This window comes from Nelumbo lutea, chromosome 6 (assembly GCF_056320005.1).
Source record: "Nelumbo lutea isolate HS-2025 chromosome 6, American lotus-T2T, whole genome shotgun sequence".
NCBI lineage: Eukaryota > Viridiplantae > Streptophyta > Magnoliopsida > Proteales > Nelumbonaceae > Nelumbo > Nelumbo lutea.
In genome coordinates this window covers 67774941-67843152 of record NC_142689.1, presented here as the reverse complement: position 1 = coordinate 67843152, position 68212 = coordinate 67774941, and the positions used below count along the sequence as shown (strand labels likewise).

The window sequence follows — 68212 nt, the reverse complement described above, 5'->3', positions numbered from 1 at the left end:
AACATTCCAACACATGGAACGCTACAAATCCAATAGTTTCATTCCTTTTCGTCTATATCGATACGGACCCGTATGGGGTCATGGCCTATTTAATAATTCTTTGTCTCTGTAATAACTCCTACATTTAAAACTTGCCCTAAATAACTCATAATCCCCTATAATTATTACCACTCTCTTAATAACTCTTTTTTTCTCTTAATTAATAATTAATTACTATATTTATTGACAATATTCAAATTCAAATTTTAATTTGACCCGCCATTAAAGCAATAAATTTGAAGTTGACTTGTCATTAAACCAACATATTTAAAACTACAAATAAGAAAGGTAAGGAGAATTGAACCCTGGTAATTTAATTGTAAAAAACATAAACAAACCACTACACCATATTCAATTGTTAATTATAATTGTATGTATTATTATTCTTAAGCAAATATTTTTTTTAATGGATGTCCATTAATTAATGTTAAAATTGATTATTAAAATTTATATAATAAACACTAATATAAATTATACTAATTTTCTGAAAATTAATACACATTTTACTCCTCTCATTATCTTCAATGATTACCAATTTGTCCCTATATCTCACATTTTATATAAACTATTAAGGTATGGTTTGTATGTTTAAATAACTTATTTTCTTTATAAGTGTTTAAATAGCTTATTTAAGGTCATAGAAAATTTAAATTTATTGTTATTAATATATTTTTTAAGATTTATATAAGTTTCCTAATGTATCCATGTGTATCTTGATTTTTCGTATGTGTCCATGTTATCCAAAGCGTATTCCAAGACGTCTCTTAAAATCATCTTTCTGATACACCTTACATTTCTGATACTTTGAACATTGAATTAATATAATGTAAGTTATAATTTATCAAAAAACAATATTAACAATTACAATATTTATTAATTAATAGTAATTAAATACAATATTATTAATTAACAATACTAATTGTACTTTTAATTAATACATTATTTTTAATAATTATAGTATTATTAATTAATTAAAAGTACTTATTAAAATAATGAATTTAATAATTAAAAGTATTTTTAATTAATATAATAATTTTAATAATTATAAAAAAATTTAATAATTATAGTATTTTAATTAATTAACATTATTTTTAATAATTATAATATTAATAATTAAACATATTTTACAATATTTTCAATAATTGTAGTATTATTAATTATAGTATTTATTAATTAACAATGCTTATTAAAATATTGTATTTATTAAAAAATATTAACAGTTTTTACTAATTCATTAATTAATAGTTTTTAAAGTGTTTATTAATGTAAGTTATAATTTAAATTTTATTTTGAATATTATTTAAATTATATTTGAAACAATATGTAATATAACTAAATTTTAAACTGTAATTAAAAATAATTATATTTAAATTAACATGATTTCCAATAAATATGATAAATTACTAAAAAATAAAAAATATAACCATTAAAATTACTTTTTGAGAGAAGCTATTTATCTATTTTTCTCAATTTTTAGCATTGTTCCTATTTTCTTTTGTTTTAAAAATAATAAAAAGTAATCATTGCTTATCTTGATTAGATTAATAAAGATGCACACTATTATAAAGAGAGACCTTTGGGTTTTCAAAGGCCTCTTATTTTAATACGTGTTATTATTGCATTTAAAAGAGACATTTCATAGAGAGAGAGAGAGAGAGTGAGAGAGAGAAAATGAGGGAGTAGTAATAAAACTTACAATACTAATAACTACAATATTAACCGTATTTATTAAAAAACATGTATTTATTATTTAATAGTATTTTTAATAATTATCAATATTTATTCAAAAAAATATTAAATAATGTATTTATTAATTAATATAAGGTAAGATAATTTATTAAACCTACTTTTAATTAATACAATATTTTAATAATTACAATATTATTAATTAATTAATTAAAAGTTCTTATTAAAAGACTGGATTTATTAATTAATAGTATTTTTAATTAATATAGTACTTTTAATAATTATAATATTTTTATTAATTAACACTATTTATTAAAGACAATGTATTTTTATTAACTATATTTTAATAATTACAGTATTAATAACTAACTGTATTTTACAGTATTTTCAATAATTTCAATATTATTAATTACAATATTTATTAATTAATAGTGTTTATTAAAATTACTTTATTCATTGAAAAATATTAATATTTTTATTAATTCATTAATTAACAGCTTTTTAAATTGTTAATTAATGTAAGTTATAATTTAAATTTTATTTTAAATATTATTTAAATTATATTTGAAACTGTAAGTAATATAATTAAATTTTAAACTATAATTAAAATTTATTATTTTAAAATTATTTATTTAAATATAATTTAAGCTATAAATAACAAGAAATTATGTTTAATGACCAGAAATTAGTCAAGACAATAACCAAAAATAAAGTACCAATAATTTTGTCATAATTACCAAAAATTAAAAAAAATATAACCATTAAATTTACTTTTTGAAAATATATACTAATTATCAATAATCTTCATGAAATAACTGTAACTAGTTCATGGTGTTTTTAAAATACATTGTGCTTTTCGTATAAATTATAAATTATATAATTTAAACATTATAATCATTGACTATGATGATATTAGTTCATAGTGTTACAATGGAAAACAGAAAAAGTATGTTTACTATTATGTATTTCCATTATTTCTCTTTCACTCAACGAAGCATGTGCATCACACGAGTCCCTGCTAGTATATATGTATATGTCATGTCATCACAGTTCAACCCCAATTGAACCTTCGACCCGTAAACCTCTCCCCTCTCTAGTTCTATGCCTGGCACGGTTCTCAAAACATTGACAAAATCAATTCCAGAGAGCTTGAAACATGGTCTATCAATCTATTGCCTCCATTCCCTTTCTCCCTCTTCAAACATAGTCTATACGAAAAATGTAAAATGGTATTCGATGATCAAGAAGACAAGAATGAATTTATTGATTAATTATAGATATATATACAGATTCAATACACGTGGAATGAAGAGTTGTAACTAACTCCAGCTATTGGGGTAACCGACTCCAACTGGCAAGGAACTCTCTTGAATGTTCATGAATCCTCTAACACCCCCCCCCTCAAGTTAGAGCATCTCGGATGCTCAACTTGGGTAAATGGTATAGAAAGCGATCTGTGGAGACAACCTTAGTGAAGAGGTCTACTGGTTGAGAGGCATTGGAGATATGAGCAGTTATGAGATCATCACGTTGTATGCAGTCATGAACAAAGTGACAATCAATTTCAATGTGTTTTGTTCGCTCATGGAACAAAGTAACTGTCAATTCAACAAGGAGAAGTTTTAGCCAGATGAGTTTAGTTGTTGCAACGGCCGTGGCTCGATATTCAACTTCAGCAGATGAACGGGAGACTATATGTTGCTTCTTGGTTTTCCAAGTGATGGGGGAGTCTCCTAGTAAAGCTAAGTAACCCGTGGTGGAGCAGCAAGTGAGGGGGCAGCTCGCCCAATCAGAGTCGCAGAAACCATGGAGCTATGGTGAACTAGAAGCTGAGAAGAAGATGCCATGAGATATTGTGCCTTTGATGTAACGCACCACTCGAAGGGCAGCATTGTAATGTTCTTGCTTGGGAGCATGCATAAATTGACTCTAGCAATTGACAACAAAGCTAAGGTCTGGACGAGTGGTTGTTAAGTACACAAGCCGTCCAACAAGTCTTCTATACTGAGCCGGATCAGAGTATAGAGCATTGGAACTATCTACAAAATGATTTTGTTACTCCATGGGTGTGGAGTAAGGTTTGCATTCAGTCATATCGGTGTCTCGAAGAATGTCAAGTGCATACTTGTGCTGATTAAGGAAAATTCCAGAAGTTGATCGATATACCTCTAATCCAAGAAAAAATTTGAGTGAACCCAAGTCCTTTATGCCAAAATGATCATCAAGGTGTTTCTTGAGAGAGAGAATGCACACATTGTCATTCCCTATGAGAATGACATCATCCACATATACAAGAACAACAACAAAAGAATTCCCAGAACAGTATGTGAATAGGGAATAATCCAAAGAAGATTGACAGTATCCCAAAGAAAGAAGTGCTTGAGTAAATTTCTCAAACCACATGCGAGAGGCCTGTTTGAGGCCATAGAGGGACTTCTGTAGTTTGCAAACATGAGTGGGATTTGCTAAGTCAAAACCTTGGGGAATACTCATGTATACTTCTTCATGGAAATCACCGTGAAGAAAGGCATTATTTACGTTCAATTGATGGAGATCCTAGCCCTTAATGGCAGCTACGACCAGTAAGCAACGAATAGTGGAGATTTTGGCCATAGGAGCGACAGTATCATGGTAATCAAGGCCTTCAACCTGAGTGTAGCCTTTCATAACAAGTCGCGCTTTAAAGTGCTCTATGGTTTTATCAGCCTTATATTTGATGCAATAAACCTATTTAGCTCCTATGGGTTGTTTTCCAGGAGGTAGAGGGGTGATGATCCAAGTATTATTGTGTTCAAGTGCTGCGATTTCATCTGCCATACCTTGACGCCAATGTGGGTCCCAGGCAGCTTGAGAATAGGATTTGGGCTCAACTTCAATGGAAGCTTGGTTTGGCTGGGAGATGGAAGGGGGAAGTTGGAAAATGTAGTCTTAAAGATGTGCGGGGATAGTGGTGTGTCGTTTTGGCCGGGAGCTAGTGGGAAGCAAAGTGTTGGACTGATAAATGGGTTCAGATGTGTCGACAACTAGGGGTGAGCATTTGGTTAAAAATCAAACCAAATAAACCGAAATTTTAAATACCGAACTAAAAAAATAAAAAATGAACCGAAGCTAAAATTTAGAAAAATCGAATAACCGAAACCAAAATTTTTGGTTATTTCGGTTAAAACCAAATTTTAATAATATATACTTTATTATATATATTATATATTAATATATAAATATATAATATATTATATTACATATTACATATTAAATATAATAATAAAAGTTTGGTTAATTCAGTTAACCAAAATTCTAATTTCAAAAATCAAAATCGAAAACTGAAATAACCAAACCGATTTAACCAAAAACAAAAAAAAACGAAACCAAAATTTTCAATTCGATTATTTAGTTTTAACCGAATTATGCTCACCCCTATCGACAACAGGGGTGAACTGACCTGTAGTGGTAGGATTGGTGTTTATGGTTGCACCGGTGCTAGTTAGTGGATTATTGTGCTGAGTGGGTGGTTGGGTTGGGTTAGGATAGTCACAGTCATCAAATGTAGATAAGGAAATAACATATTGGTCATGTGGGAAGATGGTTGAGAGACCATGTTGGAAGGGGAAGCGGTCCTCATAGAATATGATGTCACGACTAGTAAATAATTTTTGTGTGTCAAGAGAGTAAACCCGGTACCCCTTTTGGCCATGTGGATAACCCACAAAAATGCAAGGGGTAGCCCGAGGTGCAAATTTGTCATGAGGCCGAAAACGAATTTGAGCATAACATAGGCATCCAAAGGCTCTTAAGTGATGATAGGAAGGTGGTTGGTGGAAAAGGGCTTCACAAGGGGAAATGTTGGAAAGTGAGGGAGTGGGTAGTAAGTTTATTATATATGTGGCTATAAGTATGCATTCCCCCCAAAAGTGAAGAGGGAGGGAATCTTGAAACCTCAAGGCCCATGCCACTTCTAGTAATTGGCGGTGTTTTTGTTCTGCCACTCCATTTTGTTGGGGTGTATCTACACATGAGGTCTAATGTAAAATACCTTGTGAAAAATATTGTTGAATAGGCCCTGAGAGAAACTCCAAACCATTATCAGAGCGTATTTGCTTCACACTAGTATTGAATTGTCTGTTCACCATAGAATAGAAAGATATAAGAAAATGACCAACCTCAGATTTATTTCTTAGAAGGTAGACCCATGTACATCTCGTGTGGTTATCTACTATAGTCAAGAAGTATCTTGCTCCTGAATGAGAGGGGGTCTTATAACCGCCCCATATGTCACAATGTACCAACGAGAAAGGTGAGTTGTTGCGGGTATTGCTGACTAGAAATGGTAGGCGAGCTTGTTTAGCTTTATGGAAAATGTCACAACAATTGTCCAAGTCAGTTGTATAGACTCTAGGAATGAGAGCAAGTCAGCCTTGTGAGGCATGGCCTAAGCGTATATGCCAAAGTGTGGAACTGATGGAAGAAGTGGAATGGTGAGCAATTTGTGAGTGGTTGATGCTAGAATGGAAAGTGAAGTAATACAGTCCATTTCGGAGCTCACCCGTTCCAATCACAGTCTTGGAATGTGGGTCCTGGAGAATATAGAAGGATGGAAAAAAAATTGCCACACAATTCAGTTGTTGTGTGATTTTGTTGACTGATAAAAGATTGTAGTTAAAGGAATGAACATGTAGAACGTTATCAAGAATGTGGGATCCAACGGTGATTGTGCCTTTATGATTGGTGCAGGTAAGGGATCCATTTGGGAGCCGAATGGATGTAGCTATAACAATGGTGGGTGCGCTTAACAAAGAACCATTTGACACCATATGGTCTGAAGCACCATTGTCGATGATCCACTCTACGAGATTAGAGGAAGGAGGCTTACCATCCGAGATGGTGGCTGTAAATTCAGATGGTTTAGGGCTTAGGAGAGAGATCAATTGCATATATTGATGCATGGTGAGGCCTGTCACTGGAGAACTGTGATCAGTGACAGGTACAACTTCCTTGGTGTTTGTGGAAACACAAGAAGCTGCTCCTGTATTCTTTGAAGGACCCAGAAGAGGATGAAGCCTTGTTATTCCGACGATGATTCCAATTAGGTGGATAACCTACAAAGGCATAACACCTATCCTTCGTATGGCCGGTGCACTTGCAGTGGTCGCATCGAAGCTTGGATCGAGGAGCTCCCATGCTTCTGTCCTTAGATGCATCTGCTGCTAACGCTGCCACTTCAGGTTGCAAAGATCGAACAGTTGAGAGTTGTTGGTGACGTTCTTCTTATATGATGAGAGCATACGCTTTGTTCAGGGACGGAAGGGGCTTCGATCCGAGGATGCTTGAATGAATTATGTTAAAAGATTCGTTCAAGCCCATTAGAAACTGGTGAAGCTTTTCTCTGTCTTGTTTGGCCAAGAAAACCTTGGCCGCTCCACAGGTGCATTCAGGACATACTGTAATAGTGCTGAGTTCGTTCCATAATGTCTTCAGTCTTGTAAAGTAGTTGCTCATAGAAAGATCACTTTGTTGCAAAAAGGCTAAACCTCACTTCAGTTGATATATTTGGGGGATGTTTTCTTGCGAAAATCTTTCTTGAAGCTCTCTCCAAATTTCTATGGCTGATTCGATGAAGGATACACCATCACAAATCTCTCTCGTCTATGAGTTGAAGATCCATGCAACCACCATCGAGTTGCATTTGATCCATGAATTCAGATATGGAGAACCAGTTACTGGTTTGGGCAGAGAACCATTGATGAAAGAGAATTTGTTCTTTGCCCACAGTGCGTTGGTCATAGCTCATTGCCACATTGGAAAGTTGTCACCATTGAGGAGGCAAGAAACAAGAACCGCTCCTGGAGTATCAGACGTAGGTAAGTAGTAAGGAGAATTCTCTCTGGTTTCCATAGTGGCAGACGATTGAATCTCTGGTGAAAGTGTCAACGATCAGGAAGAAACGAAGGAGGCAAAAAGAAAAAGAAAAAACAGGGGAAGTGATAGTTGGTGATCACCGCGCTCTGATACCATGTAAAATGGTATTCGATGATCAAGAAGACAAGAATGAATTTATTGATTAACTATAGATATATATACAGATTCGATACACATGGAATGAAGTCTTGTAACTAACTCCAACTGTTGGGGTAACCAACTCCAACTGGCAAGGAATTCTCTTGAATGTTCATGAATCCTCTAACAAAAAACAAAAGGTTGCAAGATAGGTTGCAACTCGTTACAGTATTCAAATGGCCAAATGGATACTCAGACCTAAAATAGCTAATAGTTTTGCTTTTTTTTTTCAAGAGTCAACGGTCGGTGAATACCTTTTTCCATATTCTAATTTCCCGAGTGTAATCCCTAACTGCTTCATGATTCAGTAATGGGGAATGAAGCTCAATTCAATTGATGGGTTTACTTTGGACAATTCAGTTTTAAAGCGAAAGTTTACTATTGCAACAAGTTAGAGGGGATTCATCTTGTGGAATTAAAACAAAATCGGTGGGTGCCAGAAGTGCAATTGGGACTTGGACATCGCTCATCGCTACTCTTAGCTTACATTAAGGTGTTCCATGGTCTTCCACCAATTCATGATCCGTCTCTGAAATCACCCCCTTTCATGGGCATTCAGCGTTTACATGCTTGACATGTTTTAGTTAAATACCTTGAGACACACTCAAGCTAGGTTTTTAAAACGGACAATGAACCGTTCAGGGTTTGGTTCCTGGGTCGAATGGTTCGACCATTTGAACCGAACGAAGAATGCATTCTGACAAAAATTATAAAAATAAAAAGGGCCGAAAACCATTGTCCTAGTCGATGGTTTGAATGGTTCGATTGCCCGAATCAGTAGTTCACTAACTAAATCAATGATTTTTGGCCAAAAGACGATTACAGGGTGAAATGGAACCGATTAGGTGACCAGTCTAGTTTTGAATACATTGAACTCAAGACAAGCTAATTTCTATATAAAATAATTAATTAATTATCCCTTTATTTAAGCCTAATCTTATATGATATTCAGTGTTGGAATTATTGGAACAAGATAAAGAAGTTGATATGTAGACCGTGTTAGCTAAATACCTTGAGACACATTAAAGTTGGCCTCATTGTAATGACTAGTGAGACTGAGACACCCCCATGTTTCTCATTTTCCTTGTGTGGTGGTGGGTTCTTGTGAAATTACAGGCAGAGAAGGAACTGGCGAAGACCCGATCGAGCGAGTGGAGATGGTGCAAGAGCTTAGAAAGGCAAAAGTGATAGAAGTTGAGATGCAACTTCATGTATCCAAGGCAAGACAAAAGGAAAAGGCGGAGATCGCAAAGCACTTGTCCAAACCCTAGTGAGAGAGAGAGAGAGGTCTGACAACTCTAGTTCTCAGTTCTTGGGAATAAAACGAACAATGTTTTGGAGGGTGTTTTAGATGGCGTTTGGAGGCGTGGGCATTTTTGGGACCAATTTTCAAAAAAAAAAAAAAAAAAACCACGCTTGTTAAATCCATTTTTCACAAATAAACACCTTCATATGTTTGGTAGTATTTTTGCCATGTAGGTAGTAAGTAACACTAATGTTGTTTGGTAAGGAGATTTCCATCACCGTTTTTCATGTATGTGTACACATTACTCCGTATGATGGTGCAGGCTAACATCATACCATATTATATGGCGATGCTTATCAAATGGTCTAGATTAATTGGATGATTGTTTCATAATATCTGGCCTAAAATTTTAAATCCAACGGTTGAAATTGTTGTTGGATTAGATTAATCTAGACCATTTGATATTATGAAACAATCATCCAATTGTGACATTACTTGTACATCAGGTCTCCAAAGTGAGTTCTATATTTTAGATGTAAGTCGATCTCTTAACTGCTAACGGAAAGATCCAATTGCTTGGAAATGATACTCGAGCTATCAAATGATCAATGAACTCAAATTTCAATTATAAACGGACAAAGAAAACACGAAGTCTATGCAAGGCATGAATAAACTCATCATCTTTTGGCAAGGAATAAAAACATATGTAACCGGTACTAACCTCTTGCTCGAAGATGAAGGATGGACCAGATGATGACGATGCTTTGTAAACTCCTGTTGAAAACAAAAATATGCGAAAATGACAGTATTAGAGAGGTTTATCCATGGAAAATTTGTAGAAATCCTAAAAACTAAAAAAGAATAGCACAATACCTCCTCCGGCGGCAACCTCCCTTAACGACGACTATAACAATTGAGCGGAAAGAGGGAAAAACTTTGGCGGTAATGAAGAAATATGCATAGTAAACCCTACTTACAATTGGGGTTGACGATCCGGTGGGCCGAGAAGCACCAGAGCATTCTAACCATCGACAACTCAGTGGACAACTAGGATGCCATGTAAGCACCATCTCATATAGCCATTGGGGACAACAGCTTCTCGATGCATGAAACGTCAAATTGGAATCTTAGACGTGGCTCCGATGTGGCTCCACTAATGTTTTATGTAACGAGAGGACACCGTTTTATGAGGAAAAAACCTTTTTCACCATTTTTTTTCAAAAATCGCCTGAACCAAGCAGTATTGATAGGCATTAAAAATTGGAATATTCGACGTGGCTCTGACATGGCACCATTTTTTAGAAAAATGTCCACGATACCAAACATCCTATTAATAAACCTACATCTAAATAGATATGTATAAGGGTAAAATAGGCATTTTAAAAATAAATGCATTAGGTCAACTTTTCTATCTAGGAAGGGAGGAAGGGAAGTAGTTGCATATTTTCTAAAAGGTATAAAGGAGGTTTTTGTTAAAGTGAAAGCACGAGGTTTTTATGATTGTCAGAAAACTAATAGGAAGTTTTTATATTTTACACATTTCCATATAAAAAAGACTTCAGTGATCGTTTAATAATGACTAAAATGGTTGAACTATCAAAAAGAACTAAACTACACTAGTCATGAATTCATGATGTGGTTTTTTTTTTTTTTTTCTTTTACTTTCTTTCCAGAACTATCAAAAAAACTAAACTCCACTAGTCATGATGTGGTTTAGTTTTTTTTTTTGTTCACTTTCTTTCCAGAACTATAAAAAATGGCTGAACTAAATGACTTTCTGTTTTATTTTTTAATAAATAATATACATAAATATTTTAGAGTAAGCTAACTAAGAGGGTGTTTGACAAATCTTTTCGTGTGGTCTTTTGGTTTTTCAAAAGTTGAAAGAACAAAATTTGGTCTTTCTCTATTTGGCCATAAAAGGCAAAAAGTTAAAAAGACAAAAGCTCATGAGAGCCCAAAATGACAAAAAATCTGAAAGCTTAGGTGAAACTTCCTATCTTTATGTACTTAAAACATTTCATTTAACAGTTAGATAGACCATGATAGATTAGGAAACTCACCAAACAGTTATTATGTCTTTTAGTCATATGAACAAAAGAATTGCCAAACAGCACCTAGCTCAACTGGCACATACAAATTAAGTTTAGAAATACTGTATGTCCATATATATAACTGATCCTAATGTATTCACAATAAGTTGCATTCAGTTCAGCTACATAACTTCCACCAAAGCAGCCTCTTAGCCTTATGGTCATCATGAGTTATCCTGTTACCTTTACAAGATACATCTACCATATAATGTTAATACTTGGCTTCACGTCCAAACCACTATAAATCTAACCCATGTTTTTCTTTGTATTCAATTCATTTCTCTTTAGTTAATTAGCACAATTGTCATTCAATTTAGGGGTTGTTAGACAACATGGATAATTTTGTTTTTGAAAAAACAAAGACAACTGCCATATCAACAAAACACAACATAAAAATCCACCTTATGCAACATAATAAATAATGTAATTAACCAAGCCCGAAAAGTATATGATGTCTTAGACAGCTTAAAATTTCGTATGGTCAAAAGAGTCATTTTCCTTATTGACTTAAATACTCCATGAGAGGTAAACAGATAAGCCTTAAGCAGAGGACAATCCAAAAATAAATAAATAAATACGTTCAACCTGATTCAAACATAATTCACAAATATCATTAAAAAATTTCCTATAAAAAAGAAGTTGCTTAGTATTCCCTTAACCTCTCAAAACTTTCTCTGTAAGAAAAGTTCCTATCCGGTGTAACTTGAGCAGGTTAGGCTGAGTTTAAGCTCAACCTAGGCCTAATCCTAAAAATTGGACTAGAGGCCTCAGCTCAAGGTCAAGCTTGATTTACTCAACCCAAGCCCAACTTGCATTGAAAAATTTGACATATTAGGGTTGGTCAATCAGCCTACATTGAACATATGCTTATCATTTATGTGTATATGCAAATATGCACATATATATTCATGTATGTATCTATATAAAGGATTTTAAAACTGGACTGGCAGAAAACCATTCTGGGGTTCAGTTCTCAGGTTGAACGGTCTGATCGTTCAATCCGAATGAACAGCCCACTCTGACAGAAAAAAAAAATGGCCAAAACCGTTGTTTGGGTCGATGATTCGACCACATGGATCAGCATTTTGTTGATCAAATCAACGACTTTTAGCCAGAAAGCAATTTTGAGGTAAAACGAAACCATTCAACTGATCAATTCCTGATTTTTCTGGTTCTGACTATCCCATCCAGTCCATCACATTTGTACTACATTCATTTTTTTTGGACATGTATTAATTTCCCAACACTGAACTACCTAAAACATAGTGGGCCTTACAATTGTTTTTATAGATTTTTTCCTTTTAAGTTAAGCTGGAAATCAGCATCTATGACCATGATAGTTTGAAAAAGAAAAAGAAAACGTTTTAGTGTTGATTGTTAACTTGACGCAATCCTCCTTGTTTATAAGGAGGGCTTGGAACCAGTGGTATACAAATTTATATATAAGTATAAAATAATAAATTAATGGATATAAAATAACAGTTTTTATAATATTTATGCGTGTGTGTAACTATCTTATATGTATTTTATATAAAATTCAATCAAGGCTTGGGTCATAAGGAGGTCAAATTGAATTAGAATTTGGTTTGTTCAAGTACATGGTTCATCTTAAGTCTAATGGGTGTTCTACAAAATGAATGTTTTTGTAATCGTAACATCATTGAGGAAAAAAAAAAAGCAAAAAATACTTGTAAATTGTAATTTTGTTTTGAAAAGTAAAACAGAACTTGATTTTATAAGAAAAAACAAGTCATGTTGATGTTCACCAAAAACAAAGATTAATTTGACAAAACGGAACACAATTAATATATACTTTCATATCACTTGATTGAACCCGGTGATTGGGCCATATAAAAAATGGTAGATAATATATTTTCATCCTTTTATTTCCGTGTAAAGATGCTTATGGCATATGGTATGTAGGGTTGTAAATCAATTGGATTTGGATCGAATCAAGTTGCATCTGCATTTGTATAAAACCTCTAAATCCGCTTCCACATCCAATATTTATCTTTTTAGATCTTGGATTATTTTATTATATTTAAAATGTCCAAAAATACCTATCTATCACTGCCCCAAAGTACAGGGTTCTATCTGTAATTTACCTTTTTTGTGTGCAAAACACTCATCAAATCCTTTTATCATTTTAAGTTTTAACAACTTGTTGGTTAACCACTACAATATTGATTTTTTATTTTTTATGGATACTAGAACATTGAACCATGAATCATAATAATATCAAAATATCAAAGCTTGACAAACAGGAACATTGTTACGGTAATTCTCACATTAGCACAAACTTCAACAGTCATCGGAACTTGTTGTGGGTTCTTTCTTTCTTTGTTTCCAGGCCCAGGCTCTTTACCGTTGGCAGTTAAAAAGACCTGATCCGTACCAGTTATTATCGTTTTACTGACTCCTAAACACACGACCCGATGACCGGCCCTACCCTTGCCGGATGCCTAGTTGCCTTCAATTGTCTTCTCGAAGACTTTAAGTTATGTTTGGTTTGAAGGAAAAGGGAGTAAAATTAATACAATGTTTGAAAAGACTTCCCTATCTTTTCCTTCAAACTAAATACAGCCTTAGAAGAGGAAAGCAGCATATAGCATAAGGGGGACATGATCTTTCTATCTTTTGTGTTTGATGCATTTTACCAGACATATAAAAGGCAAAGCATATATTGGACGGTCTTGATCTTCGATTTGGTCTCCCACGGTCTTTGCATTATCATAGCTAGACCCCACTCCCAGAGTTCCAGTGGTGAACCCTCTTCATCCGCCTCTTTTTCTTTCCCTTCGATTCCCCTAAATAGGGTGATCATAAAAAACCGAAAAATCAAAAATTGAATCGATGAAATTAAATAAAAATCAATTAATCTAACTGGTTGGTTCAATATTTTTAAAAACTCGAAAACCAATTATATATAACCTAATATGTTTTATATATATATATATATATATATATATATATATATATATATTTTGATATATTTATTTACAATTTATGTTATAAATACCAAAAAACTAAAAAACCTATAAACAAAACCAAACCAAACCAGTTAAAAATTAAAACGATCAATTGATTAATCAATTTAGTGTGGTTTAACTTTAATTCATGATGTTTCAAAAACCAATTATACCAATTCGGTTTGGAAAATAGGCCATCGTGACTAGGGGTGTAAGCGGATCCAATTCAAATTGGATTAGGCAATATATGAATTCAAATCCGATTAAAAAAATTGATATTCGAATTCGATTAGATATTCGACGGATATTGAAAATTAATATTCGAATTTGAATCCGATTAAATATTCAAATATTTGATTCAATTTGAATTCAACTAATTAATTATTTTTAAATACTTTATTTATATAAAGTATATAAATATATAAATTATTTATATAATTTAATTATTATATATAAATAATATAAAATATTTACAAATTTTTATAAATTATATATAAGAATTAAATAATTGATCGAATTTGGATATTCATCAAATCGAATAAAATCATATCTGAATTTAAATTCGATTAACTATTTAATATAAATAAAATATCCAAATTCGATCAATTAAACATTCAAATTATCTGAATTCAATTCAGTTATACCAAATCTGGAATTCAAAATAGTATTTTCAAATACCTTTGATACCCATAACCGTGACCGTAAACACCCCTTGGCATACCCCTTTGTTTTTTTTGCATCATTTCTTTTCTTCCCTGCCCTGCACTTCATGCACTAACGACACTAACCAAATTGCTTTACTGCAACTAGCAAGTTCTCGGGATCTAGTAGTATTGTAGCAATTCAAAAAGACTTACGTGTACTGATTTTTTTATGCAACACCTGTCACGTGGTGATTGGTTAGCTCATATGTGCACACCACATAACACATTAATAAGGCTCACACATTCCGGATTTCAATGGTTAAAGTCTTCAGAAGCCCAAGCGAAATAGTCCAAGTCTCCGTCAGGGCACGCCCGCCCAAGCCCAAGGGAAAAGGGATTGAATAAGGAATTAAAAAAAAAAAAAAAAGGAATAAGGGCTGCAGGTTGGGCCGGGTTAGGTCGGGTTGAGGCTAATCCTATCTTAACCCTTTTAAACCCCTAACTTTATACCCCAACCCGGCCTATCCAACCCTAAGTCCCTAACCCTAATCTTAATTAAATTTCTTCAATTCTAACTCAACCCAAAGTTTTGGGTTGGGCTGGGCTTAGGTTGGGCCCAACCCAATCTTCTTTCTATCATTTGAAATCTCATAGTTCTTAATTTCAGATCTTAATTCAATTTTTATTATATATATCAATCCTAGTTTTATTAGAATTTGTTTGTTGATGTTTTTATTGATTATTTAGACTTAGTTTGGAAAGAATATAAATGCAAATATATACAGTGCAAATGCATATAAAATAATATAAAATATAAGGTTTTGTACTCTACCTATTTGCATTTCTACTCATTCCAAACTCAGTCTTAAGTACAAAATTCAGAAAAAAAAGTGTTTGAAATTCTAGTTTATTATGAGTTATGACTTATGATAGATATTTTATGAGCAATAAGCTATGGGTGACAAACAAGAAAGAAGAGATAGAGAATAAAATATTAAAAATATTATTAAAGTTTTGGTATTTTCAATTAGAATTAAGTGAAGTGATTATCTTAAAAAAAGTAAATGATAGTATGTAGTAGGACTATACAACTATCATGCATCTAAATAAATCAATATATGATATCATATAATATATATATATTATAGAGTTAGATTCGGATTAAGTCAAATTGCCTAAAGGATCAATGCTAACTCAACTCAAAGTAAAATCAAATTCATAAATTTCAACCTTAACCCTAACTCGAACATCAACCTCACCCGTTAGACTGGATTATGTTAGACTCGGATCAACCCGACCCAAGTTGCACCCTTAAAAACACTCGTTAAAAGTTGAAACTCGAACATGGACCTAACACCGAAGGAAGAGGATCTTTGGAAAACCGAGATATTGCAAAAAGAAGATGGGGAACAACATCGGGGCCATCCGGCCATGGGCAATGGGCCATGGCATGTGGGTGGGCGTACTACGCAACCTTGAACCTACCTGTCTCAAATCTCGAGCCCACTTGTTCCCTCTTCATTACTCATTAGTATCCAGTCCTCGACTATTAACACGTTTCGTCTCCTGATTAGTGCGAACAGTCACAGACCACACCGACTTTCCTGATTCATTTTCACGACTCTGACAGATCAGGGCCCCACACGGACCCTCCTCTCATTACGTGAAGACACGTGCTGTGATTCTATTGGTTCCCGTCAAGCCAATACCATCACCCTCACACCACCATCCACTCTCTCTGCTGCTTAGCTTTCCATTTCTTTTAACATATTTCCTTAATCGCGTTAGACCCGCGTCAGCAATCTGCTATAAATTCCCTAACCTCTTCATCCATCCCAAACCCAGCAAACGCCACCCATCCAAAACTGAAGTAGCCTTCCTGTCTGATTCTGATCATCGTTGATCGAAGCTCTCTCTTCACTCTTCTTCTCTATTCTTTTTCTTTCCCAATTTTCTCGTTGATCAGCTTATAACGCCGACCAATATGGCGGAGCAACAGCACAACAGCCATGAGAGCGAGACCACCACCACCACCCATGAGCATGATGTTTCAGTAGTTGAGACCAAGGAGCGTGGCATGTTCGACTTCTTTGGTAAGAAAGAAGAAGAGAAGCCTCAAGAAGAGGTGATCGTGACCGAGTTCGACAAGGTGAGCATCTCTGAATGCGAGGAGAAGAAGGAAGATAAGAAAGAAGAAGAGGAGGGAGAGAAGAAGCCCAGTCTCCTCGAGAAGCTCCACCGATCCCACAGCAGTTCTTCTAGCTCGGTAATGTCATCTACTTCTTAAGGAAAAAATTAAATAGTTCTCCTTTAATTCTTTTCGTGGTTCACACTGAATTATTCCAGAGTAGTCCATTCGAACTTCCGGGTTAGAGTTATAGCTCTAAATAAGTAAGCAGGAAGAAGGATGGGGTTGCCACGTGTAGTATTAGTAGTTAAATGGTCATTTTACTTCCCTTCTTTCATTTTACTTGCAAAACTGACATTCTTGGTTGTGTGAAAATTACAGTCTAGCGACGAGGAAGAAGAAGGGGAGGGAGGAGAGAAGAAAAAGAAGAAGAAGGGGTTGAAGGAGAAGATCAAGGAGAAGATATCGGGCGACAAGGAAGAAGAGAAGAAAGACGAGCACGAAGAAGACACAAACATCCCGATTGAGAGATGTGACGACATAGCCCATGGAGAGGTAGAGGCCAAACCTGCAGAAGAGAAGAAGGGATTCCTGGAGAAGATCAAAGAGAAGCTACCAGGGCAGCACAAGAAGGTGGAAGAGTGTGCACCCACCCCTCCTGCCGATTGTATCGGGGAAGCACATGCACAGGAAAGCGAGACCAAAGAGAAGAAGGGAATCTTGGAGAAGATCAAAGAGAAGTTGCCCGGCTACCACAAGAATGGAGAAGAGAAGGAGAAGAAGGAGAAGGAGGAGTGTGAAACCCATTAGTTTTAAGACTGGAGGTTGTGTGTTCAGGATGATGATCACGTTTTGCTTTTGGTTTTTCATGTCTTGATTGTTTCTGTCCTTGGTTTGTGTCATGTGCTTATACATATATGTAAGCTTTTTGTTGTTGGTTTTTTGATGTTCTTTATATATTGCAGTGGAGGGGATACCGGACCCTCGTTTTAATGTTTGTTATTGGCGAGTTTAAAGTAATATTCTTGTTAAGGCATTGATTATTGTCTTGATTTTCCTTTCTTTTTCTTTTTTTAGATCCCAAAGCTTTAACTTTATTCTTTGCTTGCCACTTGCATCAGGCGTCATTAGTGCTTGTCTCAGTCTCTCTACCCCAAACAGCATTTTGTTTTAAACCTTTTGAAAGGTTTCATTGGTGAAACAGAGCGGCAGATATTCACTTTAGACCCGCTTTCTCTTTTCCAATCTGGAGTACTCATGAGTCATGATCGGTCAGTAGGGTTGTTAATGGATCGGATGTTGATCGAATCTAATCCGGTCCATTATAAATGGACGATGTTCAATCCAATGTCCGTACTGTCCAAATTATTCAAATTGGTTTTGATTTAGATCAGGTCCAATCAAACCCATACTCTCTTATCTTATGTCAATAGACCGAATATTGGTTCACTCCTCTAGTATAAATCCATTACAAATTGATAAGGTCCAATTGAATCTCATTAATACTTTTGACCATTAGGTCTGTTCTGGTCCAAATCAATGTGCTGATCAATCCGTTCAAATTATTCGGATGGGATTCAGCCCAAACTCGATACATACCCCAACTCATGAGTGAATAACTTGTAAACAATTAGTCAATTACTGTAGCCATGTACAAATGTGTGGTAGTATTTCTGAAAGGAAGGCAGGCAGGCTGGAGATGAGTTGATAAGGTTATCGAGTATCGACTATTGAAGAAGGGCAAAATGCCAAAACCTTGTAATCTCCTAATAAAACATGAACAAACTAGCGATCAAAACACCCCAAAAAAATGAAAAGGGAAAAAGGGCACCTAATTTTTGAATTTAAAATAAATGGGACAAGATTTTTTTTTTTTTTTTTTGTGCTGATGATCGAGCAGATATGTGAAGTCAGTACAATTGGGTCCTTGTATGCAATAAAATTGATATTTTAGTTTTTTATTTTTATTTTTTTTCATAGCAATTGTATACATCTACGTACCCAGTTACCAGCAACAGGTTGGTTGACTATAGATCTGAGCTCGGTGCCACCTGTCATTCCCACACCTGAACCAGAAAGATCCGATCTGGACACGTGGTTCCTTATTTTGGACAACCATTTGATTGGTATCAGCGAGGCCATATGGGTCTCAGCCAGGATCTAATGCAAGACTCTTTCCAGAGGAAAAAGAACGTACTGCCTACCCAAGAGATCAAAGGTGCTGAACAAATAAACAAGGAAAAAATGAGCAATCATCTGCTGAGGTATGATGTAGATATTTGTGTGTGTGTGTGTTTTTACGTGGTTCTATTCCCAAATTTCCCATGGCTCCACGGCATCAAAATCTTTTAATGGGGGATACTGGAGAGGTATAAGTCACGACCCATCTTGCGGTCCCCGGTCCCAAGGACGCTCCCACTGAGACCCACATTTAATGCCTTAAAATATGTAGGACCCTCCTGTACACACTACCTATTTAAATGGTTTAGCGTTTAGGCAATTTGGTTATTCCAATTTGCATTTGTTATTTTTATTTTGGGTTATGGCATTTTTGTCTTAATATTTTTTTGATAAAGCACAAGACTAGTAATTAAGTATATGTGTTGTATATGAGAAAATTTTCTTTATATTAATTATTTAAATTTTAGGTATATTATAGTTAAGATAGAAATTAAAAATTAACAAAAGTAACGATATGATTAAAACTTAAATATTTGTTATTCAATTCTAATATCATGGGTTTCTCGAAAAAGTCGGATCATTGACCCATTTTTGTCTTACTTTTTTTTTTTTTTGATAAAGCACAATACTAGTAATTAAGTACATGTGTTGCACATGAGAAAATTTTCTTCATATTAATTACTTGAATTTTAGGTATATTATAGTTAAGATAAAAATTGAAAATTAACAAAAGTAAAGATATGATTAAAACTTAAATATTTTTTATTCAATTCTGATATCATGGGTTTCTTGGAAAAGTCGGATCATTGCCCAACATCTAGATAAGAAAATAGCATTGCTTTTGGATTAGTTTTAAATTAGGAAAAATTATAGTCAAAGTTGGCTATACATTTAAAACTAGGCAACAAGTTGGTCCATAAACCAACATAACTCTGACAACAGGCTCTACGTTTCAAATTATAAAAATGTCCACCATGTCATCGGAGGCTTATGTGGCAGTTGCCAATATGAGACTCTTAGTCTATGTTGGACACAACAAAAAGCTTATATTGAAATTGTCCTTTAATGTTGGGTGATTGAAAAAAAAAAGGACTTTTACTCTCTCTCTCTCTCTCTCTCTCAATCTCCCTCACACTATCTGATTCATAGTCATCTTTATCTACTCAATGACTATGTGATTTGAAAATAAATAAAAATGGTTTTTGTTTTTTGTATTTATGTTCTCTCTCTCTCTCTCTCTCTCTCTCTCGTTCTCCTTCAATTTTTCTCATTCTCTTTCTTGGTCGATCTCTCATTCTTCCTTAATTTCTATTGTTCTCCTTCAGTTTTTCTCTCCACTCCCTCTCTCTTTTGTTTTATTTTCTTGTACACTTATATGGTATTAATTAGATCGTATAAAAGAACATAAAACCAATTGGGTATGACTAAAAAATTATTACACCAATTTGATAAAAATTCACAAGAAACTCTTAGTTATGAAATTTACATAAATTGGAGAATGATAGAGATTAAGGAAGAAGGAGATATTGACCTAGAGGGAGAGTGAGGGAGAAGAATGAGAAAGATTGAGGGAGAGAGAGAGAGGTTTTGATTTGGTTATAGACTGAAGTTGAGAGTGGGAGATCAAGAGATGATTATGAGAGAGAGAGAAGAGAGGGAGATCGAGAGACAAAGGGAGTGGAAGAGAAATTGAAAACCTATTTTTGGTATAGGTTTTTTGTTGTGTCCAACATGGACTAAAAGTCCCATGTTGATAACAACCACATAAGCCTCTAATGACATGGCAGAGGTTTTTATAGTTTGAAATATAGAGTTGGTTGTCAAGAGTTTTGTTGTTTTTTACATCAACTTGCAACCTAATTTTAAATGTACAACCGGCTTTGACCATAATTTTTCCTTTAAATTATATATTTTATTTATAGTATATAAAATATTTTTTACTTTTTGCACTTATTTTTTATTTGTCTATGGTATCATTTGACTCAAATCACTAATCCACCATTTAAAAAAAAAATGTTTGATATTAAATTTTGTATTACATTTCCATCATTGATAAAATTATTTCATATGTATAAAACTTATTTTTGTTTAATATAATGAATGCACAATTTTAGAGATATACCCAATATTTAATTTTTATAAATATATAACATTAGATATGTGCACAAAATTTTCTTTGTCGTTTTTTTTTATTTTTGTGATTCTTTGTATTTTCTATTATTAAAAATTTTATTATTTGACTATGACATCATTTAATTTCTAGGTAGTTTTGAATTTGGCATTCCGTTTTTATTATTAACAAAAGTACTTCTTACATTTCATAGTTATTTATTTTAAATTTTTATTATTTAATTATGACATTATTTAATAATCCATTTGACCCCAAATGGTTAAATTACTTACCTACCACCGAGAGGGAAAAATGGTTTTGTTTTCAAATTACTTTTCAAAGTATTCATTTTTATACTATTAAAATTAATATTATAAATTTAATTACAAGAATTTAATGATGAGAAAAATATATCTTAAATATAGGATTTAATGAGAGAGAGAGAATAGGAAAATATTTTTATTTCCAATTGGTTTTAAATTTTACATTCCATTTCCATCATTAATAAAAACATTTCTTATTTATTATACTTATTATTGTTTAATATGTATGTTAAAAATGTTCCTGATTTTTTTTTTATTTTTTAATTTTATCTATTTATTATTTAATCGTGAAAACATGGATTAACCCATTTAACCCAAAATGATTTAATTTCTTACCACCACCTAGATGAAAACACTATTTTTGCTAAGTATATTTTGAAAGTATAAGCTTTTATGTTATTGGAATTATTAATTTATTAAGTATGAATTTAATTAGTAGAACTTAATGATGAGAATAAACAAAAATGACTTAAATATATGATTCAATAAATATGAATGCAAATTAATAACTTAAATGTTAGGTTTAATGAGAGAGAATTGAATGAATTGAATATCTTCAAATTACCTCTTTTCAATTCATTTAATATTAAGAACCAATTACCCTATTTGTCCTCATTTTTTTATCAATAAATTTAAATATAGAGGGGTAAATTTTGTCTTTAGAAAATTTCAGAAATATTCTTGAGGCCATTCGTGCCTTTTAAAGTAATATAGATTATACATGACAATCGGGTTAACTATTTCAAGCAGGATGGATCCAATAATTCACGTCCTATATACAAACCCACACCCCTTTTTTCCAGATCCGACCAAATTTAGACCAGCACTGGTTGAGGAAACTGATGCAAATGTGGGATTAGGATCCTATCACGACCCTAAAACATTTGGCCCAGTTTGTGTTCAAATTTTCAATTTTAGGCCCGGGTTGGATTTGGTTTAAAACTTGGTAATGACCCTTCAGGGAGTATAGCTCCACACAGTTGGTTTAGGTTGTGTTTTACATCATTGCTGTTTCTATCCAAAATATTTTAGGTTTTAATCACACAAATTGGTGAGAAATAGGGCTGTAAATTGATTGGATTTGGGTTAAGATCTAGCTGCATCTACATTCGATCATGAAATTTCTAGAACCGTATTGACATGTAGGATTTTAGATAAGATTTGGATTTAATTCACAACTATATTGTGTTTTAAATGACAAAAAAACTAAAAAAAGGGTTAAAATAACTAATTCATAACATAATAATATTTTATTTGACTCAGATTTTAATTGGATTGGATGAGATTAAATCTGCATCTGATCCAATTATTAACCGGATGCAAATTCTAATATCTTTTTTTTTTTTTTTGGCTAATAACAAGTTCTAATATCCAAATCTGGGATAATTTGATTTGGAATTAATCGAATCGAGGTATCGGACTTTCAAAACCCATTGATAACTCTAGTGAAAAATGTGTTGTCACAACACATAAGAGTTGAGCTTGGATTTCCTACCAACAAACTTTTCACACATCCTTACCCACAAGACACTACAAGCATGCATTGAGAATATCTCCCTTATCATTTATAAAAGATGTTTCCAATACACGACAATAGCGTCTCGTGGGTAGGAATGTGGAATAAGTTTGTGGGTAGTGAGTGCTTGAATAATGTAATTCTTGATGTTATTGAGCTAAGTTGAAGGCTGTCAAGTTGTCCTTTCCTGTCCTTGATTGGAGAAACCTAATAGTCAAATTGGGATCTGCTCCTCATAGAGCAAACCTCACTAGCACATCCTACCATGTATTGCGAACATCTCCCATGAATAATAATATAAAAGTATGGGAGATGAAACTGATACATGGTGGGATGTGCATGTGATATCAATGTGAGGAGCAGGTCCGGACTCCTAATAGTCACAGGAATGCAGGAATCTGAATGGTACATGGGGCTACGTGGAAGGATTTGGTGGTCTTACTTTTAGGTTGTGTTTGATATCATTATTGTTTCTACCGTCAACCTAGGTTTATCAATATAAAATTTTGAGAAATTGTTTTGTTCCATCACATCAGATAACCTTTCCACTAAAAAAATGTATGTTTTGGATTGGTTTTTAGCATTTAATCGTTTATAATAGAAATATCAAATTTGACATTTCACAAAGAAGTGGCACCGTTATTTGTATTTAATACTAAAACTGGAAAGTTTTATGTAGATAGTGGCTTATTTTATCAAAAGTTTGTTTTGATAAACTTTAATTGTTTCTAATAAAAGCAGCAATGATACCAAACATAACCTTACTCTTAACAAAAATGAAATCACACCGACTTTGGTTCATTTTAAAACGGATTGGATATGGACAGACAAGTACGCAGTTATTATTTCCATTGTTCCAAGTCTCATGTAGAAATTACTTTTAAATATTTTTATTCATTTATATAATATAAAATATCAAAATGTTTGTTTCCATTACAGAACAACAGAGACTTGTCCTTCCCCTACCTTTAAATGTTTATACCCATGCATCCTGATAAGTTAATTTGATATTTCACTCCACATGGGCGATTAACTTGTGATTCAGCATATAAGACTTTACAGTCTGACTACCCTTGTTCATCTGCTAATACTATGGCATTGCTTTATGTTACATGGAAGTCTTTTTTGAAGAATTAAGACCTCTCGCAACGTATTTAAACTTTCATTTGGCATCCCATCTTCCTCACTTTCTCTTTCTCAAGTCTGTACTGTTGGATGACGTGTTGCAATGGATGAATTCTCTAAAAAAACATTTCCAAGTCTCTGAATTCTGATAGCAAACTTACAGATAAGATTTAATTTAAATCTTAATAACTATTAGAACCCATTTGGTTTGCAGCCAGAATTGAAATCGGAATCGAAATCCTTTGAATTTGGAATTGGAATGATCTATTATCATAGTATGTTTGGTTCAAACAGTAATTGGGAATGGAATTCCGATTCCATTCAACAAAACAGTTGGAATCAAAATAGCCCATTCCAATACCGGGCCTCTATTCCCGCAAACCAAATGGGGCCTTAGATTCGAGTATATCTCATATATTCTGATTCATTTGTATTCTGCTTTAAGTTAATCTATACTATTTAAAAAAGCATGAATGGCCTCAAGAATATTTCTGTAATTTTTTAAGGACAAAATTTACCCTTCTATATCTAAATTTATTGATAAAAAATGAAGGCAAATAGGGTAATTGATTATTGGTATTAAATGAGTTGAAAATAGGTAATTTAAAAATATTCAATTATCTCTCATTAAATCCGAGTTATCCAACATTTAAGTTATTAACTTGCATTCGTATTCATTGAATCATATATTTAAGTAATTTTTGTTTCTTTTCATCATTTAAGTTCTATAAATTAAATCCATACTTAAAAAATTAATAATTCCAATAACATAAAAGCTTATACTTTTAAAATCTACCTAGAAAAAATAATATTTTCATCTAGGTGGTGGTAAGAAATTAAATAATTTTGGGTCAAATGGGTTAATCCATGTTGACATGACTAAATAATAAAATTAAAAAATAGATAAAAAGAAAAAAATAGAAATTAAAAAAATTGGAAACAATTTTAATTTACATATTAAACAATAATAAGTATTGTAAATAAGAATTATTTTTATTAATGATGGAAATGAATGTAAATTTTAAAACCAATTGGAAATAAAAATATTTTCCTATTCTCTCTCATTAAATCCTATATTTAAGATCTATTTTTCTCATCATTAAATTCTTGTAATTATATCCACAATATTAATTTTAATAGTATAAAACTAAATATTTTGAAAAGTAATTTGAGAACAAAACTATTTTCTTCCCTCCTCGTGGTGGGCAAGCAATTCAATCATTTGGGGTCAAATGGATTAATAAATAATGTCATAATTAAATAATAAAAAATTAAAATAAATAACTATGAAATGTAAGAAATATTTTTATTAATGATAAAAATGGAATGCCAAATTCAAAATCTACCTAGAAATTAAATGATGTCAGTCAAATAATAAAATTTTTAATAATAAAAAATACAAAGAAACACAAAACAAAAAAAAAAAAAGATTGAGAAAATTTTGGGCACATATCTAATGTGATATATTTATAAAAATTAAAATATTAGGTACATTTCTAATATTGTGCATTCATTATATTAAACAAAAATAAGTTTTATACATAAGAAATAATTTTATCAATGATGAAAATGTAATACAAAATTTAATGTCAACCTAGAAATCAAACAATTTTTATTTTTAGATGGTGGGTTAGTGGTTCGAGTTAAATGATACCATAGACAAACAAAAATTAAGTGTGAAAAATTAAAAATATTTTATATAATGTAAAGGGAAAATTATAGTCAAAGTCGATTGTACATTTAAAATTAGGTTGCAAGTTGGTCCAAAAACCAACAAAATTCTAACAACCGACTCTACATTTCATTTTGTAAAAATCTATGCCATGTCATTGAAGGCTTATGTGGCTGTTGCCAACATGGGACTTTTAGTCAATATTGGACACTACAAAAATCAATAGGCTTTTAGTTTTTCTCCCACTCCCTTTGTCTATTGATCTCCCTCCCTTCTCTCTCACTCTCGTAGTCATCTCTCGATCTCCCACTCCCTTTGTCTCTCCCTCTTTCTCAGCTTCGATCTATAACCAAATCAAAACCCTTTCTCTCTCTCTATTGTTCTCCATCAATCTTTCTCATTCTTCTCCCTCTTGGTCAATATATCTCATTCTCCCTCAATCTCTATTTCTCCAGTTGGTGTAAATTTCATAGCCAAGAGTTTTTTTGTAAATTTTTCTCAAATTGGTGTAATAATTTTTGAACCATACCAAGTTGGTCTCATGTTCTTTCATACGATTTGATTAATACCATATAAATGTGTAAGAAAATAAAACAAATGAAAGAGGGAGCGGGAGAGAAAATAAAGGAGAATGATAGAAATTAAGGGAGGAGAGATCGATCAAGAAAGAAATGAGAGAAATTGAGGGAGAACAATAAGTAAAGAGAGAATGGGAGAAATTGATATAAAAAACATAAATACAAAACCAAAAACCATTTTTATTTATTTTCAAAACACATAATCATCGAATAGATAAAGATGATTGTGAGTGAGACGGTGTGTGCGTGTGTGAAAGGGAGAGAGAAACTAAAAACCCTTTTTTCTTATTGTCCAATCACCGAACATTAAAGGGCAATTTCAGTATTTTTTTGTTGTATCCAGCATGGATTAAGAGTCCCATCTTAGCAACAACCACATAAGCCTCCAATGACATGGCGAGGGTTTTCATAATTTGAAATGTAAAGCCGTTTGTTAAAGTTATGTTGGTTTATGGACTAACTTGAAACATAATTTTAAATGAACAACCAACTCTGAATATAATTTTCCCTAATTTAAAACTAATCCAAAAATAATACTATTTTTTTTTCTAGATGGTGGGTCAATGATCCAAGTTTTCCAAGAAACCCATAATGTCATAATTGAATAAATATTTAAGTTTATTTTTAATTTTATTGTTATCTTTGTTAATTTTCAATTTCTATCTTAACTATAATATATCTAAAATCCAAGTAATTAATATGAAGAAAATTTTTTCACATGCAATGCATGTGCTTAATTACTAGTATTATAAAGAGTTCAAAATCATGCCGGTCAATTGGATTTGGAGCTCTATCTCCAAGTAATACTAAGTTTCTATTTTAGCTGTCTAAGCTGATATTCAATAGAATGATCTGAAGCATTAAAAAATACTGTTTGGGGTCATTTTCCAACGAATCTCAAAATAACTAAGCCTTATAGGTTATGCTCTTTATCGACTAGTTGCTTCTTTCAAATTCAACTGTTGATCTAAAACACTCTAGGGCATTACAGCAATTCTAATGGTGTGTTGAGTATATATTAAGACTCAGTTTGGAAAGAGTAAAAATAACAAAATATATACAATATAAATAAATACAAAATAATAGAGAATACAACGTTTTATACTCTACAAATTTATACTCCTTCCAAACTGAGCCTAGAAAGATGACAAATGCAAATATGTATAGTGCAAAACTTTATATTTTACATTATTTTATATGTTATTATACTCTTTCCAAACTTAGAAAGATTATAAATACAAATACATACAAGACAATACATAATACAAGGTTTTGCACTCTATATAATTGTATTTACACTCCTACCAAACCAAGTCTAAGGCTGCGTTTGGAAACGATACAAATAAGTGTAAATGCACATATGTAAAGTGTAAATCAGTTCATATAAATTACAAAATTGGGTTAGTTTTGCATTGACAAACTTACCTTCTTACCAAACAGACTTTTAGCTTTAATGGATGCAAAAATAAATTCTAATAAGCATATGCCTTTTTTTTTTATCAAAAACCTACTTGAATGCAAATTTACTTCTTTTTTATTGTACTTTTACATCTTATTATCAATATAAATATGCATTGATCTATCAATGTTGCCAAACACAGGCAAAGTGAAACAGAATGCAAATTTACCCTAAACCGGGATTTACACTCCATTTACATCGTTTCCAAACACAGCCTCAGACTCAATTTAAAAGGAATACAAATATAAATATATACAGTACAAATACATACAAAATACATAGTTTTACACTCTATATATACATACTCCTTCCAAACTGAGCCTAAGAGACAGTCGCCCATGTTTTAGGGGAATAACTTCGCATGAGTTATCAGAGGAGCATGTTGACCGCTTGACTTGCGAACCACCCTAATCAACCTTTCAGCAATTGCTTTCTCTATGGTTGGTTTTTTTAAGCATTGTTAATAGGAGCCGATCTCACACTTCCCACCATTGCACCATCGCTAGACCGAGAAAGGCAAGCAAGGCTGGGTTATCCTAAGGTTGTGTTTGATTTAAAGGAAAAGGTAGGGAAGGCCTTGTCCCAACTTTTCCTTCAAACCAATCACAGCCTAATTGCAACATAATACAGGCATAGTATTCTAAATACAGCCTAACCCTTCAAGCATCTCACAAACCCATGGCTTTCTGAATCTTATGAAGCCGGTTGCTAAAATTTAAGGTCCATTTGGCTCGGTTGGAATTAGAATTAAAATCAAGATGGTCTATAGAAAAAGTCTATTTGGTTCAGATACAAATCAAAATGGGAATTAGAATCAGTTGGACAGTAATGAGAATGGAAATCCAATTTCACCCAACCAAACAGTAGGAACTAGGAATCAGAATAATCCGACTCTGGATCTTCTGCACACGTCTACCCACAACGCACTATCCCATGTAAATTGGGAACATCTCCCCTTGCATAGAGGATGAGATATTCGTCATGTGTGACTGCAATGTTATATAGGTAAACATGGACAGAATTTGTGGGCAGGAGATCCAGACTCGAATAATCCACTCCAGTCAGCCAGACATACCTATAAAATTTAAAACACCGGTGATCTGCTTTTTACCTGGGTTCCAAGTATGTTCTGTTTTATTAGGAGCAGACCTGTTCATGGGCTGGGCTTCGGGCCCGATTTTACACCGTCTCAGGCTCAGGCTTCGGATCGGGCTCATTAGAATTTTGACAAAAGCCAAGACCGAACCCGGCCATGAACAAGTCTAATTTGGAGGTAGCAACTAGCAAGCAGATGCGAACCAATCACATAGTCTAGTTTTGGGACCCTTTATACTTTAGTTTTTCACTAGAGGGCAACCTCACCAACTCAGTGAGAGAGATGAATTTTGTAATCTATTATATATAAAATCCTCCTGATAAAAAGCTTAAACTGGGTTAATAAATGAAAGGATCCATTTCATTCCAAATAAACAAGGGTTAGTGATAGACACAAGAATTATCCAAATTTTGGGGTTTGCCGAGTTTGTTGCCTTTCAAGATGACGGAACAGCGAATGGTTCTATAGAACTTGGGTTTCACCAATCTTCCCAGAACGTATGCCCTTGACCTCATCATGAACGTCAGGTTCAACGGCACTGTCACCCGCTCGTAGTTTTCCATTCCACCACTTAGTGCCGACACCCCCCCATAAAGCGGTACCTGCTTTCCGCCCACCGTCACTACTATCGTCCTCTGGGTCTTCCTCGACTGGTAGAATTTGTTCATCTGTTTTATTTGATTTTAATTATTAATATATCATTTCTATTCTGTTACAAAATATAGATAATAAAATAAATCACACATAACTAATCATAAAAACAGTTCTCCACACCACTCCACACCCACACCCACACCCACATATAACCGGCGTTATCTTGCCACTCCGTCAAGAGGTGTAGAGTGGGCTGTGCCGTATTGGCCCACGGGCCGTCAGGGGCCGTGCCATTCTTTCTGGTGAAAAATTTAGGGGTCAGCTCAGCATGGCCCATGGTCCAGGCCTGTGCGAGCCATGCTGTGCCACGGACTAGGCTGGCCTGTGGCCCAAGCCTTAGACCAAGTCGGGTCGTGCACCGGGCAAAAGCTATTTATTTAAAAAAGTAATAAAAAAACTTAAAATTTTAATTTTATATAAATTTTGTGTTTAAAATTATTTATATATACAATAATTAAACAAATTAGTATAATAAAATTTAAAAAATATTTATTTTATTAATAAATTATATACTATATATTATTATATAATTATAATTTATATAATATTATATAAATAATATATATGGGTCATGCCACATAAATGTACCGGGCCTAGCATGGTCCTCAAACCATCATACCGGGCTGGTCCAAATTCATGCCAGGCCAAAAGCAGCACGGCACGATTTACACCTCTAACTCTAACTCTGTCCAAACTCATAATGCCTATGCTAGTAATTTGGGATGATCATGTGCTGGGTCAAGCCGCTCCCGGGCCAGATTTTTATAGGGTATCAACAGTATTAAAACTTTTCTGGACCCAGCTGAGCCCGCATCCCGGGCTGATCATAATTAAAATTAAAATTTTAACTGAATTTTATGCTAATAGTTACAGAAAAACATATTAAAAAGTTATTGTATATAATAATATATAATATCATATATACATTTCCTGACTGGACGAATCAGCCGGGCCTAAAACTTAATTGACTAGGCCCCAGCTTGATGCGGATCCAGGCCGGTCTTGAAAGAAGTACGGCTACCCAGGCACGGAAATTTGCGGGCCAGCCAGGCCGGGTCTATTATTATTCATAAATGATTAACGGTGTTGTGTTGGGAGGTGGCTCGCAGGACGCAAAGAAACCGCACCACCCTACCCACCACCACCATCCAGCGATTAAAATTTTGGAAAGTGAAGCAAATAAAAGCTATAGTTAGCCAATCATAACACAACACCTATGCCTGACAGGACTGGGCTAATCTTACCAGTAGAGATGTACTCATTTAGATGATGAATACGGAATACCATACTACACTCCATTCTCGTGCACCATCATCCCCCCCCCTATTCCTATCCAACTGTTCGCGGGAATCTATTTTATGAGATTTCTTAAACTAGGTTCGACGGATGGGGCCCACCAATTTCCTTGTCGAGTCGGTTTCGGCTTGAAGTGCGGATGTGAGACAGGAGTACCGTACCGAGTACGACTTGGACATGGTCCAACGGTCCCTGATCGGTTGATCCCCCACCCTGACGGGTCAACCCGATAGATAAAGTAAAATTCGAACCAAATCCGCCCGGCTCTCTCAATGGTGGAGGAGATTATTACCATCGTTACTAGTAACAACTAACAAGTAAACAAAAAGGGTAAAATAAGAGGAAAATTACTTACGTGGCCAGAAGCGATTTTGAGCTGGTAGTAGTAGAGATCGAGAGGCGTGGAGGAGACATGGACGCCGAAGAAGGTAGCCGGATTTCGGAACCATATCTTGACCGTCGAATTAAGCGACAGCATGTCTGTCGGGACTCCCGAGCCGTCCATTCCAGCTTGTATGTTGAAGCGCTCGAACGCAATATTCTGCCCAAATACCAAACAGTCAACCGCAAAAATCAAATATGTCAGTCAGTCATTGATGCCTCCTCTTATTCTTTCTTTAATTAAATTGAATTCACTTTATGAGTATTTCTAGAAATACGTGCTCACGGTCATCCAAACGCCATTAATTCCTAAATAAGGAGTAAGGACGTCGATGGCGTTGACCGTACGACCGCGAGTCCCCCATCAGGCATTGCTGATTCGCTTCAGCCCCGGGAGCATCCGACATTAATACCCCGCGAATCACGATTTACTAAATTAGATTAATTCCCTTAATTAAAATAGCCTTTATCTCATCCCTTCGGCCCTTCCTAAACTAAAGTGCTCTAACTCGATTAGGAAACGTTGAGTTACGCAAAACGATTCACGTGTAGACACCGAGTCAAGAATGAGGTCCGAAAAACCCCCAACACAATGGAGGAGGGAAGCAGCTGAGTGTGAAGAAGGGAAGAGTGAACAACGACCAACCTTAATGGAGATTTTGGGTTTGTAAGGCTTGCTGGCGCCCCAGAGGATCAGCGAGAACACCGTAAACAGAACTGCAAACGAGAAAACAAAGCACACCACATAGAACCTCGCGAGGTTGCCAGAGCCCCTGTCGCCGATACCATCATCGTTCTCGTCGTCATCGTCGTCGTCGAGATGTTGATTTATCTTCTTCCATGCAGCTGGGTTCCTAGGTTGTTTGAGCGAAGCGGAAAATCGACTGGTAGACGATTCGCGGGAGTGATGAATCGGAGAACAATGATAATGGTGTTGTGGAGACCCCAGTGGACTCGACCCATACGACATTTTCTCTAAATCGTGCTGAGAGGGGCTTTGAACGTAGTAGAGCGGCCGGCGAGGAGACCTCGGCGGAGTAGACGCATCGATGCTCGTCACCTCCGAGTCGGATTTCGCGTGCATTTTGACGTCTCTCTAGATGCAGATTGTGGAGGAAAGGGAAGAAGAACAGAGAGAGAAGAGAGATTAGGGATTGAAAAACAGAAAGGGGCTTGGTTTTGGGTTTAGGTTTCCGTCGGGAGTCTGCATTGATTGAGCTTTTTTATTTTTATTTACTTTCCTTCTCTTTTTCTTTCTGAATATATATCTCTTCTCTTGGGGAACTGTGGGTGGCTAGCTAGTGACAGACAGCAAGACCGAGGGGCGGACCGAGGACGCGGACTTGAAACCGGGTTTATAAGAAGTAACGCTAAGTTTGGGAGTGCGTATTTGAAAAATAAATATTGATACTATGTGACGTGAAAAAAAATTTAAATAAGGATATGATAGATATTTTAAAATGATGTGGCGAGTCAACATAGGCTATAAAACAAATAAACATTTAAAGATAATTCCAAAATGGCAAAATCTGGATGTGATTATCAAATAAGTGATTATTCTCGGAATGAATATATATATTTGAGACTTATTTTACAAACATGTTTATAACATGTGGTCCCGACCCGGGTTTTTACTATTCACTCCACCCCCTACAAATCTTAGTTCGACGACGGGACTCTTCATAACTCTTGCTGTGCATAATAGAGTCAAGAGATTCAGAAATGACGCTCATTTATTACTCGTCCGGAGAGTTTATGCCAAGTTTCTAAATATTTCACGAGGCCCGGCGCTTTCACTTGACAGAAAGTTGGCCAGTCAGTCAGTCGTTTCATTCACTGTGTGCGTAATATTCACGCTTTCAAACTTTCATCTGTTTGTTGTTGTTCTTTACCGCCGAGATATACTGCAAACCAGATGTCAGCAATTACGTGAGCCAATAAGAAATGAACACGTCAGTGGTTTAGATTCTTATTCGATGTTCAAATTTCTGACGTGTTCGTTTGTTATTGGGTTTCATAACTCATTGTATACGTATTGCTGATTTCTGTAACATAGTAACAGTATGGATTGTTGACGTGTTTGTTTTTTTGCAATTGGACTGTGTAGCTCGTTGTATACGTTTTGTTTCTAACAGATCCGGACCGCATTAAGCGTGTGATGGTTCAAACTTCAAAGTTCAATCAAAGCCAAAGGTGGTCCCAATTTTAACTTTCCCGGTCTCCAAAAAACTAAGGTTTATAAAAAAGGGTAAAAGAGAAAATTCTCCCTTAAAGTTACTTTAAGACAATTATAAAAGCCTTCATTATAGTTTCATTTTAATAAATATCTCCCCTAGACAATTTTTTTTTTAAATATTTATTTTACTCTTTTATAAATTATTTTACATATAAAATTATTAAAATAACTTTATTTTAACTCAACAAAAATTCCTTTAACAAACATCTTAATATTTTTACATACAAAATTAATGAAATATGTAATTTTATTGAATTAAAATGTAATTATTTCAATAATTTTGTATGCAAAATAATTTATAAAAGAGTAAAATAAATATTTGGAAAAACTGATGCATCAATCTAACATTTTTTATCTGAAACGGTGGCAAAAAAGAGGCTTTTGTCAAGTTTCTAAAAAATTTAAGAGAAAAATTTGTTAAAATAAAACTATAAGAGATATTTTATGATTGTCAGAATTTTCAGAAGAGTTTTTTGTATTTTACCCTATAAAAAAGGTGGATTTCTGGCGGTTTTTGATCAAGATTCAATAGTCAAGTATTTGTTTGCGTGCAGGCATGCAGTTTGTTTTCGCTAGTGGGAAATGGGAATCTGGTGGTCTTTCCTATTCGATCACTCAACAGATGAGGGGGTTGGCAATCTGGATCGCCATTCAGAGTACTATCGACGGTGGACTTTCTTTCTATATGTTAGGAATTTAGAAGTGGAGGGTAGTGCTTTTTGAACTTTAAAGCTGTCTTTATGTAAGATATGTGGGGTCCGGATGAGCTGAAAACAACAATTTACAACGCGGGCTGGCCATTCAACCACGTTGTAACACGTAAGCACCCCATTTTTCATGTTCGAACTTAACGGAAGAGAAGCCCCCCTCTCCGTTTCATTTAGTATTTATTTTAAATTAATAAAATAAATAAATAACCCCACTTCCTCTTCTTCCCTGTTATTTTTCTAAAGAGATAAAACCCTTTTTAAATCTAATGTGAAAAACGAAGTTTTGAAGCACATCCAACGTTGGACGTAAAGCAGCATTGACAACTGAATCCAACCTGGTTTATCAACACCAAACCCTCTCATTTTTTTGGCTGCAAATCTTTTTGAGGGGAGGTTAAAAACGAAGAGTTGAAGCCGGCACCAGCGGTTGACGATCGATTTCCGACAACCGATGACTGACATCCAACATCGAACGAAAAGCAGCACAAATGTCTGAATCCAACGGGTTTGTCAACATGCACACCAAGCCCTCTCATTTTTTGTCACAAATCTTTCTGAAGCTAAGTTATTCACAGTGATTCTAATACAGGGTTTTTGCAAAAACTTGCCTAGAAACAACAAATCTAACTATTGTCTTAGAAAATAAAATCTGGTTGAGTGAGCAAGCCATTACAGAGAGACCTAAAAATTAATTCTGATTCCAAGAGCAAGTCGTTACAGAGAGAACCATCTAACTGTTGTCTTAGAGAGATCCAACCTATAGAAAACCTTGCTCAAAAAATTAGAAACTGGGTCATATCTGGTTCTTGACCCCTAATTCCCTTTTCACTCTCTCTCTCTCTCTCTCTCTCTCTCTCTTTTTTCTTTTTCTTTATATATATATTTTTTTTGTCGTTGTTCACACTTCATAGCCGTAATAAGAATTTGCAATATTTGATTTTATATGATGAACTTGTTACCATTGTATAGCCACATGAATGTTCCTTTTGATGCAGGAAATGAATAAAAGTTTAGGACTGATTTTCTGTAAAAGTTATAAGGAATTTGGTATCTTATCTTTTATTGTAAAGATCAATTTGCGATTTTTCTTATCAATTTTTTAGGACATGCAGGGTTTGGTATTGACAAACCGGATTGGATTCAGTTGTTAGTGCTGTTTTATATCCGATGTCGGATGTTGATTGTCGGAAATTGATAGTTGGTCGTCGGCACCAGCTTCAACTCTTTGTTTTTCACATTAAGTTTAAAAAGGATTTTGTCTTTAGAAAAATAACGGGGAAGAGGAGGAAATGGGCTTATTTATTTATTTATTTTTAATTAATTTAAAATAGATATTAAAGGTAACGGAGAGGGGAGTTTCTCTTTCGTTAACTTCAAACATTAAAAGTGGATTAAAAGTGGGGTGCTTACGTGTTACAACGCGGTTGGATGACCAGCCCACGTTGTAAATTGTTGTCTCCCGCTCATCCAGACCCAGATATGTGGGCCACCGGCAACATATCCCATTGGTTGCAGATTTTCGTTTTTAATGAAAGCACGCTTTTATTTAGGCTGTGTTTGGTTGATATTAAATAAGAGTGAATTTGAAACAGAAACTTGAGGGGCAGTTGTCAATGAATTTTCACAAATTTTGTTAAGAAACGTTCCCTCTTTCTCTTTTTCGCTTTTGGTCCATTTGGTTCACAGTTGAACCAGAATCATAATCGGTGTAGTCTAATTCCATAGTATGCCTGGTTGAGATATGAATTAGGGGTGAGAAAAAAACTACCGACTGAAACTGAACTGAAAAATCAGTTAATCGAACCGGTCATTTTGGTGTTTTTAAAAAAATTGAAGATACCGGTTTGATTTTAGTTAACTAATATAGAAACCAGCGGTAAAACCGAACTGACCGGTATACATATATTTCTACATATTTTATATATATTTATGTATATTATATTATATTATATATTATAAAGTAATAAATATGCATTATATATAAATATATATTTATAATATATAATATATTATTTATTATTTAAAATATAATATTTTTATATATTTATATATTTTTGTAATATATTGTAAAAATTAAGAAATCGAAAAACCAACAAACCAAACTGACGATTAACCGATTGGTTTTGGCTCGTTTTCAGTTACCAGTTTTCAAAAAACTGGTAGTACTAGTTCGACTACAAAAAAAAAGGCCCAACCAAACCGTAAGCACCCCTAATATGAAGCAATATGGGAATTGGAGTCAGCTGTAATGACATTTCATTCTTAAGGGAGAGGGAGGGAATAGAAATTATCTACATTATTATATTACATTACACTATTTATAAAAGTGTGAATAGGGTTTTATTTTCTTGAATTTTCATTGGACATAAATTATCCCTTAATCATTGAACTTTTTGGGGACAAATGTGTATTTTAACAAAATACCATAATTAAAACATTTAATATTATAATTTTATGGAATTTTTCATTGGATATGAGCTATCCCTTATTCAATGAAGTTTTTGGGGACAAATGTGTATTTTGATAAAACACCATAATTAAGACATTTAATATTATAATTTCTGAAATTTTCATTGGACACAAATTATCCATTAACCATTCAATTTCTTGGGGACAAATGTGTACTTTCGCAAAACACCATAATTAAGACATTTAATATTTTAATAGTAATTGTTGAACCACAAAAGTCATTTATGTGGATAGATGCATATAATCCTCCCATAAATTCACCCAATCAAAATGAAACAAACCCTCACCTTCACATACACCATTGTAAAAGTAAATTTCCCTCCCATTCAAAGGGAAAAAATTTACAAACAGAAAAATTAATTATAAATATATGACAGGAAATATAATTAAAGGAATTAAATCGAAATCTAATAAATTATATATCATTGTAACATTTTTTTGAGAAGTTTCACTGAAACATGACATCCCTTTTTAAATTTCCTCCATTAATTGAAATAAAAGGGCTATTAAAAAGTAGTTCCATTCCAATGCAATTGGGTTTGTAAGGGATTTTTTTCAAGTTCTATATTTCAGGTGCTAATTCTCGTTCTCTACGGTCGTAAACTTTATTTAAGGCATGTTGATATTCTCACTAATAAATTATACTAATTAAGTTAATATCCAATAATTTTAATAATACAAAACCTATGTATTTAAAATTTACATGAAAATGAAATCATCATTCAATTCAGATGGCAAGTAATTAAATCATTGGAATAAATGGGTCAATCCATATAAATTTGTGAGCTGAATTGGTCCAAATTTGGGCTGGACTCACTCAAGTTGAACCTAGATAATGGTCCATTTTGAGTTTGGACCCGTATTGCATATGGGTCCATTAGTTTTATGCCAATTAATCCATGTGTAATTATAATAGTTGTAAGTGCAATTTTTTTTAACATACCAATCCTTAAGTTACCTATTTAATTAGGTAACCATAACTAACTTAATTAGGTAGCATAATTATTAATTATTATTACTAATAAAACTTTAAGTTATAGTTTTAAACCATGTAAGTCATATTTAAAAATTACAAAAATTGTAAAAATTAATTCAAAATTGTTAACAATAATTTATAGTAATTTTTATTAATTGAAAATTCAATTAAATTACTAATATTATATATGAAATTAATTTATAATAGAACTAGTTTTATAAATAAAATTAATAAAAGATAGTAACCTTATAAAATTAATTTTACAAACTTATTAATTTTTAAACTAACTTTTATTAATTTAAATTATTTTTAAAATAATTACATTAATAAAAAAATAAATGTGATAAGTGATAATTGTTTTTATTGATATTGGATATAATATAAAATTTAAAATTGACCCAAAAATAAAATTGTTTTTCGGGTGGCAGGTCAATAGTTTAACCTTTGAGGTAATATGTGTCAACCCTTGATCAATGATTTCATAATTAAATAAAAATAAAAAAAAAGATAGAAATATCAAAATATGAAAAATATAGAAACTTTGTAGAAAACATTTGGGCAAATCTTTAATATTTTATATTAATATTTAAAAAGTAAACACGACAAACAAAAATTATTTATAATGATGAAAATAAAATACAAAATTTAAAATTAACCCATAAGTGAAATTTTTAATAAGGTAAAGACAAAAAAATATATAAATTATGTGGAAAATATTTAGGCATATCTAATATTTTATGTTAATTAATTATATTAAAGAAAAATAAGTGTGACAAAGAATAATTGATTTTATTGATGATAGAAATAAAATATAAATTTAAAACCAACACAAAAGGGAGCTATTTTCTTGTTTTGTGGTGAGTCAAGACTTTAACCTTTTAGGTGAAATGTGTCAACCCTTGATGTCATAATTAAATAATAAAAATTAAAGAAATATGAAAACACATAAAAAGTATAAAAATACAAAATAATTTGTAGAAAACATTTGGATACATCTCTAATATAATATATTCATCATATAAAAACAAAAACAAGTGTAATAAATAAGTAATTTTTATAGACAGAGAAATATAAAAAGGTAGAAAATTTTAATCATTTACTATTATCAGCATAAAAAATTTCCACGTACAAAGCACACACACACACACACACTAATTCTCATGAAAGAGGAAATGCCATTCCACTAGGAATGGGAATGGGCTTCTAATTTTGTCCAACTAAGTAGCTGACCCATTTCAATTTCGATTTCAGACCCCTATTCCCATGAATAAAATGTGCACTTATTTTCTATCAAATCAAACCAAACAAAGTGGATTTGGACTGCTTAGCCATCTTGTTCACAGCATATCCAAATTCAGTTCACATTAACGTCCCACAAGGGGGTGTCCCACAATGCCGCACAACACAACATGACCTTGTATTGGGAGCATCTCCCGATGATAAGTGTAGGCATTAAAATTTTCATGGGCTCCAAAGTTCAGAACATTTGGCTGCCTTTGCCATGCAAGTACATCTTGACGTGGGCACGATAAGTTTGATGCTCGTGCCACTAAATGTGTGTTTATCGGGTATCCTAATGGTTAAAAGGGATACATATTATATGACTTGGCAACCAAGCAGATATTTATGTCTAGAGACGCAATTTTCTTTGAACACAAATTTCCCTTTGTTGATGAGGACGTGTCTTTGGACCCATCTCCACCATCAACCATGCCTCTGTCGATAGTTGATGATACAATGGCTGATATAGTTCCTAGTCGAGCACTTAGAATTGAACCAGTTTGTGACAGTTCACAGTCATAGCCCCCTATTAGTTTAGAATTGCTTGAACACACTAGTGACATGGACTTCGTCACTTTGCCAACCTCACATAACCATCACCCACTTTGGTCCAAAAGACCTCCTCCACACCTGGTTGACTACATTGGCCCAACACTTCAGTCACAAACTAACTCATACAACACCCACCACCCAATCTCCAATTTTTTAACTGTGAGTTCAATTCCCCATACACAAACTGAGCCTTCTTGTTATGATGAAACCAACAAACATGACTGTTGGAAATAAGCTATGTTAGCTGAACTAGCTGCCCTTGATCGCACCCATACCTGGACCTTGACTGACTTACCACCGGGAAAGACTCCCATTGGGTGTCGTTGGGTCTACAAAGTCAAGTACAAGTCTAGTGGAACTGTTGAGCATTACAAAACCCGCTTGGTAGCAAAAGGCTACACTCAAACTGAAGGCATTGATTATACAAAGACATATGCCCCAACTGCTAAGCTAGTAACAGTATGCTGCCTCTTAGCTCTAACTGCAACCCGGAATTGGGAACTACATCAGATGGACGTAGACAATGTATTCTTGCATGGTACTCTCCATGAAGAAATCTACATGGTGCCTCCACCAGGACTCTTGCCTCCTAAGGATCAGCGAGTATGTTGCTTGAACAGATTTTGAACAGATCCATTTATGGCCTTAAGCAAGCCTCGCACAATTGGTTTGAAACTCTAGCTCATGTTCTTTGTCGACGGGGCTTCAAGCAATCAATTGCTGATGATACACTCTTTACTTCAGTCCAATCAGTAGCATTCTAGTAGTATTTGCATATGTTGTTGACTTGGTGATTGCTGGAAATGACCCAACCCACATTTCTGCTCTTAAGGACTACCTACGGCAATGTTTTCCAATCAAGGATCTTGGCGTCATTCGATATTTTCTTGGCATTGAGATCTCTCGGTCTTCTTCCAACATTTTTCTCAATCAAAGGAAATATACCCTTGACATCCTTCTGGATGCAGGCATGTTAGGATGCAAACCTAGTATGTTTCCCATTGCATAACAACATCATTTGGGACCTGAATCTGGCAAGCCAATTGCTCAACCCAATCAGTACAGACAACTTGTAAGTCGTCTTCTCTATCTCACCATTACGAGACCAAAACTCACTTATTCAATTCATATTCTAAGTTAGTTTATGAGTGATCCTAGGATGCTGCAATACACGTCCTCTAATACCTGAATGCTACACCTGAGCAAGGTATACTTCTTCCGACTGATTGTGATATCCAATTGCGAGCGTACTGTGACTCGGATTGGGCTGGTTGCCCAACCACTCAGAAATCCGTCACCGACTATCTCACAACCCTAGGACAATCTCCTTTGTCATGGAAGAGCAAGAAGCAGGCAATAGTGGCCTACTCTTCTACTGAAGCAGAGTACTGCGCAATGGCATTTGCCACCAGCGAACTATTATGGCTGAAGCAAATATTCTCTGATCTTGGTCTCTCTCATTCACAACCGATCCAGTTATACTATGACTAGACCTGTTCATGGGCCGGGTAGCCTAATGGCCCGGCTTGCACCCTGATCGGGCTTGTTCATGTAATTAGGCCCGCGAGCCTAACCTCGGGCCTAACACAGTAAGCCCGATTGTGTTTCGGGCCGGGCTTGGGATTTGTCAAAAAAGCCCGGCCCGAGCCGACTCAACATTATATATTTTATAAAATATATAATATGTATTTTATATATTATATAAAATATATAAATAATATAATATTTATAATTTAATATATACATTTTTTATTCTTTTCTTTATAATTTCTCTCTCTATTCAGCCGCTTCAGTAGTAGTAACAGTATGGGCTAAATTTCGAGCTCGAGCCTAGGTCTGGGCTTCGAGCTTTTTATGAAGGCCAGGCTCGGGCCCAAGTTGTAAGCCCGATGGTCGGGCTAGGCTCGGGCTCAGGCTTTAGAAAAATCTATTAATATAGAGTGAAAGCCCGGCCTGACTCATAAACAGGTCTAACTGTGACAACAAGGCAGCACTCCACATGCTCTAACTTGAAATAGATTGCCACTTCATATGAGAACACCTTTAATACAAAGCTATAACTACTGCTCATCTACTTATATCAGCTCAGCCTGCAGATATCTTTACTAAATTAGTTGGCCGATATAGATTTGTTGACGCAAGTTGCAATCAACTTTACTCCAGCGATGAGCTTCTTCTGCGATGAACTTCCATCGTTAATTGGTTATGGATTCACTTATGGATATGTCTTAGTTGTTTCTTTGTAAATGCCACGTTAGCCTTTTTTGGGCTTCTTGTAATAAATGAAGTAAAACCCCTTCATTCTCTTCATCCCCTACTCTGATCGGATCTCACATGGACCACCCCACTTCGTTTCCAAGCATTTGACCGATCACCACTCAGAGAACAATGTTAAAGGGAGATGAAATAGATCGGTAGGGAAGAGAGAACCAAGGAGAAGAAGAAGAGAGAGAGAAGGGTGAAGGTGGAGGGGTGCGATGCTAGCGGTGGTGGGGAAACAGGGGAGAGAGAATGAAGGGGAATAAGAAGGAAAAGGAGAGAGAGAGGCCAGACTGGCGTCTCCTTTTCGGTCGCCACTGCCGATCGAACTTGAAAGCCAGTCCGTCTGTGGAGAACAATGTACAAGAACCTCATGATTTCCCTTTCCAACATCTGAACCCGACCCAACGCTTCTTCTTCTTAATTGAAAAACTCTTTGGGTCTCTCCCTCCTTCATAGACCAATGGCTCTACACATTTTTGCTATATTCCTCGCTTGTACCCTTTAGCCAAAAATTCATTTTTTGGATGCGGACATAGAGCCCTATTCTTAAATCTTTCATACCATATTTTCTGGTGTTATCCCGTAAAGAGAAAGGATATTAAAAAATCAACACAAGGAAAAGAATTCAATAATTTTGATGATCAATATTTATTTGAAACCCAAAAGCAATTATCAATGTTTATTTGTACTCTAAATATGAGACTAAACGTGGAGTTAACAAGCTAATAGAATGCAAATATATGAAGCTCTAACAAAATTCTCATATTATTAATTATTATATATCCAACAGCTTTATTATCATCATTATTATCCCTTTTATTAATTGATCGAAGTTAAGAAAGATTACAATGGGGAACTCACTTGTCCATCCAAATTACAGATCTGATGCTCTTACCGTGGATAAGTAAATCAAATGCTGTGTTAATGTCTTCGAAATGCACCTCATGTGTGACAAATTTGTCCAATTCTAGCTCCTGGAATCAAACCAGTGAAAATGGTTATGAAAGACATTCTAGTTTAACTAAAATTGTCATTTCTAGCACTCCTGAATAAAATTGCCGAATTTCTTCCCCTTTGGAACAATTTGACCATATTCATTCTGAGTGCAGCCTTAAAACAATGAGACAATTAAGTGTAATGATCATCTCTATGGACTGATGCTAACATCAGCAAGTGCAAAAATGGATGATGGATGAAGGTTGAGTAAGATAATCAACATTCCTAGGTTCATATTTCTTGTGAGGCAGGATTGCAACTTCATTGTTACTTCATGACCATAGTTCAGCATCCATTCTTCTTTCTTCCTTGTGACCCTTAATTGGGAACTCTAGCATTCTTTTTGGCCTTATCTTCCTACTGTTTTGCTATTCATGAAGGGAAGATGTGGCCAACCCCATATAGTTGGGATAAGGAAGAGGTATTCTTTTTAAAGTCTCCTTGCTTTATACAAAGACTATCACTATTTGCCAATACAAGTATTAACCCCCAGGCAAAGCCAAATTATTATGCAAAAAAAAGAGACTCACCTTATCCATATAACGATTTAGGAGTAGAGGAATATCGGATTTGGCTTTGATATCTCCAAATAAGGAACCCATGATGCATTTTCCATGATGAAGTATCTCATAAGAGCTTATGCTTAGCCGAGTACCAGGTTTGTCCACGCCCAATACAATGGTCTTTCCCCAACCCTGCATGTAAAGCAAGAAGCCCTTTCGCTATTAAGCCATGACTTAACATTCAAAGTAAAATAAATATTTAATCATCTTGAAGGATCACATGTTTCCTTTTGAGATACATAGACACATCCCCATGAGAGAGAGAGAGAGAGAGAGAGAGAATGACAGAGTGCAAGCTAAAGCTATGATGCAAGAGAAGGCATAGAGGTCATAAGTGTTGGAGAGACCATTCGACAGCAAGCAAATGCTTCATGTACCAATGATGCCAAGCCAACACATTCAAAGCAATAGTCCGCTCCACCATCTGTCATGTCTAAAATTACCTACTCAATAAAACAATCCAGAATGAAAGGATCATCACACAATTTTGGTTATTTGATATTGAAGAAGTATAACCATAATACAGGCTTCCAAAAATTAAATCAGATAGCTCAACCGCCTTTGAGATTTTTTTTGGTAATAAATAAAAAAGAAAACTTATTAAGAAAAGAAAGAGGATATAAGATAGGTGATAAGAAATCACCGAAAATATCAGAAACAACCCCAATGCCCAACATTCCCTTGAAACCTTCCAATAAACTTCCAGCAGCCAATAAAAAATACAATAGGCACCTAAACTAAGCATCAAAGAACCCAAAATATACACACATTTGAACTTATCACTCTAATTACGTATCAGAAACTGTCAACCCAGCTAACATTCAAGAAATAAACCTTCCTCCACTAAAACAAACCCCTGCAACATCAAACCCAAGGCGACCAGATAGCTGAGTAATGTAATGAAAGCTTTGACCATTAATTGGTCTAATGAGAAACATTATGCAATATAGCTGAGTAATGATTAATTTATTGGTTTCATTTTGAGGAGAAGCTGAGCTAGCTTAGAGCTGGTTATATAATAGTGCATCATACCTATTTCTTAAATCTTGGATGCTTACTTGCTTAGCTAATGTGCTAGTCTGAAGTCTGAACCAGCTTGAAGGGACCACAATGAAGTGCCAACACATTATAAGGTCCAAGTAATTTTGTTCATATTGCTTGTGCAAAATCAAAACCAAAGTAATAAAATCCGTCCTTCTATTTCCCACTTAAGATCACAATAAAGACTGCATTTATTATAACGAGTTTATCTCTTCAAATGCTACAAAATAAAGTTAAACTAAGATGAATCATTCCATGTGGCTACCAAACACCCAATAATTTTGAGTTCAGAGCAAAAACCTCACTGATGTGTCTACTCCCACATTCTTTTGGGTTGATGAAGTCCGTGACTCCAAATTTCTTCCCTGCATGAAAATTATTACCAATAAGTTAAGCACAATAATTTTTCTGATATGCACTTATTTTGATAAAGTCCCGATATGCACTTTTCATAATATGCATTTATTGACCACCATGATAGGTAGCAATATATCAGATTCAGGTGGGATCTGGAGATGCTTAACCTGAACTTCATTAACATTCAAAATTTTAAACCAAGTTGCCAATAAAAGATCTGGTTGACTGGTTTATTGATGATGATGATAGAACAAGCTGTTCTGGTCCTTTTGGATTAATTACCAGCAGGTGGATAGATGCGCAGCCCGGAGTGCTCTGATTCTATGAGAAGAAACAGGGGGCTGGGTGGGTTGATGGGTCTTTTGATCACCATATTTTTATAGTGGAAGACTGATTGGATGGTGAATATGGATGCATCTCTTGTATAATATTCCCTGTTACATCTCCTCCCAGAAAATAAATAAATGAAACCAAATAAATAAAAGGTAAAAGGTGTTCATAAGCAAGGGATTAGAAGATTAAAGTATTGAGGAGGTAGAAATCGGGATAGATAATTCATGAGTAAGTCCCTTTTTAGCACTTATTTGCATACTCTTTCACACGGAGATTGTGAAGCTTTGGTGTACCATCTAAGGAATCTTGTATATGTGGATGGCAGTCATAGAAAAATCTGGGGAGGGTAGGCCTTGGCACAACGGTTGGGTTGCTCCATTGCAACCTGGGTGAACAAGGTTCAAATCTTGGAAATAGCCTCTCTGTGTATCTGCAGGGGTAAAACTGCGTATATCTGTCCAACCCCAGATCCCACATTGGCGGGAGCCTCATGCACTGGGCTGCCCTTTTAGTGCTTGTAAAGATTCTATCTGTATATCACCTATTCTCCATAAGAGAATATTTCCAATGGTAATAAGTCATTCCCTTGCAACATCCAAAGTGAATGGATGGATCATTTGTTACATCATATGCTGAAGGCATGGCATCATTTCATATGGTGAATCCAAGGCTCTTACATTATCTGGATTGGGCATGGCAAGTTATGGGAACACATACTCTTGGAATCTGGTCCTTTGTGTGGTATGCTAGAGTATATCTTAAAAGAAATATCATTGTAACTTTGAGAGGCTTGGTGGAAATACTAATTATTAAAATGGTAGGGCAACTCCTTTTTTGGGCCTCTATTTCCAAAGAATTTGCAGGCTTCGATGTTGATAATATTTTCAAGGCAATGGGTGTTTATTAGTTTGTGCTCTTCATTTTGTATAAATTTCATTTTCTTTTCTTTACTTGTCTATAATGAGTCCTTTTTCGTGACTCCTGACCAATATATAAACATGGGGTGCACCTCCTCTATCATTGTATTATTTATACTATAATTATAAGCAAACAAGTAGATAATAGAAATAACAATTTAAAACAAAATGTAGCATATGGTTACCAATCTCGAATTTGTTCGGGTTCACATCCACACCAACAATTCTACTAGCTCCACAAAGTCGTGCCCCCTCTGCAACCTGTAACATTACCAAATTATTGCTTTGTTGTGCTTGAGTCCTCCTTTCGAACAAGCAAAGCTGAAAATGTAAGCAGAGGATGATCTTACCGCCAAACCTATGGCTCCTAGCCCAAATATAGCGACAGTGGAACCTGCTTCCACCTTGGCAGTTTTCAGAGCAGCTCCTACTCCTGGCATTGTAAACCACACACTCTTTAATCCTCCATGAGATGAGTGCTCAGACATCTATGCATAATTCAATAACATGCAAGGATCATCGATGACCTGTTGAAATCCCGCAACTGAGTAGACAAGCCTTGTTTGGAGGAACTGAAGGGTCGACCTTGGTTACATGGGCAATGTCTATCACAGTGTACTCGCTAAAACTGGACACATTTATGAAGTGGTAAATAACTTCTCCTTTGGAGTCTGTGAATCTGGTTGTTCCATCTCTGGGCATCCAAGGAGACACCTTGAAAGGGAGCTTTGCACATTTGTTGCTCTTTGGGGACTTGCAGTGCTCACACTCTTGGCAATCGGCTATGAATGTTGGGATCACCACATCACCTTCCTTTACCTCCTTTACGTTCTCCCCAACACTTTCCACGACCCTATTAAGACAAGCACACCCAGAGGATCATTACAAAATCACGCAAGAAATTCATGGTTACATGAGTGAAAGTGAAGTCCAAGGATTACGGGTGGCTTAATTCATCGTTGGTCTTCACAACTATAAATGTGGATGGCTGTCGTTAACTCAAGGCTTCAAGGTGAAACGTGAAAAGGACAAAAGCTTAGGTGGTAGATTGCAGATTTTTGAGCTGGCTTAATCCGTCCATAGCCCGATTCAATCTTTTCAGGCCCTCACATACTCCAGGGTTGGACCATCCTGGACAGAGTCTTGTCTCAGCTCAAGCTCGCAATTTATAACATATATGCTTCATGCCTCTCCTGGACACCGGCTAGGTAGGTTTTTCTACTTAGAAATGTTTTGAAGTGTTTTTGAGTTGATGAATAAATTGATATTTTTATCTAAAACTTTAAATTTAGGGGCATTCTACAACGTGAATTGTTTTTCTTGTTGCAGACAATCTTGTTTGAAAATAGATTGTTTCTTAAAACAAAATTACAAGAAACATGTATCAGACTTGGCAAATTCAATTCATTTATATACATGAATATGTACACATGTAGTTAGGATATAAATACACTTATACAGGAGAGAAGTTAGGAGAGGAGATAGGATAAGAAGAGAAGAGAATGGGCAGGATGCCAAAACGCGTACTGCTTAGTGGCTTAGTAAGGGCATCAACAACCTGATCTTTGGAAGAGATATAGTGTACACGAAGGTTCTTCTGAGCAACATGTTCACAAACAAAATGAACATTAATTTCGATGTGCTTGGCTTTGGAGTGAAGTACAGGATTGGCAGCGAGATAAGTGGCCCAATTCTAAGAGAAGAGACTTCACCCATAGCAGCTTGGAAGTAGCAGTGGCGATACTGCCATATTCGGCTTCCGTACGAGAGACTGTAGGTTGCTTCTTAGAGGACCAAGAGATGAGATTGTCCCCTAGGTAGATGCAAAATCCACTATGAAACTTCCTGTCATCGGGGCAACCAGCCCAATCGGCAGCAGCAAAGGCATGAAGTTGAGAGATGTTGGAGGGAACAATGCAGGGACCAAAGTCGACAGTTTGCTTGAGATAGTGAAGAATGCGTTTGACTGCAGTCCAGTGAACTGTAGAGGGAGCATGCATGAATTGACACACCTTGGAGACAGAGTAAGAAATGTCCGGACGAGTGAAGGAGAGATATTGGAGGGCGCCAACAGTACAGAGATATAGTTCTCCATCAAAGAATGGTTCCCCATGATTTTTGGAAAGACTAGTGCCGACTTGAGCCGGGGTGGAAACCATTTTGATGCCATCGAGCTGCGTTTTGGTAAGAAGATTAGTAATGCATTTTCTTTGCAAAAGAAATAAGTTGGAGGATGTACAGATAGCCTCAACACCTAGAAAATAACTGAGAGGACCAAGGTCCTTGATAGAAAAATGATGACTCATATCATGGATTATAGACTGAATGTGAGAGGAAGAGGAGCCGGTAATTATATGTTATCGACATATACTAGAACGAAGATAGTATAATCAGTCGTGTGCTTAATGAAGAGAGAAGTGTCAGAAAAGCGTTCTGAACGTCAAGCTGGTGCAATGGCCAATTTTGAGCAACAGCAATAGCAAGAACGATGCAAACTGTGGTTGGTTTTACAAGAGGACTGAAGGTTTCAAAGAAATCTTTTCCAGGACGTTGATCATATCCTTTAGCAACCAGGCGGGCTTTGAACCGATCAATGGAACTGTCAGGCTTGCGTTTGAGGCGAAACACCCAATAACGTGTTTGTTGGGTGGCGGGGAGTGAGAACGCAAGTGCCATTGCACGTTAATGCATTGATTTCATCAGACATGGCAGAACGCCAACGAGGATCAGTGTTAGCCTAAGCGAAGGAGGAGGGTTCACATGGAGAGACTGAGAGCGGATGCTGGGAACTAGCATGCGCATAGTGACTGTCGAGTCGCTTCTGACTAGGCTTGGAGATGCCAGACTTTGATTGAGTGATCATGGGATGGTGAGACACCGGTACCGGCGGTACATCAGAGACAGTAGTAACTGGTGGTGCTGGTGCAGGTGGAGGAGAAGGAAGCACAGCGACTGTGGGAGAATGAGAGCACCACAGTGGTTGCGAAGCGATCGGAACAACCGATGGTGCACCAATAGCAAGAGAAACAGGAGATGCCACAGGTTGTGTGGTGGATGTAGCAGCAAACGGAAAGGGGGCTTCGTTGAAGGGAACATCACGAGAGATATAGACACGTCCAGTAAGACTTGGGAACAGTAGCCAAGAAATACACACGGCATAGATTGATAATCGAGCTTGTGCTTTGCATATGGATGAAGGTGAGGGAAGCGTTCACAGCCAAAGACTTTGAGCATGGTGTAATCTGGGTGCTTAGCATAGAGAACTTCAAGAGGACAGTGCCAGTTGAGAACTTTAGTGGGAGTTCTATTAATAAGAAACACCACTCTAGTGAAGGCTTCCCAACCAATAAGACTTGGGAACAGATGCATGAGTGAGAATAGCAAGGCCGCGTTTGATTATATGACGATGGCAGCATTCAATAAGGCCATTTTGGGCTTGCATGTGAGGGCAGCTAAACTGTTGACAAATGCCAATTTGTTTGAGGTAAGGAGAAAAATATTTCAGTTCAGCAGTACAGTCCAATTGTAGCGTGACAATTTTAGTGTTAAGTTGGCGTTCAACACATTTTTGAAATTCGATGAAGATGGACGAAGCATCAGACTTGCGATGAAGGGGAAAGATACATAAATATTGACTAAAACAATCAATGAAAGAAATAAAATAATGAAAACCATGGATAGAAGCTACAGGGGAAGGTCCCTAAATATCTGTAGCAATTAATTCTAACAGCTGACAGCAAGTATGAAAATGAGAAATAAATGGAAGGCGATGACTCTTCCAAGGAGGCAAAGATGTTGGAGATAAAAAGACATGGTGGTGTTATTTTTCTGAAGAGATCCGAGTTGATTGCACAGATCAATAGCTCAAGCTTGACTAGCACTAGGGTTGGAGAGAACTCGGATCAAATCCCGTTGCCACCAGGGTTGGGGAGTGTTTAGGGGATGGGTATACCTTTCCCTTTGTGTAGCCCCATCAAGACAAAATAGAAAAAAAGTTACAATCACCTGATGGGTGGGTTTTCGGCTTTGTCATTCATCGTTAAATTCAACGTTTATAGAATCAGACCAGGCATCAACTCAGAAAAAGGAAAGGTCCACGGGTTTGATGATCAATTGGGGTCAATATATTAAGATTTAATGCTAAAAATTGCATTTTTTGACAAAAATAGTGGGGCAAGGTGTCTTAAACTCCTTTGCGAATACATAAAATTAAAAAAAAAAAGAAAAAAATTATCCCAATCAAATATTTGAGTGCAATGTTATGGCCTCTACATTCATGTGTTTAAAAAAATTTAAAAAACTGACTGATTTTCTAAAACCAGGACTGGTCACTGGTTTTCTGGTTTGACTGACCAGGTTGGCAATTTTTGCCAAATTTTTATCCAATCTGGTTTTTGGGTATGATTGAACCACTTAGAAGCCCGGGTCATTGTTCAATGGGTTCAATTGATCGATCTGGTCTAATTTTCTAAACACGGGTAAAAAGCGATTAAGCCAATATTTGAAACCAATGCCGTTTTCCTGAAAAATGATGTGATATTAGTGTCACATTTGAAATCCGTTTTTTCACGTTTACTATTTGGTTATGTGTTTTTTCAAAAAACGTTTTCTTAGACCACGGTACCAGAAAACATCTCTGTTGTGTGTGTGTGTCTTATTTTTGCTTGCTAGCTATAGTATTACGTTGATAAGACACACACACACAACAGTGATATTAGTGTCACATTTGAAATCCGTTTTTTCACGTTTACTATTTGGTTATGTGTTTTTTTCAAAAAACGTTTTCTTAGACCACGGTACCAGAAAACATCTCTGTTGTGTGTGTGTGTGTCTTATTTTTGCTTGCTAGCTATGGTATTACGTTGATATGACGTTGAAAAATGACGATATAGCAGCAACCATACGTTTAATTGTCTAAAAAAAAGAAAAAAAACGTTTTCCCAAAAAACACCAGCACCATCTTCCCAAAACCGACATTGGTTCCTAACACGGCCGTTCGAATGTTTTTCGAGCCAATTTTCTTGAATTTATTGAGAAGAAAAAAATCCAAAACAAGCAACTGAGGCGGATGATCTGGGTGTCTTTAAATGATCTACCATTCTACCCAAAAAAGATTAAAACTCAAATGATCTACCTACAAGTGAAAATTTGGTAGAGTTGTCGATGCCATAGAACTATAGAAGCAACGAAAAGCCTGAAGAGATTTAATTCTTTTTTTTTTTTTTGGTAGGGATGAAGAAATAAAATTGGTGGAGAGAGAAAGAGAGACCAGAGGTAAGGAGGAGAAATAAAGCTACCGGGAGATACTGGATAGGAAAGGAGACAGATTTAAGCAAAGAGAAGCCGATAGGGTTGGCGCGAAGAGAGAGAATGAGAAAGGGGGTTGGAATTATCTGTCTTCGCGACCATAAGCCCAAATTAGATGCTAGTACCAGCTATAGATGGATTAGGGGTTGCTGAATGCTGGGTTAAGTTACGATAGCAACCAGCAAATTGAAAAACCAGATTCCTCGGCGGGTTCAAACCCTAAAACGCCGTCTTTGGCTCCTGTTGCAACTTGCAACCAAGGCCCCGTTTGCTTCTCACCTAAAATGGGTGGAAATTATTTCAGGCCAAAATATTTTTGTTAACTTTTTTGCTATTTTTACTGCGAAAAAAACGTTTTGGTATAAATCCATCTGAGTCTGAGACTGGTGAAGAAGAAGACGGAGAAGAGTTGAACTTACCCAATAGCTTCGTGACCGAGTATTCTTGGAAATACTGCTGGTGGATCCTATAATAAGAGAAAAGGGACTAATAATTGGAAAAAAACTAAAACTAAAAAATTAGATCAATTTTAAGAAGAAAATTGTTAAGAATTTACTTTCATTTTCCAGTAGGTGATATCGCTCTGGCAAAGAGAGGTGCAGATGATCTTAATCCGAACTTCATGAGCTTTTGGCGGAGCCACCACCACCTCCTCTATGGTTAGAGGAACCCCTGCCTCTCTAGCAATCGCAGCTGCATATTTTTTTTACAGACTTCAGTATAAGAAGATCTCCCAAAACAATGCAGGCTAAATGCAGAGACAAAACTATGACTTTTGGAGTACCTCTGCATCGAATGGGCCTTCCTCTAGTTCCAGTTTTAGGTAGCTGCTCCTCCTCCATACCCTCTCTCTCTCTCTCTCTCTCTCTCAGTGCCCGAAGGAAGAAGGGGCAGAAGCATACAATGAGGCTGAGTTTAGATCTAAGATATACACGAGTCTGAAATCTGAATCCTTCATTTATCCGGACAGTACTGGACCAATCAAGATGAGTCCGACATTACTAGTACCGTAGACGATGACCGGCCATATAAATGCTGTAACTGTTATACGTGGCATCCATGCCTGTAAAATGTTAAACATGAATATCACGCATTGATGATCCTTTGAATTTGGAAAAGTTTCAGCATTCGTTAATCCTAAGCAAATCGATAGTTCGATACAGAGACGAAAAGTACTTTTCAGGATTCGCATCTAAGTTCTTTCCAGCAACTACCTATTGGCTCGAAATTTTAGATTTTTCTTCTTTGATTTCTGAGTTCAATAACAAAAGGTACGGTGTTTTCCATTATTCATCTTCTTTTACATTTTCTCTCTCTTTTTCTTAGTTTTTAGTCTTCTTGTTTTAATTAGTGGTTTATGCTTCTTGATCCTAAGCTCTTTTGATGCCTTCCTTTTTGTTTTTCATTTTTTTTTTCTGTGCCCTATGATATCTTTTCATTTTTGGTTCTTAGGCTGGTTTTATAATCATGGATTTCTGAATATGCATTCAAAAAGAGCAGGTTGACAAATGACAATCCTTCTGATCTTTCGTAGGGCTTATTAATGGCGTTTAAGGTCATCTTTAAGGAGGCTATTGGAGCTTCTTGGATTGAAGCCAAATGGTTAGTTGGTTAATTGCCTTGGATAAGAGCTACTAATGTTGTGGCGTATTGAGCACTTCTGATGAACACGGACTGTACAGGTCAAAACAGTTTGATTCGTTGTTTAGTCCTAGTTGGTTTTTTTCTTCCTTTTGGCTATGTTTGGTTTGAAGGAAAAGATAGGGAAAGGAAGGGAAAGGTAGGGAAACTTATACAAGGTTTGTAAAAGTTTTCCTACCTTTCCCTTCTTTTCCATACTTTTTCCTTCAAATCAAACACAGCCTTTAGGTGGTCCAATTACTTGAGAAGATACCGAATTGTTGTTCAGTTTATACGTATTCTATATGAACTCTTTCAGCGACCAATAGGAGATAGGACATCTCCTGCATTATACTTTCCTGCAATAAAACTTGGTGAATATTTGGATTTAGGAATTCTATGCGTCACATTATTGACGTACTCCACATCTCAACAGGGTAGCATGGTTTAACTTTTCAAAGGTTAACATAACTAACAAAAGAGATTACAAGGCCTAATTGGAACTTTAATCTTAGAAGATATCTTTGAAGGCCCTTAAGGATGCCTTTTTTTCTTTGGATATTCCTGATAATTGTTTATCGTCCCCTACCTCCTGTGGCCTGTTCTCAACTAAGCCATTCTTCCACTCTTATCATTACTAACCCCATATCTACTTTTTTTTTCTTTTTTTCTCAGAGAAAGAGCTTTGGTTTTGTACTGTTTCACTTAGAGTTTGCTTCTTTCTCTGGAAATCTATTTGTGAAAGGACTAAGAATTTATCCTACTACACACTAAAGGCCTCACTCTATCTTCCCACAGTTTTGCACATTATACCCCAAGGAAAGGGACTAAATCACTTATCTCCTCTTCCAGTGTGTAGTTATTGGGTGACATGTTAAGACAATAGAAGGGGCATGGGTTGAGATCAAGGGGCAATCAGTATTGGAACTGGGAAGGTGATTAGCCATGTGGTCTTTTTGGGCATATGGAAAGAAAGGAACATGCAGGTCTTTCAATGTCATCCTTTGAGGCCTTGAGAGCCCGGGTTTTATTTCTCCCCAGTTCATGGATGTTGGCCACTGATGAACTAAATGGTGTCATAGCAGATGGCATGAAACTAAGTCTCACACAAACCCTTCTCTTGGCACCTGGGATCCCTTCCAGATATCAGGACCTTCCCCCTCCCAATTTCAAGGAGATTCTGCTACTGTTTGATAGTAGTTCATTTTGAAACCTGGGTTAGGGCTGATGGTAGCATCTTTTGGGCTTTTCGCAGTGCTTTTGGCTACATGCATTCCTTGTAAGCAGAAGTGAGTGCTCTTCTTGTGGGGTTCAAATTGCAAAGTTGGGGTTGACTCTTTCTTGTGCTTTTGAATGGGACTGAGTAAAAGTCACTAGATGGATTGAGTCACAGGAAGCAGCTCTTGGTATCTAGCCAACTTCTCAAAAGAAATAAGGGAGATATTAGCAGTAAAAAGGGTGCATATTAGATGGAAACTTTAGAGCTGAATTTTATGGCTGTGTTCTTGTAAAGGCTGGGATTGATATATAGAAAAGGGAAAAAAGGGGAAAATCAGATTATAGTTTTGATATTCAACCTAAGTGTTTTTGCTTTCAGAATTAAATATGTTCTGCGAATTTAGCTTTAGCTTGTAATGGTAATGTTCTTGGCTTGGGAATAATTGTACCTCTTCTGTGCAGTTTTTCTTGTTAAGATTTGTTGTGTTCTTAAATTCTGTTTGCTTCAGTAGAATGGCGAGTGAAAATCCTGTTGAAGGTTCCAGTATGAATGAAGTTATTGATGAAGGTTCAGGTTCAACTGTTGAACTCAATTATCAAGACTCTGGACTCACAGATAACACATTTCATGTGGACAAGAATGCAATGTTTCCCTAACCTTATCTGCCTATATTTTTTCATAATTTCAGATTAAGGCAATGATTACTACATTATCTATTTTGCAATCACACTGCTCAACATATAGAACTACAGAATGTTCATATCTAAATGTAGAACTCCTTGTAAACTTCATATACCGCCCATGTAATTACCTATCAAAAGATGTATTTAACATGCATACATGCTCTTGAACTTTTTTCAGTTTTATGGCTTTGTCATATACATAAACAAATTTACAAAATGAGGCTGGATGATGACCATTTCATATCCTTGGGCCTTGATCTTGGGCATTTTCAGGTACTAGTTTAATTATTCAAGGAGAAAGTAGCAAATGCAATTGATGTTCCAGTTGAGAATTAATGACTAATTTTTTAAGGAAAGGTTTTCGTTATTTAGAAGAGAAGAAGAAAGGAAGAGAGAAGAGAAAGGAGAGAAAAGAGATTGAGAGCCAAAAGTCAAGCTGGCGGCGCTAGCTTTTTGTATTTATACTAGGGTGACATAAAACAAAATAAAAGAGGGAGAAAGTACAATAGTACCCCTATGGTACTAAACTTAAAATGTTAACAGACTTTTAACACTCCCCCCTCAAGTTGGGACATAGTTGTCAATCATGCCCAACTTGTCACATAAATAATGGTGCTGCAAGTGATGTAACCCTTTTGTGAAGATGTCTGCAAGTTGGTCTTCAAAACTGACATAGGGGATACACATTTCCCCTTTGACAACCTTTTCTCTGATAAAATGTTTGTTGACTTCAATGTGTTTAGTTCTATCATGCAGCATTGGATTAGCAGCAATGTTTATGGCTGCTTTGTTATCATAGTATAGGATCATAGGTTCATCAACTGTAAATCCCAACTCACTCAACAAATTTTTTAGCCACATAATTTCAGCCACTTCATGAGACATTGCCCTATATTTAGCTTCCGCACTAGACCTAGCCACCACATTCTGCTTTTTGCTTCTCTAGGTGACTAGGTTCCCTCCCACAAAGGTACAGTGGACGCTGGTGGACTTCCTATCACTTTGGGATCCTGCCCAATTTGCATCGGTATACACTTCAACTTTCAAATGCTCGTGCTTTTGGAACAATAAACCTGCACCTGGAAACTTCTTAAGATATCTGAGAACTCTTTCAAATGCTTCAAGGTGGGTGATCTTAGGGGCTTGCATGAATTGGCTAAGAACTCTCACTACATAAGCAATGTCTGGTCGGGTCATATAAAGATATAACAATCTTCTTACAAGCCTCTAAAATTGTTTCACATCCTTGATGAATTCACCTTGGCAGTCACCTAATTTGTTATTAGGATAAATAGGAGAATCAACAGGTTTCACTCCCAATTTTCCTGTATCCTAAAGCAGATCTAGGACATACTTTCTCTGGGAAATGAAGATACCTTTTTGTGAGCGGGCAACTTCAATTCCAAGGAAGTACCTTAAGGACCTAGATCTTTCACCTCAAACTGAGTAGCAAGAAATCTCTTCAACTTTTGAAATTCATCTTTCCAATCACAAGTGATAACCATATCATCAACATATACGATCAAGGCTGCAATTTTTCCTTCCCCTCTTTTCACAAATAACGTGTGACCAGATTGACATTGCTTGTATCTTCTTTGCTGAACAACTACATGAAACTTGCTGAACCAGGCTCTCAGTGATTGTTTCAGGCCATATAATGATTTTTTTAACTTGCACACTTTTTATTCATTACCATGAGCTTGGAAACCAAGGGGTTGTACCATGTAAACTTCTTCTTCAAGGTCACCATTTAGAAAAGCATTCTTGTTATCTACTTGATGAAGGTCCCAATCAAGATTAGCAGCTGAAGAGAAAATGACTCTAATGGAGTTCATCTTTGCAACAAGTGCAAAAGTTTCTGCATAATCCACTCTATACACTTCTATAAACCCTTTTTCCACTAAACGAGCTTTATACCGCTCCATTGTGCCACCAACCCTATGTTTTTCTGTGAAAACCCATTTACACCCAACTGGTTCCTTCCCCTCAAGAAGATCTACCAATTCCCATGTGCCATTTTTATGCAAAGCATTAATTTCTTCTTTCACAACATCTCTCCATTCAGGCACCAATAGAGCTTTTGCCACATTCTTAGGAATAGGAACATTGTCAATGGAAGGAAGAAAGGCCCGAAAGGAAGGTGAAATGTTCTCATAGGAAACAAAATGGGAAATGGGATGTTTAATGGTGCAAGACCTAACACCTTTCTGGTGAGCAATAGGAAGATCAAGGTCATCAACAATAGAGGTATCAATAGCAATAGGGTCAGGAATATCAATGGGAACCAAGGTACTTGGTTGGGTAGGATCCACCCACAGAGAGTTTGATGGCATTGGTGGTACAGGCTGTACAACTGTTAGGTGCTCCACAACTCTTGAACATGGCTGGCCTTTGTGATGACGAAATAAAACACGAAAGGGAGGAGGATCAGGAAGAGGAGTGAGCTGAACCGGTTTTTCCTAATTCCTGAACTCCCCTTGAGGAGAAACAGGGAAGAAAGGCTCACTCTCAAAGAAAGAGACATCCATAGAAACATAATAGTTTCGAGAGACAGGATCAAAGCCTCGACATCCCTTTTGAGTGGTGGAGTACTGCAAGAAGATGCAAGGAATAGCACAAGGATCCAATTTTCCACCGGTGGGTGACACAAGTTTTGAACAAAACAACGACAACCAAACACACGAGGAGGAATAGAAAGAAGAGGAATCTTAGGAAAAAGAAGCTGATGTGGGGCTATGCACTCTAACCAGCGAGAGGGCATACGATTAATGAGATAAGTAGCATAAAGGACAACCTCAATCCAAAAGCGTTTTGGGACATTCATATGAATTAGTAACCCTTGGGCCACTTCAAGAAGGTGTCGGTTCTTTCTTTCAGCAACACCATTTTGTTGTGGTGTTCGGGCACATGAGCTACGGTGAAGTGATTCACGCGAAACAAAGAACTCTGTGAGATCATTATGAAAATATTTTTTGGCATTATCGGATTAAAAAACTTGAGTTTCAGCTTGAAATTGGGTGAAGATCCTTTGGTGGAGTGATATCTGGTCAAAAAGGAAGGAGATGGAGGAGGTTTTTGAACAGTAGTCAACATGGAGGAGGTCTTTGAACAGTAGTCAACATGGAGGAGGTCTTTGAAGGCCAAAGCAAAGAATTTATTTTTCGAAAGAACTAGATGCAAGGAAAGGTCACTCTGAAGGTGAGGGAATTGAAGAAGGCCATGATTCTACTGGTAGGGACTGATGTGGTTGAATGGCTTCAACGATTTGTAGAGGGAGCTCTTTCTACTAGCAGAAAGATAGATTGGAAAAGTTCGAAGGAAGATGAAAGGAGTAAATATTTATCTGAGAGAAAGTGTAATATCAAAGGCAGGTTTTTGGTAGTGATGGAGTTCTTTGGAGAAAAGAAAAGACAGTTTATCTGCATTCCTGAAGGAAGAAAAGGATTAATCTGGGCAGAGATTAATAGTCTAATGCAGGAGTTCCTGAACTTGAAGAGTGAAGAGAGAGGCTCGAAACAGTCCTTAGTTGAAATGGAGGCTTCTTTCTTTGCAAAAGAATAGGGAGAAATAGGTTTGCTGGTGAGTGCTTTGGGTGCTAGAAAATTAGCCTTTAGAGAGGAGAAGGCAGATTGGGGAAAGAAGCTAATAGCAGTAATGAAAAAGGAACCAAGGGATTGGGGGAAAATAGCTGTAGACTTGAGTAAAAATTTAAAACTGAAGGGCCCTATCTTGATCCATTTGAAGAGTGTAAAGCATTGATTGACTTATTGGAGGATGAAGTCGAAATCAGTGCTTTGAATGTGCAGACAACTGAAGGAAATGCTACAGTCATGAATTGGTCCCCTGGTTCAAACTCAAAGGACTTGGCAGTGGTAGATGGAGTCACAGTGAGGATTGCTGGCTTGCCGTTCCATCTGTGGAAGAAGGAGGTTTTTGAGTCCACTACTTCTCTATGTAAGGCAAAACTGGTTGGGGTATTCCTGCTAGACCTTAGATCAGCAGCCATTAGATTGAGTGGAGTTAAACCAGAAGAAATCCCTAGGAAGATTGAAAATTTCTCTGATAACTGTGTTTACTCAGCTTGGCTTCTCTCTTCCATTGAAGCTTCACTATGAAGGAAGTCTAGAAGGGAGAAGGAAGAGGAGGAGGAAGAAGAATACTTACGTGGAAATCAGGGATTGGCGGATTTGAAATTAGTTGAGGTTTACACAGTTTTGGGAAGTCTTGGAAGGAAGAATGCAAAAGGTGAGATTGTAGGGAAATGCCTTGAGTGTGCAAGACAAGTTAAAGACACAGATAGGGGCAGGTCCTATGCCCAGGCTTTGACAGGTGGAGCATTAAATGAGCCACTTTTGCTTGAGCCTGTTCAGTTATCTACTTTGGAGTATGAGAGTTGTCAGTTAGGAAAGCATTGTAGACAATCTTTTAAACCAAGTAATAAAAGGAGTACTTTTTCTTTTAATATTGTTCACACTGATGTATGGGGGCTATATCATATCCCTTCCATGGGAGGATTCCGTTACTTTCTCTTGTTTGTGGATGATTATACACAATATTCTTGGATATATTTGATGATATCACATGATGAGGTTCCTAACTTGGTACGACAGCTCCACCAAATGGTTCTTACACAGTTTGGAGTGAGAACTAAGGCTTTAAGATCAGATAATGACAGAGAGTACTTTGAGAAGGACCTGGCCACGTATCTCTTAGAACATGGTGTAATTCATCAAAGCAGTTGTGCATATACACCGCAACAGAATGGAGTTGTTGAGAGGAAAAATAGACACATTGTGGAGGTGGCAAGGAGTCTTATGGTGTGTGCTTCAGTTTATGTGCAGTTCTGGTGAGATGCAGTTCTTACAGCCGTGCGTTTGATTAACCGTGTTCCTTCATGGACTTTGGGGTTTAAGGTGCCATTTAGTCTTCTTTTTCTAGATGGGTAGGTATTTCATATACCTCTGAGGGTTTTTGGTTGTGTTTCCTTTGTTCATATTCTTGGCCCTCATCGCAAGAAATTGGATTCTAAGGCCAAGAAATGTGTTTTTCTTGGGTATGCTCAGAACCAAAAGGGGTATTGCTGTTATGACCTAGTGTTGAGGAGCAGATTTGTCACTATGGATGTTACCTTCTTTGAATCCACCTTCTTCTCGAGTGGTTCTCCTTATGGGGAGAGTTTTGGGGAGGAGAACTTACAATCTGTTCCTCTTCCTGTTTCTTTGGTGCCTCCATCAGTTCAGCCAGCACCTGCACCTCCAGTTTCATTACCTGAGTCACTATGAGCAGCCTCATAGAAATATCAATGCCGGCAGATGATGGTTGACTCCACACATCCTCAACCCACACCACTCTCTATCAGTCCTTTTGAAATTCCAGATTCGGCAGATACAGTTCTAGGTATTCCTCTTGAGCCTGGGCATGTTATGTTTTCTGATGATATTTTCCTGCCCCTAACACCATTGTTGCAACTGATCCCACTGACCTTGATCTTCCCATTGCACTTCGTAAGGGGAAGAGAAAGTGTACAACCCATTGCATTTCACACCGTCTTTCCTACAGTGCCTTATCACCCTCCTGCCATGCTTTTCTTTCTTCCCTGGATTCTGTGTCTATACCCAGGAATGTTACTGAGGCTCTCTCCAAACTTGAGTGGAAAACAGTCATGCAAGATGAGATGGATGCTTTGGTTAAAAACCAAACTTGGGAAATAGTTTATCTTCTCCCAAACAAGGAGACAGTCGGATGTAGATGGGTATTCACAGTGAAGTATAGGGCCGATGGCAAGATAGAGAGGTACAAGGCAAGGTTGGTAGCAAAAGGGTACACTCAGACCTATGGTGTTGACTATCTGGGAACCATTGCACCAATAGCTAAGATGAGTTTAGTTCGTATCCTTTTATCTCTAGTAGCCACCTATTCATGGCCCTTGTTCCAACTTGATGTCAAAAATGCCTTCCTCAATGGTGATTTACATGAGGAGGCATATATGGACATTCCAATAGGCTTTTATGAAAATGTTGGTGTTGACAGGAGTATTATATGTACTGTACATAGGTTTAGTACCTGCAGGGGTATTTTTGTAATTTTACAATGCTATTGTGTTGTACGGCCAGTATAGTATAAATACAATGCTTCACTCGACTGAAGCAGAACTTTTGAGGCCTCAACTCAGTTGCCTCTTCTTCTTCTTCTTCCTTCCTCCTTTCTTCTTCTCCTTCTTCTCCTGCTCAACATGGTATCAAAGCAGGACCGTCCAGGCCTGGAAAACAACCAGCCGAAGTCTCTCTCCACTGCTGCGTAGAAGCTTAGTCCTGATGCTCGAAGACAAGGAAGAGGAAGTATTCTCTAGTGCTACTGCTAGTCTCCACTACCGAGTAGGGTTTTGCTACAAGAAAGCTGACTGTTCAACTTCCTAGCACAGAAAAGGGTTCTGCTACAAGTTTTTTCTTCTTCTTCCTTCATCCTTCAACCTTAGGTGCTGGTAACTGGAGTTGCTCGGCTAAGAAGACTGTAGAAAACCATCCCATATGTACGAAGGAAGGTTCTGATTTGAAGAGAAGTTTGAGTCCTTGACTGTACTGCCTATTCACAGTTCGGGTGACCTAGGTACTGAACTGATGTTTTTTGTTTATGGTTCTCTTCTTGTATGACTGTTGATGTCCCAAAATCTGAGTAGGGACTGTCCCCCTTCCTCCGATTGTGTGTTGCTCTATTCTGCTCTCTAAGGGACTGTTGATGAACCCTAGACCCTAAGTGACTGTTCGGCTGCCCCGGAAAGTGGATATCAGCCGATTAGGTGTGATGAACCACCACTCATATTGCTGTTCCTACTGAGTTTTTTTTCAGCTGAGAAGCTGTATTAAAGTTGTAAAACTGTAGGTCATTCAGACCTGGTTACACTGCAAGTGCAGTTCTATATTGTTCAGTGGACTCCTACACAGTGTAGGTCATACAACCTAGTACTGCTGCTGCAGTGTTTGTGCTTGGTTCCCTGTGAAACCAAAAATCTGCAAGTGCCTAGTTGTGAACTGTAGCAGCTCTGTAAGGCAGTGTGCCTTTCGTTTTGTGTACTTCTAAACCTAGAATCATGAATAGTGAAGATTCAGCTACATCCGGAATCTCCACAATGCTGAATGGAATGAGTGGGAACAGTGACCTATCCTTCTCTATGACTGTTGTACCTCTCTATGACCCGTCCAGACATAGCATATGCTGTTGGTGTCCTTAGCCAGTTCATGCATGCACCTAGGTCCACTCATCTTGAAGCAGCAGAGAGAATACTGTGGTATCTTAAGAAGCTCCCGGGTGCTGGCTTATTATTCCAGAAACATGGACATTTGAGAGTTGAAATTTACACAGATGCAGATTGGGCTGAATCTCAAAGTGACAAAAGGTCTACTAGTGGTTACTGCACCTTTGTAGGAGGGAACCTTGTTACTTGGAGGAGTAAGAAGCAAACCGTGGTAGCTAGGTCAAGTGCTGAAGCTGAGTACCGTGCAATGGCACACGGAGTAGACGAAGGTATGTGGATAAGGAATTTATTGGGAGAGTTGGGTTTTCCAGTTGGTAAACCCATGACTTTGCTCTGTGACAACAAGGCAGCTATAAGTATCGCTGCCAACCCGGTACTACATGATAGAATAAAGCACATTGAAGTTGACAAGCACTTTATCAGAGAGAAAATCATCACAGGCGAAGTATGAACTCCATACATCAGCTCTGAAGACCAACTAGCAGACATCTTTACAAAAGGGCTAAATCATTCCGGACACCAAGGTCTCTGTGACAAGTTGGGCATGATTGATATCTATGCCCTAACTTGAGGGGGAGTGTTGACAGGTGTATTATATGTACTATACACATGTTTAGTACCCGTAGGGGTATTTTTGTAATTTTACAGTCCTATTGTGTTGTACGGCCAGTATAGTATAAATACAATGCTTCACTCGACTGAAGCAGAACTTTTGAGGCCTCAACTCAGTTGCCTCTTCTTCTTCTTCTTCTTCTTCTTCCTTCTTTCCTTCCTCCTTTCTTCTTCTCCTTCTTCTCTTGCTCAATAGTTGGTAAAGGAAAGGTGTGCAAACTCAGAAAATCTCTGTATGGATTGAAACAATCACCTAGGGCTTGGTTTGACAGGTTCAGAGGGGCACTCATCCATTTTGTATACACACAAATACAGTCTGTTCACACCCTCTTTGTGAAGAGGAGAGATGCTCTGGTGTCAATTCTGATTGTGTATGTAGATGATATAGTGGTGACAGGAAATGATTTGGAGGAGATTGATGATATCAAAAAATCATTGCAGCAAGAATTTGAGATCAAAGATCTTGGTGAGCTCAAATACTTCTTGGGGATTGAAGTTGCAAGATCCAAGCATGGGATCTTCATTTGGAGGAGATTGATGATATCAAAAAATCATTGCAGCAAGAATTTGAGATCAAAGATCTTGGTGAGCTCAAATACTTCTTGGGGATTGAAGTTGCAAGATCCAAGCATGGGATCTTCATGTCACAGAGAAAGTATGTACTTGACCTACTATGGGAGACTGGGAAGCTGGGGACCAACCAACAGACACTCCTATTGATCCAAATCACTGAATTAATGGTGTGGATGGTGAGTTGGTTAAGGATGTGGGGAGATATCAAAGAATGGTGGGCCGACTGCTGTATTTGTGTATGACACGACCAAATATTTCTTATGCTGTCAGTGTTGTGAGTTAGTACATGCATGCACCTCGGGTTTAGCACTGGGAAGCTATGAGAGAATACTTGCATATCTGAAAAAACACCCTGGAAGAGGCATTCTTTTCTCAAATCATGAGAATCAGAAGCTAGAATCCTATACAGATGCAGACTGGGCAGGATGCTTAGATGACAGGAGGTCTACATCAGGAGTATCTACCTTTGTAGGTGGAAACTTGATCTCCTAGAAGAGTAAGAAGCAAGCGGTTGTGGCAAGGTCAAGTGCAGAGGTTGAGTATAGATCCATGGCTCATGGTGTCTCAGAACTTCTTTGGGTTAGATCTTGTTGATAGTTGTTTTGTGTACTTAGGTTTAGTACCGCAAGGGTACTGTTGTAATTTCTCCCATTTTTATATTGTACGACTGGGCCAGTATAAATAATATCTCTTACACTCGCCCCCCGTATTCTGGAGGGTTTTCAGTCCACTCGACTCTCCTCTCTTCTTTCCTCTCCTCTCCTCTCTTCTCTTGCTCTTGCTCAACATGGTATCAGAGCAAGTCGTCCAGGCCTGAAGGGTGGTGTCAAGCAAACCTGCTGCTCAATGTCGTGCAGATGGTCTTTCCATCTCCCAGAGCTGCATCCCTCGAAATGCTAAGCTGTTGTATTCAGTTCGACCCAGAAGTTATAGAGACTTTTCAACTCCCAGAGCTGTCTCTATCGAACTGCTAATCTGGTGTACTCAGTTCGACCCAGAAGTTACAAAGACTTTTCATCTTCCAGCCCAAAAGTTGTACCCTTTGTCTACTCGACTGTAGAGAGGCTATCATTTGAGGTTCGTAGAGGGAGTTCTGGTTTACAGTGAGACTATCATCTGAAGTTAAAAGAGGTACTGGTCATCTATTGTTCGGCTGCCCTACTGATTGACTGTTCAGCCGATTGATGGACTGTTGATTGACTGTATTCCTTAACAAAGCAGTTGTATTCAGCTGATTTTTTTTTTGGTATTATGGACTATTGATGCCCTGAAGCTGATATTGTATTAATCTTATTGATTGATTGTTCGACTACCCTATTGATCTCATTGACTGGTTGGCTATCAGGCCTACTGATTAGGTGTGTGGTAAACTTCACCCTCTTTTTTTCATTCTGTTGGGAGGTCATATGACTTCTGTTCAATTGTAGGTCATTCAGACCTAGTGATGTACTGCAACTGCAGTGTTTCTTTTTGATTCCTACAAAATCGTAGGTCATACAGACCTGTTCCTGTACTGCAACAACAATGTTCAGACTTTGCTCTCAATGAAACCGTAGGTCAGAAGAACCTGTTCCAGTACTGCAACAGCAGTGTTCAGACTTTGCTCCCAATGAAACCGTAGGTCAGAAGGACCTGTTTCTGCAATAGCCTTGTACGGCAGTACTCATTTGGTTACTGTTTCATTTTTATTCCGATATCATGGGCAGTGAAGATTCAGCCACATCTGGAGTTTCCTCAATGCTGAATGGAATGGGTGGGGGTGACCTATCCTTTCCTATGGCTGTTGTCCCTCTTGATGGTTTAAATTACCTAGAGTGGTCAAGAGGGATCAAATTATACATCACTGCAAGGGGGAAGGTAGGCTATATTAATGGGAGGATCAAAGAGCCATCCTCTAGGAATGCTGAATATGATAGATGGAATCAGGAGAATAGTATGGTTATGTCTTGGCTCTTGGTCTCTATGCAACCTCAAATAAGGAAGAATTTCATGTGGGCTGAAACTGCAAATGAAATCTGGGAACAAGCAAAATCTACATATTCAGAATTGCGACACTATGCCAAAATTTATCAACTGCAGGCAACATCATCTACTTATAGACAGGGGGAGAGGTGTTTATCAATTTATTACTCTGACTTGACCTCTGTCTGGAAGGAGTTGGATCATTACCAGAGTGTGGATTGGAAGCGTGATGAGGATGCCAAAATGTACAAGCAACTTGTCTCCCAACAAAGGGTGTTTGCCTTCTTACATGGTCTGAATCCTATGTATGAAACTATCAGTGTTCAGATTCTCAGCTCTAAGGATCTCCCATCAGTTCAGGAAGTCTATGCTCTTGTACAATCTGAAGAAAGCAGAAGAAATTTGATGAACAGCCCTGGTGGGGATGCAGTTGTGTTGGTAGCAAAAGGGGGTGTCTCTACTGGTGTGGGATCTTCTTCCAAGAAAGGAGATCTCCAGAAAAAACAGAAGATAAGGACAAATTGTGGTGCACTCATTGCCAGAAACCCCGACACACCAAAGATACCTGTTGGGATCTTCATGGGAAACCAAAATGGGCTCAAGATCTGACTAAGAAGCAAGGTTCAGAGGTGAATAAGAGGTCCGGACAGCAAGGTACAAAGAAACATCACATGGCCAACATGGTTACTCGGGAGAATCAGCCCCCCATTTCTACTATGACTCAGACACATCTCACTGGATCTGACCCGAGGGAGGATATTATGAATTCCTTCCATGACCATTTAGAGCTCCATGGTAGAGCGATTCGTCAGATGGATGCTCCTCCCTCAACCTCATTTGCATCTACATCAGGTAACCCTGCCACAGCTTTCCATGTTGCTTCTCACACCCCTGACACTCCATGGATCATTGATTCTGGAGCGTCAAAACACATGACTAGTACGTCCTCTTACTTTCAAACCTATCACCCTCTTTCTAGAAGAGACAAGGTGAGACTAGCCGATGGATCATACACTTCCATAGCTGGTCAAGGAACTCTCTCTCTTCCTCTTGGTCTTACCCTTTTTGATGTCATTCATGTTCCAAAATTTCTCATTAATTTGTTCTCTGTTAGTAGTGTTATTAATTCCTTGAATTGCTCAGTGATTTTTTTCCCTTCTCATTGTGTGATTCAGGATCTGGCCTCGGGAAGGATGGTTGGTAGGGGACATATGGTTGATGGACTTTACATGTTGGAGAATAAGGTTGGTCTTCATGTTACAGAGTCTATGAGTTAGTCCTGTAAGAAGAAAGTCTATTTATGGCATTGTCATCTTGGTCATTTGTTTTTTGAGTCTTTGAAAGTTGTATTCCCAGAACTGTTTAAGTCAATGTCTGTTTCTGATTTTTCTTGTCAAACGTGTCAGTTAAGTAAACACTGTAGAACTTATTTTTTTCAAAGAAATAGTAAATCCGAATCTCCTTTTCACATTGTTCATTCTGATGTATGGAGCCCTGTTACTTTACCATCTGAGAGTGACTACAAGTATTTCATTACCCTCATTGATGATTATTCTAGATATACTTGGGTATACCCGATGCGAACCAGGGAAGAAGTACCAAAAATCATTCAAGATTTTCAGCGGATGGTCCTCACTCAATTTCAAAATTTTCAATTAGACAATGCAAAAGAATTTTTTCATAGTGACCTCACGGAGTTTTTTGCTTCGCGTGGTTCCCTTCACCGTAGCTCTTGTGCCCACACGCCACAACAAAATGGTGTGGCCGAACGAAAGAACCAACATCTCCTTGAAGTGGTTCAGGGTTTACTTCTTCATATGAATGTTCCCAAACGTTTTTGGCTTGAAGCTATTCTTTGTTCCACTTACCTTATAAACCGTATGCCCTCTCGTTGGTTAGAGTATAAAACCCCACATCAACTTCTCTTTCCTAAGGCTCCTCTTCTTTCTATTCCTCCTTGTGTCTTTGGTTGTCAATGTTTTGTCCAAAATCTGTCTCCCACCCGTAGGAAATTGGATTCTTGTGATATCTCTTGCATATTTCTTGGTTACTCCTTCACTCAAAAGGGATACCGTTGTTTTGATCCTGTTTCTCGGAAATTCTATGTCTCCATGGATGTTTATTTCTTTGAAGATGAGCCTTTCTTCCTGTTTCTCCTCAGGGGGAGTGTAGGCATGAGGAGAAACCGGTTCAGCTCCCCTCTCTCCTTGACCCTCCGCCTTTTCGTGTTTTTTCTCGTCGTCGCAAAGGCCAACCAAATTCAAGAGCTGTGGAGAATTACCTCTAGTGCCACCAAACTCCTCGGGGGAGGATCATACTCACTCAGGTATTTTGGCTCCCATTGATGTCCTTGAATCTATTGAAAATGATTCCTCTACTGCTAATGATCTTGACCGTCCTTTTGCTCACAGAAAGGGTGTTAGATTGTGCACCACTAAACATCCCATTTCCAACTTTGTTTCCTATGAGAACATTTCACCCTCATTCCGTGCTTTCCTTACCTCTATTGACAGTGTCCCTATCCCTAAGAATGTGACAGAAGCTCTTTCAGTTCCTGAATGGACAAATGCCATGAAGGAAGAAATTAATGCCCTTCACAAAAATGGCACACGGGAACTTGTTGATCTTCCTAAGGGAAAGGTTCCAGTGGAATGTAAATGGGTGTTCACAGTCAAGCATAAGGCTGATGGAACAGTGGAAAGGTATAAAGCTCGCTTAGTGGCAAAGGGATTTACTCAAGTGTATGGAGTTGATTATGCTAAAACTTTTGCCCCTGTTGCCAAGATGAACTCCATTAGAGTCCTTTTCTCTCTTGCGGCTAATCTGGATTGGGATCTACACCAGCTTGACATCAAGAATCCATTCTTGAATGGTGACCTTGAAGAGGAAGTTTATATGATTCAACCTCCTGGTTTTCTGGCTCAAGGCAATGAACAGAAGTGTGCAAGTTGAAGAAGTCCTTATACGGGCTGAAACAATCACCAAGAGAAGGTAAAATTGCTGCTCTAATTGTATATGTGGATGACATAATTGTTACTGGTGAC

At 36.6% G+C, this 68212-nt stretch overlaps 3 protein-coding genes across 4 annotated transcripts; 1 reads left to right on the top strand and 2 right to left on the bottom strand.

Moving 5' to 3' along the window:
• The first annotated feature begins 16459 nt into the window (after positions 1-16459).
• Positions 16460-17892, top strand: LOC148849415 (uncharacterized). The gene is made up of 2 exons (XM_088951988.1): positions 16460-16994; positions 17238-17892. The coding sequence occupies exons 1-2, from the start codon at positions 16713-16715 to the stop codon at positions 17664-17666; spliced, it is 711 nt and encodes a 236-aa protein (XP_088808114.1). The 5' UTR covers positions 16460-16712; the 3' UTR covers positions 17667-17892.
• Positions 17893-29190: 11298 nt separating this feature from the next.
• On the bottom strand, positions 29191-32604 carry LOC148849414 (late embryogenesis abundant protein). Its single transcript, XM_088952603.1, has 3 exons — positions 31894-32604; positions 31222-31407; positions 29191-29584 (listed from the first exon to the last, which is right to left on the bottom strand). Exons 1-3 carry the CDS (start codon positions 32329-32331, stop codon positions 29297-29299), a joined length of 912 nt encoding a protein of 303 aa, XP_088808729.1. The 5' UTR covers positions 32332-32604; the 3' UTR covers positions 29191-29296.
• Positions 32605-42474: 9870 nt separating this feature from the next.
• LOC148849413 (Zinc-binding alcohol dehydrogenase family protein) lies at positions 42475-52488 on the bottom strand. Of its 2 annotated transcripts, XM_088951986.1 has the most exons (10): positions 52032-52398; positions 51804-51940; positions 51667-51713; positions 46468-46793; positions 46291-46373; positions 46126-46201; positions 44634-44698; positions 43640-43735; positions 43260-43424; positions 42475-42707 (listed from the first exon to the last, which is right to left on the bottom strand). In XM_088951986.1, exons 1-10 carry the CDS (start codon positions 52087-52089, stop codon positions 42591-42593), a joined length of 1170 nt encoding a protein of 389 aa, XP_088808112.1. In that variant the 5' UTR covers positions 52090-52398; the 3' UTR covers positions 42475-42590. The 2 variants fall into 2 exon arrangements, with proteins under 2 accessions (XP_088808112.1, XP_088808113.1); XM_088951987.1 differs by lacking the exon at positions 43640-43735 and having other exon boundaries at positions 52032-52488.
• Positions 52489-68212: the final 15724 nt, after the last annotated feature.

Coding starts and splice junctions, on each gene's coding strand:
- LOC148849415 (XM_088951988.1), top strand. CDS start 16,713: ATGGCGGAGCAACAGCACAACAGCCATGAGAGCGAGACCACCACCACC. Junction 16,995..17,237: donor ACAGCAGTTCTTCTAGCTCG/GTAATGTCATCT, acceptor TGAAAATTACAG/TCTAGCGACGAGGAAGAAGA.
- LOC148849414 (XM_088952603.1), bottom strand. CDS start 32,331: ATGCACGCGAAATCCGACTCGGAGGTGACGAGCATCGATGCGTCTACT. Junction 31,408..31,893: donor AACCCAAAATCTCCATTAAG/GTTGGTCGTTGT, acceptor GTATTTGGGCAG/AATATTGCGTTCGAGCGCTT. Junction 29,585..31,221: donor TCAAAATCGCTTCTGGCCAC/GTAAGTAATTTT, acceptor CAAATAAAACAG/ATGAACAAATTCTACCAGTC.
- LOC148849413 (XM_088951986.1), bottom strand. CDS start 52,089: ATGGAGGAGGAGCAGCTACCTAAAACTGGAACTAGAGGAAGGCCCATT. Junction 46,374..46,467: donor CAGTTGCGGGATTTCAACAG/GTCATCGATGAT, acceptor TTACAATGCCAG/GAGTAGGAGCTGCTCTGAAA. Junction 43,425..43,639: donor CATTTGCTTGCTGTCGAATG/GTCTCTCCAACA, acceptor CTTTACATGCAG/GGTTGGGGAAAGACCATTGT.